This window comes from Oncorhynchus mykiss, chromosome 14 (assembly GCF_057628025.1).
Source record: "Oncorhynchus mykiss isolate SJ-2025 chromosome 14, ASM5762802v1, whole genome shotgun sequence".
NCBI classification, from domain to species: Eukaryota; Metazoa; Chordata; class Actinopteri; order Salmoniformes; family Salmonidae; genus Oncorhynchus; species Oncorhynchus mykiss.
The window spans coordinates 805,459-877,547 of record NC_143035.1 but is presented as its reverse complement, the minus strand read 5'-3'; the positions used below and the strand labels follow the sequence as shown (position 1 = coordinate 877,547).

The 72,089-nt window shown below is 41.7% G+C and overlaps 2 protein-coding genes across 3 annotated transcripts; one reads left to right on the top strand and one right to left on the bottom strand.

The window, feature by feature from the left end:
- Nucleotides 1-15,860: 15,860 nt before the first annotated feature.
- On the bottom strand, nucleotides 15,861-33,906 carry LOC110488532 (histone RNA hairpin-binding protein). Its single transcript, XM_036942659.2, is given in 9 exon segments — nucleotides 15,861-16,321; nucleotides 16,460-16,571; nucleotides 18,205-18,239; nucleotides 18,241-18,355; nucleotides 18,463-18,597; nucleotides 19,771-19,833; nucleotides 19,916-20,020; nucleotides 27,580-27,720; nucleotides 29,165-33,906. Coding segments are annotated over 9 exon segments (789 nt in total). The 5' UTR covers nucleotides 29,224-33,906; the 3' UTR covers nucleotides 15,861-16,297.
- Nucleotides 33,907-45,541: 11,635 nt separating this feature from the next.
- Nucleotides 45,542-53,494, top strand: LOC110488533 (transcription factor atoh8). 2 transcript variants are annotated; one of them, XR_002468431.3, is made up of 4 exons: nucleotides 45,542-47,972; nucleotides 49,240-49,431; nucleotides 49,837-49,935; nucleotides 52,580-53,494. XR_002468431.3 is itself a non-coding variant. In XM_021560765.3 (3 exons), exons 1-3 carry the CDS (start codon nucleotides 47,295-47,297, stop codon nucleotides 52,583-52,585), a joined length of 876 nt encoding a protein of 291 aa, XP_021416440.1. In that variant the 5' UTR covers nucleotides 45,542-47,294; the 3' UTR covers nucleotides 52,586-53,494. The 2 variants fall into 2 exon arrangements, 1 of the variants encoding a protein (XP_021416440.1); XM_021560765.3 differs by lacking the exon at nucleotides 49,837-49,935.
- Nucleotides 53,495-72,089: the final 18,595 nt, after the last annotated feature.

Here is a 72,089-nt window from a genome sequence, read left to right as displayed (position 1 = left end):
TAATCACAGTGAGACCATACAGTTTATACTAATTGAATGTCCTCATACACCTGTGGTTTTTGTGACTTTCATGACTCCAGAGGCACAACCCCCTGATCGACTGGGCTACTGGTTCTATCCTGGGTTGGAGCCAGGATAGAACCTGGCCGCCCCCAGGGCGTCCTTCTGCGGACTTGGGAAAAGCTTTGGATCTCTCAGCCGTTCCCGCAGAGTACCAGGACCTTCGGGAGGTTTTCAAAAAGGCTCGCACCACATCGACCCTATAATTGCACGATTGACCTCCTCCCGGGCATCACACCACCTCGGGGATGGCTTTATTCCCTGTCTGGCCCAGAGACCAAGACCATGGATGTATACATTGAGGACTCTCTAGCTGCTAGGATCATGCATCCTTCTGCCTCCCATGCTGCCGCGGGATTTTTCTTTGTGGAAAAGGACAAAACCCTGAGTCTGTGTATCGACTACCGTTGCCTCAATGACATCACTGTAAAACAATCGGTACCCTCTGCCACTCCTCTCCTCGGCTTTCGAGGCTCTCCAGGGGGCGACCATCTTTTCGAAGTTTGACCATCGGGACGCCTATCATCTGGTTCGGATACGGGCAGGAGACGAATGGAAGACCTTCAACGCGGCTAGCGAACACTATGAGTACCTGGTTATGCTGTTTGGTCTGACCAACCCCCCCCCCCCCCCCGCAGTGTTCCAGGCCATGGTCAACAATGTGAACCGGTTTGTGTATCTCGACGACGTCCTTGTCTTTTCCCGGTCGGCTCAAGAGCATGTTCTCCATGTCCGACAAGTCCTCCAGCGCCTCCTGGAGAACCAGCTGTTTGTTAAGGCAGAGAAATGTGAGTTCCATTGTTTCACTATCTCCTTTCTGGGATACTTAATTGCTGCAGGGAACATTCAGATGGATCCTGACAAGGTTTTTATTGATTTATTGTTTACTTCAGTTTTTGTAAATACATTCTACACATTCCCCATCTCTCAAGTCCTTAGCCCCTGTGCTGTTTGTCTTCTGTTGCCCCGTACCCTCAGTGTACATCCCACTAGGATTAATCCTTTGTCTCACAGCCCTTTGTCTCCTTCCCATTTCTGACGTTTCTGCCTGCCCTCATCCTGAGCCTCACCCTCACCCTATCATTCTGTCCCTTGGACTACAGTGGTTAATCCACTAAACGTTTTGTGATTATGCTGCGGGATTTAGAGGTCATTTGTGGTTTAGTACGGTACCCTGCGTCACCACTTCATTGCTCCAGACCAGCGCAAGGGGGAGTTAGAGCACTGATTATGTTTTTGGGTCCTACTTAGTCTCTAACTGACAATGAATGGGAGACATAACCTAAATAGAAACTGATAATTGTGCACGATTTCAGTATTATTACTAAAACTGTTGTTACACTAAGGTTTTTATTATTTTATTTTGTACTGTAGGCCACTCCTGACCGGTCATGTTACACAGCGCCTGAGTGGTGCAAAGGTCTAAGACACTGCATAGCAGTGCAAGCTATGTCGCTACAGATGCTGGGCCCGCACAACACAGTGATTCTTTAGCTAAATAGCCCTGTACTGTACAACGCCATATTTTACATTCCATCCTAACGGAAACCCAGAAGGTTTTTCATTTTTCTTGGACACCATAATATTAATCAAATGATAAAGCAAGTACCATTCAAAAGATTGGACACACCTACTCATTCCAGGGTTTTTCTTTACTATTTTCTACATTGCTGAATAATAGTGAAGACATCACAACTATGAAATAACACACATGGAATCAGTTAAGAACAAATTCTTATTTACAAGGACATTCTTATTTACTCCTTCCTCCCTGTCAGGGAATTGAACATCAGTCTCCCGCGTTCCTGCATTCTCTAGTACAGCCACTATTGAAAGCTATCAAATACTTCTCAAAGATGCCCTCTGGTAGTCAAACTAGCACTAACTAGCATTAATGGTACCAGTGGTTCACACTTAAATAATGTGCCATAGAATTCTGTGGCACAATGCATTTGCACCGCAGTACTCTGCAACTTTTAAAGGACTAACCACTGTATGAACCTCTAACTGCCCTCGACCTGCCCTTTTGCCATAATAAATATTCTGAGAACCGAACCATTTTCCTCCTGTGTCTGCATCTGGGTCATATTCTGAGTAATGATAATTAGGTTGCTCTCGAAATATAGCCAGTATATTGCACAATTATTTTCATGTACAGTGTGGTTAAATGTATAGCCCTGCATCTACGTGTATGTGTGTGTATGTGTGTGTGTGTGTGTGTGTGTGTGCGTGCGTGCGTGCGTGCGTAAGCATGCAGATGCAGGACAGAATGTTATAATCACTTACCTCCTCTCAATTCAGGACTTAAATGGATGCTTGAGGGATGTAAACAAGTTAGTGATAGAGACCATGAAATGCCAAAAGTTTGTTTGGCAAATATTTAATTACATTGGAATTGTCTGACAAATACACACTGTTTTCTTTGGGTTAAGCAGTATGGTTAGATTGGTTTCACTACATGAAAAGGTACATTTATGGGTCAAACACTCCAATGCACAAGTCTGAAAAGGTACAGTTTTGGGAAATTTTCAGGCACGTGACCAGCAGTGTTCGGCCCTGCACACATCCCCTAAATCTTCGACAACGGACCACTTTCGTGCGCAGATATGCAAGAATGTGTATATGTCCGGAAACGGTTCAGTCAGAAATGACCACACACATCCACTCACTTACCAGGACACCACTGGACTCCTTTGACCTCAGTTGCAATACTTCTCCATCCACGTCCACCCATGTCTCTCCCATAAATGTCAGTAAATGGCTGTGCACTTGCTCAAGGTTGTGCATGCTTATTCACCCCACTTGCCTTAGTCACTGGTATATTAACAACACAATTAGTTATAACATGTATTCATTCATTAATTACAGTGAATTAGGAATGAATTAATAAATGACTTATTTACTTTCATTATTAATGCCATACATCAGGATTCCAACACCCTTTCAGAAATAAAATTAAAGCACCACTATCAAGTTTTTTCCAGCACCTCATGACATCGCTATACTAAAACAACTCTTAGTTCCTTGACTAAAACACACAAATAAACTACTTGAAGGATGATAATTCATTTCAGTAAAGCAGGAGAAAGCGGGTAATGGCATCTACATTAGGCTAAGCAGGGCCTGAAACTAAAGTAAGCTCCATGAGTCTGTACTCTGCTCAATTCTTTTGAAAATACTTCCATGCAAGCACTCTCAATCATGCATCTATCATGAATCAATAGAACACAGTAAACAAATACATCATTCTCCATTCATGTACAGTGGGGAGAACAATTATTTGATACACTGCCGATTTTGCAGGTTTTCCTACTTACAAAGCATTTAGAGGTCTCTAATTTTTATCATAGGTACACTTCAACTGTGAGAGATGGAATCTAAAACAAAAATCCAGAAAATCACATTGTATGATTTTTAAGTAATTAATTTGCATTTTATTGCATGACATAAGTATTTGATACATCAGAAAAGCAGAACTTAATATTTGGTACAGAAACCTTTGTTTGCAATTACAGAGATCATATGTTTCCTGTAGTTCTTGACCAGGTTTGCAAACACTGAAGCAGGGATTTTGGCCCACTCCTCCATACAGACCTTCTCCAGATCCTTCAGGTTTCGGTGCTGTCGCTTGGCAAGAATAAATGCAATTAATTCATTACTAAATATTATCGATAGACAGCTTTGTAGAACCGTACACAGCCTTGCATCTGGTCAACACTCGGACGCGGGAACTATTCATTTGGGGGGCTGCTGCAGTTCGCGAACGATATTGTGCTAATCTCCTGCGTGGCAGTAAAGCAAAAACTTTCCTCCAAGAGGCGTTCACAATCTAGTCGGTTGATACCTTGTTTCAAATGTTATCATCTTATTTGTACTGTATGCCTAGCAATCACACATGTCAATTGTTTGAAGCACAGTTTTATAATTCTCAGTCACAAACGACAGCTCCAACAAGCCCCCTATGGTGCACGAGAGACTTGTAGAATTATGATTCTTTCGAGTTTTTAGTTCATTGTTCGCCAGTAGGGGGTCCTGCATGCTCTGGGCATTACTGAACCAAATCCTTGACTGAACGAGTTGCAAAGATCTGAGTCAGTAAAAAGTGGCAAACTTCCCATCACCAGTTTCTTGTCTTGCCGTCTGTCATGGGCGTGTATACTTTTCCTCAATCTATGTTTTTTGGGTCATTACTAGGTCATTACTAGCTATAACCGCAGTCAAACTCCGCCCACTTCTACAATTTATATTCTTAAAAAGTTATTTGAAACATAACCACACTGCTAACCTTATGCATAACTCTAATCTTAAATTATGCCCTAAAAGCACATTTGTTTTACTAATATTGACTTTGTGGGTGTGAAATCTGACTTTGTGGCTATAGACGCTAAGTGGAAACCATGTTTTTCCCCCAGATCAAAGACGCAGCTGCAAAGGCCGATGGAGGTCTGCCACTAGGTACACAATCAATGCAAATCATGTTAACCAATCATTTTAAAGTCTAAAGAAAATGAGTAGCCCATTTTCTGAATGTTTCAGTATGAAGACATTGCAGCCTGTCTTTAAAAAAATGTAATTCTTAATTAGAATTTATTCAATGAGGTTTACATGATTATCCAGTGACATCAAAGCCAACTATGTCAAGCATTGATTTAAAAAAAACTTTTCTCCTGAAGTTTGTTTAGGTCTGACAAAATGTCTGTCCTTTGTCGCCATCCTATGGACAATGAATTTACTGCAGTCATTCACCCCTCATTTCATTACATTGCATTGCAGTAAGCCCAAAGCCACTCAAACTATACTCATAATGAAGGCAAAATTCCAAATATATATATATATAAATAAACTGGGATATTCGAGCCCTGAATGCTGATTGGCTGACAGCTGTGGTATATCAGACCATATACTGCTCTATGATGGTAATTTTCTGTTCCGGAAGACTGTGGAAACACTCTCTCTGCAGCCGATGTGAGTAAGATCTTTACACAGGTCAACATTCACAAGGCCGCAGGGCCAGACGGATTACCAGACGTGTACACAGAGCATGCGCTGACCAACCAGCAAGTGTCTTCACCGACATTTTCAACCTCTCCCTGTCCGAGTCTGTAATACCAACATGTTTTAAGCAGACCACCATAGCCCCTGTGTCCAAGGACACTAAGATAACCTGCCTAGATGACTACCGACCCGCAGCATTCACGTCTGTAGCCATGAAGTGCTTTGAAAGGCTGGCCATTGCTCACAACACCATTATCCCAGAAACCCTAGACCCACTCCAATTTGCATACCGCCCTACAGATCCACAGATGATGCACTCTATTGCAGTCCACACTGCCCTTTCCCACCTGTACAAATGGTACACCTATTGTAAGGATGCTATTCATTGACTACAGCTCAGTGTTCAACACCATAGTGCCCTCAAAGCTCATCAATAAGCTAAGGACCCTGGGACTAAACACCTCCCTCTGCAACTGAATCCTAGACTTCCTGATGGGCCGCCCCCAGGTGGTAAGGGTAGGTAACGACATATTCGCCACTCTGATCCTCAACATGGGGGCCCCTCGGGTGCGTGCTCGGTCCCCTCCTGTACTCCCTGTTCACTCATGACTGTACGGCCAGGCACGACTCCAATGCCATCATTAGGTTTGCCAATGACACAACAGTGGTAGGCCTGATCACCGACAACGACGAGACAGCCTATACTGAGGTGGTCAGAGACCTGGCCATGTGGTGCCAGGACAACAACCTCTCCCTCAACATTATCAAGACAAAGGAGATGATTGTGGACTACAGGAAAAAGAGGACCGAGCACGCCACCATTCTCATCGACGGGGCTGTAGTGGAGCAGGTTGAGAGCTTCATGTTCCTTGGTGTCCACATCACCAACAAACTAACATGGTCCAAACACACCAAGACAGAGAGCACGACAAATCTATTTCCCCCAAGGAGACTGAAAAGAGTTGGCATTGGTCCTCAGATCCACAAAAAGTTCTACAGCTGCACCATCTGGTTGCATCACTGCCTGGTTTGGCAACTGCTCAGCCTCCAACCACAAGGCACTACAGAGGGTTGTGCGAATGGCCCAGTACATCACTGGGGCCAAGCTTCCTGCCATGCAGGACCTCTACACCAGGCGGTGTCAGAGGAAGGACCTAAAATTGTCAAAGACCCCAGCCTCCCTAGTCATAGACTGTTCTCTCTGTTACCGCGCGGCAAGCAGTACCGGAGTGCCAAGTCTAGGTCCAAAGAGGCTTCTAAACAGCTCTACCCGCAAGCCATAAGACTACTGAACATGTAATTTAATGGCTACCCAGACTATTTGAATTGCCTCCCACCCCCCCTTTTACACCACTGCTACTTCTCATTAATGCATAGTCTCTTTAATAACTGTACCTACATGTACATATTACCTCAACTAACCGGTGCCCCCGCACATTGACTCTGTACCGGTACGTCCCTGTGTATAGTCTGCTATTGTTATGTTACTGCTGCTCTTGTTACTTTTATTTCTTATTCTTAATCATATTTTTTTAACTGCATTGTTGGTAAGGGGCATTTCGCTGTATTCGGCACATGTATCTAATAAAATTGGATTTGATTCAACCAGTTTATAATAGCAATAAGGCACGTCGAGGGTTTGTGATACATGGCCAATATACTAAGGGTTGTGTCCAGGCACTTCGAGTTGCGTTGTATATGGCCGTGGTATTTTGGCTATATACCACACATCCTTAGTGCTTTTATATATATATATAAAGATGACTTCCTTCCCCTTAATTCCCCTGTTTAATAAGAATCTGCAAAAGTGATAAAAGTTCACAGAAGCAGGGATCGACCATATAGAATTTTATGTTAGTGAATCAAAATGAAATCATGAGAATTAAAGGAACTGCATGTCAGTTAACTGGGTATCTACAGTCAGCAAATATGCTACAGGATTAGTTGGACACCCCAAAGATTACTTTAGGCAGACAGTCTAATCTCTTCTCACAGCCACTTTGAAGATACTGAAGACAGTCTAACTCAGTGTTTCTCAACCTCTGTGTGTACTAGCACCGTTTCCTGGGATGACGCTGGGATTGTCCATCATGGACATATTCTTATAGTGGCACTGGTGACCCCACTGGCACATGACAGTCGCCACTGTCACCACTGTTACCGGCTGTGAACTGGGCCAGGGAAGCTTTTTTCACAGGGAGCCAACCCCTGAAGTTCAGAGTTCAACACTAAAAGTCCCTTCAGAGGCTGATCACAGAACAACAATGAGAGGTCGCCACAGTACTCAAGCAGTAACTCAACAGGGTAAGAGTTTGGAAGTCATTGAATGTATTGAGTGAATGATTTGATAAATAGACATACAAATTGATCAACAAAGGGCATATATACTGAGTGTACAAAACATTAGGAATATTGAGTTGCACCCTTTTGACCTCAGAACAGCCTCAGTTGGTTAGTTGCATGGACTCTGAAAGATGTTGAAAGCGTTCCACAGGGATGCTTTCCACAGTTGTTTCAAGTTGTCTGGATTTACTTTGGGTGGTGGATCATTTTTGTCACACACAGGAAACTGTTGATCTTTAAAAACCCAGCAGCGTTGAAGTACTTGACACTCAAACAGATGCACCTGGCACCTACTACCATACCTTGTTCAAATGCATTTAAGTATTTTTCTTGCCCATTCACTAAATGGCACACATTGTCTCCAGGCTTAAAAAGCCTTCTTTAACCTGTCTCCTCCCCTTCATCTACACTGATTGAAGTGGATTTAACAAGTGACATCAATAAGGGATCATAGCTTTCACCTGGATTCACCTGGTCAGTCTGTGTCATGGAAAGAGCATGTTTTGTACATAGTGTATATCAGTGGCGGTCGGAGGGAGGACAATTTGTTTTTAATGAGCATGGCCTTATTTCTATCACAGCGTATTGGATGACTGTCATTCATATTCCATTCACCCAGTTCAATTCTAACATTGATAGGTTTAGGCTACTACATCATACTAGAATTTTCCCTATACCCATCATGAGGTTGCTACAACCTAGCCTATGCATGAAAGTTTACAATATAGGTGCACATTTTTGTAATCAAGGTGACATACAGTGACACATGGACAGATATTCACATTCAATACCGCCTTGCACACTATTTCCTGCATCTAACTGATCTAGGGTGTGATCATTAGTCCAACAATACTGACGTTGTATTTGGACACCTGCTCGTCTAACATCTCATTCCAAAATCATGAAATGAATATGGACTTGGTCCCACCTTTGCTGCTATAACAGCTCCCACTCTTCTGGGAATTCTTTCCACCAGATGTTAGAACATTGCTGAGGAGACTTGCCTCCATTCAGCCACAGGTGCATTAGTGAGGTAGGGCACTGATGTTGGGTGATTAGGCCTGGCTCGCAGTCGGCGTTCCATTTCACCCCAAAAGTGTTAGGTGGGGTTGAAGTCAGGGCTCTGTGCAGGCCACTCAAGTTCTTCCACACGGATCTCGACAAACCCTTTCTGTATGGACCTCGCTTTGTGCACGGGGGCATTTTCATGCTGAAACAGGAAAGGGCATTCCCCAAACTGTTGCAACAAGTTGGAAGCACAGAATCATTAGAATATGTTAAGATTTCCCTTCACTGTAACTAAGGGACCTAGCCCGAACAATTAAAAACAGCCCCAGACGATTATTCCACCTCCACCAAACTTTAAAGTTGGCACTATGCATTTGGACAGGTAGTGTTCTCTTGGCATCCGCCAAACCCAGATTCGTCCAGATGGTGAAGCGTGATTCATCACTCCAGAGAACGCGTTTCCGCTGCTCCAGAGTCCAAAGGCGGCAAGCTTTACACCACTCCAGCCAACACTTGGCATTATGCTTGTGTGCAGCTGCTCGGCCATGGAAACACATTTCATGAAGCTCCCGACGAACATTTATTGTACTGACGTTGCTTCCAGAGGCAGTTTGGAACTCGGTAGTGAGTGTTGCAACTGAGGACAGACAATGTTTACCCACTATGCGTTTCAGCACTAGGCAGTCCCTTTCTGTGAACTTGTGTCACCTACCACTTCGTGGCTGAGCCGTTGTTGCTCCTCGATATTTCCACTTCACAATAACAGCAAGATGGTGCCGTACTGGATAGCTGCCCTTTTGGAAGTGCCGACCCAACTTTGTTATTATTTTGCCATTTATTTTTACTCTATTTTATTTATTGCAACCGACAACAACTCTTGAACATCGGATTGGCAGTTACTTACCCTAATTACGGCTTCTACTTCAACTCATCTACCCTGGGCTCTCTATAATTCCAACCCAATTTTCGGGCTACCCAAAAGGTAACGCCAGCGTTACAGAGGCAAGAGAGGGGGGATCCTGGTGAGATTAAAGCGAAGGCAAAACCGGCCACCTCTTCCCACGATTTTACAGTCACTTGATAATAAGATGGATGACCTCCAATCATGCATTTGCTTCCAACGGGACTCTGCAATATTCTTTGCTTTTCGGATAAGATACCCCCCACGACTATCCAACTCGATGGATTCACCGGGCGGACAGGTCAGTGGAGTCAGGGAAATCGAGACGCAGAGGGGTTTGCCTCTTCAGCAACTCCAACAAATGTGCTAATTCCAGCATGGTGGAAGTGTCGACCCACTGTTCACCAGTCTTGGAAAACCTGATGTTATTCCTGACGTGAGAAGGGTCTTTAACTTCTTGGTTGACAGAGGGCATTATTTTCACGTCCGTATGAAATGCAAGCCCAAATCCAACTGCCTGCTACTCATCCCCAGAAGATAAGATATGCATATTATTAGTAGATTTGGATGGAAAACACCCTGAAGTTTCTAAAACTGTTTGAATCATGTCTGTGAATATAACAGAACTTATTTAGCAGGCAAACCCAGAGGTCACTCTCTTTTCAATGGGTTTTCATTGGGAATCCATTTCTAAGGGACCTTCTTGCAGTTCCTATCGCTTGCACTGGATGTTAACAGTCTTTAGAAATTGGTTGAGGTTATTCCTTTGTGTAACGAAGAAGTGCAGCCATCTTGAACAATGGTCACTTGAAGTGTACTGTTAGATATAGGCGGTTGACCAGAAAGCATGCTTCAGCTTGTTTTCTTCCTGTATTGTCTTCAATTTTATCGATTATTTACGTTAAGAAATACCTAAAGTTGTATTACAAAAGTAGTTTGAAAAGTTTTGGCAAAGTTTACAGGTACATTTTGAGATATTTTGTAGGTGTTTTTCTGGATCAAACGCGCCAAATAAATTGATATTTTGGAGATATATCGACGGAATTAATCGAACAAAAGGACCATTTGTGATGTTTATGGGACATATTGGAGTGCCAACAAAAGAAGCTCGTCCAAGGTAAGGCATGAAATATATTTTATTTCTGGGTTTCGTGTCGCGCCTGCAGGTTGTTGAAATATGGTTTCTCTCTTTGTTTACGGAGGTGCTATCCTTAGATAATAGCATCGTTTGCTTTCACCGAAAATACTTTTTGAAATCTGACATGTTGGCTGGATTCACAACAAGTGTAGCTTTAATTTGCTATCTTGCATGTGTGATTTCATGAAAGTTAGATTTTTATAGTAATTTATTTGAATTTGGCGCTCAGCATTTTCCCTGGCCTTTGGCCAGAGAGGTTAAAACTATCCCAGAGAGGTTAATAAGGTCAACACCCGCAAGGCCGCAGGCCCCAACGGTATTCCAGGGCACGTTCTCAGAGCATGTGCAGAACAGCTGGCAGGCATATTCATGGGAAATGTTCAACGTCTCCTTGTCCCAGTCTGTAATCAAATCAAATTGTATTTGTCACATGCACCAAATACTTACCGTGAAATGCTTACTTATAAGCCCTTAACTCTGTTTTCTTAAAACTGTGTTGTTGGTTAAGAAAATATTTACTAAATAAAGTCAATGTGCACAGGTTAGTCGAGGTAATTTGTACATATAGGTAGGTGTAAAGTTACTATGCATAGATAAACAGCGAGTAGCAGCAGTGTAAAATACAAATAGTTCGGGTGGTCATTTCATTAATTGTTCTGCAGTCTTATAGCTTGGGGCTAGAAGCTGTTCAGGAGCCTTTTGGACCTAGACTTGGTGCTCTGGTACCGCTTGTCATGCGTTAGCAGAGAGAACAGTCTATGACTTGGGTGACTGGAGTTTTATTTTTTGGGCCTTCCTCTGACACCGCCATATATATCCCCAGATGTTTTAAGATGACCACAAACATTCCTGTCCTAAGAACTCTAAAGGCTTTGTGCCACAATAACTACCACCCTGTAGCACTCACTTCTGTAACCATGAAGTACTTTGAGAGGCTGGTTATGGCACACATTAACTCCATCCCATCCCCCCTAGACCCACTCCAATTTCCATACCTTCCCAACAGATCCATAGGCAACGCAATCTCAATCGCTCTCCACACTGCACTCCCCCACCTAGATAAGAGGAATGCCTATGTGAGAATGCGGTTCATTGACTACAGCTCAGCGTTCAACACTAATGTCCCCTCCAAGCTCGTCACCACGCTGAGGAATCTGGGTCTCAACACCGCCCTCTGCAACTGGATCCTGGACTGGCATGGCAACATCACCTCCTCCACGCTGGCCCTTAACACAGGGCACCGACAGGAGTGTGCTTAGTCCCCTCCTATACTCCCTGTTCGCCCACACACGACTCCAACACCATTTTTACGTTCGCTGACGACAACGGATTGTGGTAGGCCTGATCTCCTGTTCTCCTGCGACGAAGAGTCAGCCTACAGGGAGGTGTTCAGTGACCTGGCAGTGTGGTGCCAGAGCAACAACCTCTCCTTCAATGTTAGCAAGACCAAGGAGCTGATCGTGGACTACAGGAGCAGGTAGACAGTTTGAAAATGGTCCAGACACACAAAGACAGTTGTGAAGATAGTGCGACAGTGCCTCTTCTGCCTCAGGAGGTTGAAACAGTTTGGCAGCTGCAGGTTCTACAGCTGCAACATTGAGAGCTTATTGACTGGCTGCATCACTGCCTGGTATGGCAATAGCACCGCCTTCGATCGCATGGCACTACAGAGGGTTGTGCGGACAACCCAGTACATCACTGGGGCCGAGCTCCCTGCCATCCAGGACCTCTATATCAGGCGTGGTGAACAGAAGGCCCGGAAAAACAGGGGAATAGGAAAGAGGCCTGGGCCTCAGGTGAACGGTGTTTGAGACTGCGTAGTGGGAAGGTGACTGGCTGATAACTTATCTGAATGGAGAGGAACTGGGTCTAGAAGACGACATTCAAAAGAAGGTGGAAGAGAGTGAATTCTCAGAACAGGGGAAAAGGAAATTGGAAGCAATACGTCGCAAAGCAAGGGTGGCTAAACTCAAAAATGACTGGAAGGTTGGGGAGAGAATATGAACATGAAATTCATGGAGGCATCCATCCCCCAGAGACAGTATCCTATAAAAAGCAAGACCGTGGAAGAGATGAATCTCATTGTGGACGAGAACAACAAAAAATCCAGAAAATCACATTGTAGGATTTATAATTTATTTATTTGCAAATTATGGTGGATAATAAGTATTTGGTCAATAACAAAAGTTTATCTCAATACTTTGTTATATACCCTTTGTTGGCAATGACAGAGGTCAAACGTTTTCTGTAAGTCTTCACAAGGTTTTCACACACTGTTGCTGGTATTTTGGCCCATTCCTCCATGCAAAACGCTTCTCGAGCAGTGATGTTTTGGGGCTGTTGCTGGGCAACACGGACTTTCAACTCCCTCCAAAGATTTTCTATGAGGTTGAGATCTGGAGACAGGCTAGGCCACTCCAGGACCTTGAAATGCTTCTTACGAAGCCACTCCTTCGTTGCCCGGGCGGTGTGTTTGGGATCATTGTCATGCTGAAAGACCCAGCCACGTTTCATCTTCAATGCCCTTGCTGATGGAAGGAGGTTTTTCTTTGTCCTCCAAACACGATGAGTTGAGTTTTTACCAAAAAGTTATATTTGGTTTCATCTGACCACATGACATTCTCCCAATCTTCTTCTGGATCATCCAAATGCTCTCTAGCAAACATCAGACGGGCCTGGACATGTACTGGCTTAAGCAGGGGGACACGTCTGGCACTGCAGGATTTGAGTCCCTGGCGGCGTAGTGTGTTACTGATGGTAGGCTTTATTACTTTGGTCCCAGCTCTCTGCAGGTCATTCACTAGGTGTGGTTCTGGGATTTTTGCTCACCGTTCTTGTGATCATTTTGACCCCACAGGGGTGAGATCTTGCGTGGAGCCCCAGATCGAGGGAGATTATCAGTGGTCTTGTATGTCTTCCATTTCCTAATAATTGCTCCCACGGTTGATTTCTTCAAACCAATCTGCTTACCTATTGCAGATTCAGTCTTCCCTGCCTGGTGCAGGTCTACAATTTTGTTTCTGGTGTCCTTTGACAGCTCTTTGGTCTTGGCCATAGTGGAGTTTGGAGTGTGACTGTTTGAGGTTGTGGACAGGTGTCTTTTATACTGATAACAAGTTCAAACAGGTGGCATTAATACAGGTAACGAGTGGAAGACAGAGGAGCCTCTTAAAGAAGAAGTTACAGGTCTGTGAGAGCCAGAAATCTTGCTTGTTTGTAGGTGACCAAATACTTATTCTCCACCATCATTTGCAAATAAATTCATTAAAAATCCTTGCACAATTGGTGGCTGACTAAATACTTTTTTAACCCACTGTATTTTATACAATTATAAATACAGCATCAAAATGTGGAAAATCTGACTTCCCCCTTGCTGATTATTGTCCGCAGCTGGCTCTGATCATAGTGTACTGAGACAGACGGGGAGAGTGAGCTCAAACCCTCAACCTTCTGGGCCGTTAGCCCTGTGTGGCATCGAATGTGCCATAAAACCATGCTGAAGTGGTAGTTAATAGCCAAGTTCATAAAACACAGGGTTGCTAAAGTTATTTATAGTGGGAATAATGATGACCTTTTATGAGGGGGTGTACAAATGTTTGACGTCCCTACCCAGATAGCACTGACCGTTCATTAATAGCATACAGTGAGGGGGAAAAAGTATTTGATACCCTGCTGATTTTGTACATTTGCCCACTGACAAAGAAATGATCAGTCTATAATTTTAATGGTAGGTTAATTTGAACAGTGAGACAGAATAACAAAAAAAAAGAGAAAAACGCATGTCAAAAATGTTATAAATTTATTTGCATTTTAATTAGAGCTCTCCAAGGATGTCAGGGACAAGATTGTAGACCTACACACAGCTGGAATGGGCTACAAGACCATCGCCAAGCAGTTTAGTGAGGTGACAACAGTTTGTGTGATTATTCGCAAATGGAAGAAACACAAAACGGTCAATCTCCCTCGGCCTGGGGCTCCATGCAAGATCTCACCTCGTGGAGTTGCAATGATCATGAGAACGGTGAGGAATCAGCCCAGAACTACACGGGATGATCTTGTCAATGATCTCAAGGCAGCTGGGACCATAGTCACCAAGAAAACAATTGGTAACACACTACGCTGTGAAGGACTGAAATCCTGCAGCACCCGCAAGGTCCCCCTGCTCAAGAAAGCACATATACATGCCCATCAGAAGTGTGCCAATGAACAGCTGAATGATTCAGAGGACAACTGGGTGAAAGTGTTGTGGTCAGATGACACCAAAATGGAGCTCTTTGGCATCAACTCAACTCGCCGTGTTTGGAGGAGGAATGCTGCCTATGACCCACAAGAACACCATCCCCACCGTCAAACAATGGAGGTAGAAACATTATGCTTTGGGGGTGTTTTTCTGCTAAGGGGACAGCACAGCTTCACCGCATCAAAGGGACGATGGACGGGGCCATGTACCGTCAAATTGTGGGTGAGAACCTCCTTCCCTCAGCCAGGGCATTGAAAATGGGTCGTGGATGAATATTCCAGCATGACAATAACCCAAAACACACAGCCAAGGCAGCAAAGGAGTAGCTCAAGAAGAAGTACATTAAGGTCCTGGAGTGCCCTAGCCAGTCTCCAGACCTTAATCCCATAGAAAAGCTGAAAGTTTGAGTTGCCAAACGTCAGCCTCGAAACCTTAATGACTTGGAGAAGATCTGCAAAGAAGAGTGGGACAAAATCCCCCCTGAGATGTGTGCAAACCTGGTGGCCAACTACAAGAAACACCTGACCTGATTGCCAACAAGGGTTTTGCCACCAAGTACTAAGTCATGTTTTGCAGAGGGGTCAAATACTTATTTCCCTCATTAAAATGCAAAACAATTTATAACATTGTTGACATGCTTTTTTCTGGAATTTTGTCTCTCACTGTTCAAATAAACCAACCATCAAAATTATAGACTGATCATTTCTTTGTCAGTGGGCAAACGTACAAAATCAGCAGGGGATCAAATACTTTTTTCCCCTCACTGTAGTAGCTAGCTATCCAGCATGTGATTCAAACAGAACTAAATAGTGCGTCCCTTGTTATGCTTAATAAAGCGTAGAATTATGGCACTCATCCACAGTGATCCTATGTTCATCCATGCTCCTGGCCTACACTTCACTCCCAAACCTTTAATCAAATCAATCCGAGCTACCAATTATATAAACCAAATCTCATTTAAAAATAAAAATACAGCAACACAAATGTAGTATAAAAACAAATAACACCCTCTGCATGTCTCAGCTACAACCCAGTTAGGAAGCAGAAAAAGCATATCCAGAAAAATAAAAAGCTTGAGGCATTATGTCCCATTATTATTATTATTATGTTATACCTGCTGATAAAAATCCCAATGTCAACATGTTTTTGAAAGCCTAAGAAAATACAGTACAACATTGTATTCAAAGTTTATATATAAAAAATATATAATTGAACAAAAACACTTCATCTACTCACAATAAAGATACAGCATACAAGGCAATCAACTATAAAATACAATGCAAGCATTCACAACACAATTTCAAAAAAATGTGATACACAATTCAGGTCACTGACTGAATTCAACCTATCATCAATTTGTCCTGGTATTTTAAGCATTCAATAATTTTTGCCCTGCTGGGTGATAGCTGTCAAAAGACAGCTGAGAATGGGTCTGAGGCATGTCTCTACCAGAAACTGCATTCCACCAAAAAGAGGTGATCACTGGTGGATGCATCCATTTCAAACATGGTGCTGGGGGAAATCAATACCCCAGGCCTTTCCACATTATCCTCTCAACCACCAAGGACATTTAGGCCATTTCAAGGTCAACTGATGTATCCATTTTCATCATCTAGGGAGTTACTTGGAAGGAGTCCTAAAACATAAAGAAAAAAAAGACACAGAATGAACTCAAAATGTGTTTGCTAAGTGTCCAATGGTGCTTTACTACAATGCCTTTGAACACAGACTAATAGTTTCCTTCAAATATGCCTAGACTGGATAATGAACTTACTGCTTGAGACGAAGAGGCCTTGCTGACTTTAGGAGGCTGTGCGCTTGAGTCGGAATCCAGCTCAGGGAAGTCTAGCTCAATATCCATGACATCATCCAAGTCAACCTCATATCTAAATGACACATGAAACAAATACTAACTGCATTACAAACATGACTTGGTTTGAGTAAGATGTCTGACACAAAGGGGTTGTCTTTCATGAAGAATATACAGTGCATTTGGAAAGCATTTCAGACCCCTTGACTTTTCCACTTTAAGGTACAGCCTTAATCTAAAATGTATTAAAATAGCATTTTTTCCTCCCTCAATCTACACACACACACCCCATAATGACAAAGCAAAAACAGTTTAGATGTAAAATGTAAAAACTGTAAACTCACATAAGTAGTCAGACCGCTTACTCAGTACTTTATTGAACCTTTGGCAGCGATTACAGCCTCAAGTCTTCCTGGGTATGACGCTAAAAGCGTGGCACACCTTTAATTTGGGGAATTCCTCCCATTCCTCTCCGCAGATGCTCTCAAGCTCTATCATGTTGGATGAGGAGAGTTGCTGAACAGCAATTTACAGGTCCCTCCAGAGATGTTCGATCAAGGTTCAAGTCCGGGCCACTCAATGACATTCAGAGACTTGTCATGAAGCCACTGTGCTTAGTGTGCTTCCCTGCCACTGAAAAACATCCTCACAGCATGCTGCTGCCAACACCATTCCATTCCTTCAATAGGGATGGTGCAAGGTTTACGCCAGAAGTGAAGCTTGGCATTAAGGCCAAATAGTTAAATCTTGGTTTCATCAGACCAGAGAATCTTGTTTCCCATGTCTGAGTCTTTAGGTGCCTTTTGGCAAACTCCAACCGGCCGTCATGTGCCTTTTACTGAGGAGTGGCTTCCGTCTGGTCACTCTAACATAAAGGCCTGATTGGTGGAGTGCTGCAGAGATGGTTGTCCTTCTGGAAGGTTCTCCCATCTCCACATAGGAACTCTAGAGCTCGGTCAGAATGACCATCGGGTTCTTGGTCATCTCCATGATTGCTTAGTTTGGCCGGACAGCCAGCTCTTGGAGGTTCCAAACTTATTCCATTTAAGAATGATGGAGACCACTGTGTTCCCTGACACAATCCTGTCTCAGAGCTCCACTAACAATACCTTCAACCTCATGGCTTGGTTTTTGCTCTGACATGCATTGTCAACTGTGGGACCTTATATAGCCAGGTGTGTGCCTTTCCAATTAATGTCCAATCACAATAAATTCACCACAGCTGGACTCCAATCAAGTTGTAGAAATCAATGGAAAAAGGATGCACCTGAGCTCAATTTCGAGTCCCATGAACTTGAAGCAAATGCTCTGTATACTTATATAAGGTAGTTTTATAAAGTAAATAAGGTAGTTTTATTATTTTTAATAAATGAGCAAAAATGTATAAAAAAAACCTGTTTTTGCTTTGTCATTATGGGGTATTGTGTGTAGATTGAGAGGGGGGGTGAAAAAATAAGGCTGTAATGAAACAAAATGGGGGTCTGAATACTTCCCTTAGGCACTCTACCGTGAGACTAGAGAGATACATTTTTGACACACTTCCAAATCCAATTTCAGGAGAACTTGTGCTTGTAATTTATGCACAATAGTTGGGGCACAATTCTATTAGAATAGAACATTGTTTCTGTTAAACCATCATCTCAGGTTGCAAGTACAGTATGTCAACATTTAGAGATGGTTTTAAATTCCAGGATATTTGAGGGGGTTACATGGCCTGCAGCTCACTGCCCTCCTGGGCTGGGGGGGTCCCACGCGTGAATCTTCACCTTCCACAATTTAATCTGCTGGTCCCATGAGCGCCGGCTGTATTTCTTAAACTTGTTAGGAGTTTTAGGATGAACTCCTGGCTGCCTCAAGTGCCTAACAAAACAATGGACAACAAATTGTTTAATACTAACTTCTGACCTAATAGGGTGGTATGTATCCTAACAAGAATTTAATCTAAGCATTCACTGTATTTGACTCACTTGGGTACTTCCTTTATATATCTGTCGTAGGCGAGTGTGTTCTTCCCATATGTGATCTGTTTCTGCCTCCTCATCAGGACTTCCTCATCCTCCTCCATGACCTCACCAGGGACTGGAGAGTCTCTGGAATCTGAGCTGAAGAGACAGGATACAGATGAATGAAATGCAATGATGGATGTAGCCTGAGTGTAGAGGTCTGCGTGGGCCTGATTTCTTCATCCCGCATCTTTCCATACCACATTCTGCCCCCTTTCTGTCTGACTCCCACCCGCTATGGCAAGAATTGTTCCCAAACCCAACTGCAGTCCCACAATGTTATTTTAGGCATATGTAACGGAGCTCATTTTGCCAGCAACGGTCCCAGCAATTGTGCATCTCATAGGCAATATCAAGTGCTCAAAAACAACTTGATATGTTTAATTATCAGAGATTCACACATCTGTACTACTGGGCTATATTCAGCAAATAAACTAGATTAAGTACATTTCCTTGGAAAGATAACTGCCCCTGTACTTCTCTGTGACTGCATAGGCTATTAAATTGAGGCCACGTGCACACCTGATCTCACAGATATGGCTACTGAACTTGAAGCAACAAGAAAGATGACCACGACACTTGCTACGTTGTGCAGAAAGCCTACCTTTTAGGAAGATGATTAGCAGACAAGAGACAAATAGTAATCAATACTTATTGAAAATGAAAAGGTGCAAATCTCACTCACCATAGTAGCCCAACCTATTCAGGCATTGTGCCTTTTAAACTATGTTTAAATGTTTTGATTGCACCTTGTCTTACGTTGGTTGAGTGCCGTCCACTTCTTTGCATTATCAATATTTATTTAGACACAAGTAAACTACAGTAGTCATATTTAACTTAACTGCCACATGATTATCTGCCCATGTAGGCAGCCTACTCTATTTCAATGAGACCACACATAGGCACACTTGAACTCTCATGCCCAACGATGAGGTAGGTTACTGCAGTTGAAGCAGCAAATAATGAATAATCCCAAAAAATAAGTGTTTTTAATACAATAGGTAGGCTAACACATACAGGCAGAAAAAGGACCGTTTCCAAATTATCTGAGACAAAAATATTTCCATCCCAAAGTCATGTGTCTGACAGCCTGTTGCTGTGGCATAAAAACGCAGCTCGTGCCGCACTGATCTGTCGGGACCCGCGGGAATGCAGCCCTCTAGCGGAGTGACAGCCTGTGCCATCAAGCCAGAGTTGGCAAGAGGACAAACAGATCTGGGACCAGGCTAGCATGCTAAATTCAGAGTAGAAGACATCATTATTCAAACAAACCTCCCTGAAGAATTCTTCCGTTCCCTTGGACCAAACTCTGTTGCCAGTGTCCTCCTCCTGTAACTAAAAGAAACAATAGCATAACACAATTGAAAGATTTTAGTCATATGCATGTACAACGGGGAAATCTGCAGGGACTGCTGACCGTTGCATGTCACAACAGACGCTTGAGCACATTTCGTCAGTCTCCACTTCACGCTCCCAGTCCATGCATCTGGGAACTGGACCTTCACTTTCAGGAGTGGTACAACTGAAAGAAGAATGACATGCATCATTAATTATGAGTATTATTATAATTATGTACACATTTGAGTATACAGTTCATTCGTAAAGTATTCAGACCCAGTCACTTTTCCCACATTTTGTTATGTTAAAGCCCTATTATAAAATGCCCCCCCCCTCAATATTCCAAAATGACAAAGCGAAAAAGTACATTTTTTGCAAATGTATTAACAATAAAAAAACAGAAAAACCTTATTTACATAAGTATTTAGACCCTTTGCTATGAGACTTGAAATTAAGCTCAGGTGCATCCTGTTTCTATTAACAATCCTTGAGATGTGCCTACCAAAAAAATTCTGCAGAATTGAAGGTCCCCAAGAACACAGTGGCCTCCATCATTCTTAAATGGGAGAAGCTTGAAACCACCAAGACTCTTTCTAGAGCTGCCCACCCGGCCAAACTGAGATATCAAGGGAGAAGGGCCTTGGTCAGAGAGGTACCAAGAACCCGATGGTCACTAACAGAGTGCCAGAGATAAGAGAACGTTCCAGAAGGGCAACATCTCTGCAGCACTCCACCAAATCAGGCCTTTATGGTTGGAGTGGCCAGACGGAAGCCACTCCACAGTAAAAGGCACAACAGCCTGCTTGGAGTTTGTCAAAAGGCACCTAAAGACTCTCAGGCCATGAGAAACAAGATTATCAGGTCTGATGAAACAAAGATTGAACTCTTTGGCTGAATGCTAAGCATCACATCTGAATGAAAACAGGCACCACTCATCACCTGGCCAATACCACCTGGCCAATACCATCCCTACTGTGAAGCATGGTGGTGAAAGCATCATGTTGTTGGAAAGTTTTTCAGTGGCAGAGCCTGGGAGACTAGTCAGGATCGAGGGAAGATGAACAGAGCAAAGTACAGAGAGATGAAAACCTGTACCAAGACCTCAGACTGGTTCACCTTCCAACAGGACAACGACCCTAAGTACACAGCCAAGACAATACAGCAGTGGCTTCGGGACAAGACTCTTGAATGTCTTTGAGTGGCCCAGCCAGAGCCCAACCTGATCAAATATCTCTGGAGACCTGAAAATCGCTGTGCAGCGACGCTCCCCATCCAACCTGACAGAGCTTGAGGGGAACTGCAGACAAGACTGGGAGAAACTCCCCAAATACAGGTGTAACAAGCTTGAAGCATCATACCCCAGAAGACTCGAGGCTGTAAACGCTGCCAAAAGGAGCGTCAACAACAGTACTGAGAAAAGGGTGTGTATACTTACGTAAATGTTATGTTTATTTTTAAAACATTTGCTAAAATTTGTAAAAACCTGTTTTTGCATTGTCAGTATGGGGCATTGTGTGTAGATTGATGAGGTGAAAAAAATATTGAATCAATTTTAGAATAAGGCTTTGAACATAAAAGTGAAGGGGTCTGAATACTTTTACAAATGCACTGTGGTGTGTAATATCTATACACACACACACACACACACACACACACACACACAGTGGATTGCGAAAGTATTCACCCCCCTTGGCATTTTTCCTATTTTGTTGCCTTTTACAACCTGGAATTAAAATTAAAATGATTTCTGGGGGGTTTGAATAATTTGATTTACACAACATGCCTACCACTTTCAAGACGCAAAATATTTTATTGTGAAACAAGAAATAAGACAAAAAAACAGAACTTGACCGTGCATAACTATTGACCCTCCCCAAAGTGAATTATTTGAAGAGCCACCTTTTGCAGCAATTACAGCTGCAAATATTATGGGGTATGTCTCTATAGGCTTGAAACATCTAGCCACTGGGATTTTTGCCCATTCTTCAAGGCAAAACTGCTCCAGCTCTTTCAGGTTGGATGGGTTCCACTTGTGTACAGCAATCTGTAAGTCATACCACAGATTCTCAATTGGATTGAGGTCTGGGCTTTGACTAGGCCATTCCAAGACATGTAAATGTTTGCCCTTAAACCACTCGTGTGTTGCTTTAGCAGTATGCTTAGGGTCATTGTCCTGCTGGAAGGTGAACCTCCATCCCAGTCTCAAATCTCTGGAAGACCGAAACAGGTTTCCCTCAAGAATTTCCCCGTATTTAGCACCATCCACCATCTAAATTCAGTTTCCCAGTCCCTGCCAATGAAACACATCCCCACAGCATGATGCTACCACCACCATGCTTCACTGTGGGGATGGTGTTCTTGGGGTGATGTGAGGTGTTGGGTTTGCGCCAGACATATAATTTTCCTTGATGGCTAAAAAGCTACATTTTAGTCTCATCTGACCAGAGTACCTTCTTCCATGTTTGTGAAGTCTCCCAGACGCCTTTTGGCGAACACCAAACGAGTTTGCTGATTTGTTTCTTAAACAATTACTTTTTTTCTGGCCACTCTTCCGTAAAGCCCAACTCTGTGGAGTGTATGGCTTAAAGTGGTCTTATGGACAGATGCTCCAATCTCCACTGTGGAGCTTTGCAGCTCCCTCAGGGTTGTCTTTGGTCTCTTTGTTGCCTCCCTGATTAATGCCCTCATTGCGTGGTCCGTGAGTGGCCCTCTCTTGGCAGGTTTGTTGTGGTGCCATATTATTTCCATTTTTTATTAATAGATTTAAAAATGGTGCTTTGTGGGATGTTAAAATGTTTAAAACCCAACCCTGATCTGTACTTCTCCACAACTTTGTCCCTGACCTGTTTGGAGAGCTACTTGGTCTTCATAGTGCCGCTTGCTTGGTGGTGTTGCAGACTCTGGGGCCTTTCAGAACAGGTATACACACACACGACAGATCATGAGACACATAAATAAAGTCCACCTGTGTGCAATCTAACAAATTATGTGACTTCTGAAGGTAATTGATTGCACCAGTTCTTATTTAGGGGCTTTCATAGCAAAGGCGGTGAATACATATGAACACACCCCTTTTAGGTTTTACTTGTTATTTTTTTAACAAGTAATTTTTTTTCATTTCACTTCACCAATTTGGACTATTTTGTGTATGTCCATTACATGAAATCCAAATAAAAATACATTTAAATTACAGGTTCTAATGCAACAAAATAGGAAAACGCCAAGGGGGTGAATACTTTTGCAAGGCACTGTATGCTGCATCACAACCGGCCATGATTGGGAGTCCCATAGGGCGGCACACAATTAGCCCAGCGTCGTCCGTGTTTGGCCGGTGTAGGCCGTAATTGTAAATAAGAATTTGTTCTTAACTGACTTGCCTAGTTATATAAAAGGTTAAATAAAAAAATATATATATATGACACACTTTTTTATATAACATTGAGTGTTGATTGAATATATCTGGTAGTTTTTAACCATGGAGTTGAAGGAATGATGGCAAGTCTGCTTGTTTGCTTAGCAAGATGGCTAGTGGGCAGGCACATTTAAAAAGGATACTTCCGATTTTGGCAATGAGGCCCTTAAACCTACTTCCCCAGAGACAGATTAACTTGTAGATACCATTTTTGTCTGTCCAGTATGAAGGAAGTTAGAGGTAGTTTTACGAGGCAATGCTAACTTCCTTCCTACTGGACAGTCATAAAAATGGTATCCACATTGTCGGACTAAGGGAAGTAGATAAAAGACCTCTGCCAAAATCCCGAAGTATCCCTTTAAAAAGATAAATCATTCAGCACCGGCTTCTTGATCAATGACGCCTGACAGCAATGTGGACATGGCAGAGAGCTCGTAGTGAGGATATAATTTTGTTTTAAAGTACATTTCCTACAATTCTACACATTTTGCCAAGGGGCATAGAGAAAAATGTTGCAGTTTTAAAGGCCCAGTGCAGTAAAAAAAAAAACACATGTCTTTCCTGCGTTTTTATATACAGTGCATTCAGAAAACATTCAGAACCCCAATTTTTTTCCACATTGTTGTTACATATTTACTTTTCATTGATTAAATCGATTTTCCCCTCAATCTGCACACAATATCCCACAATGACAAAGAAAAAAGGGACATTTTTGCAAATGTATGAAAAATAAAACCGAAAATATCACATTTACATAAGGATTCACATCCTTTACTCAGTACTTTGTTGAAGCACCTTTGGCCAAGATTACAGCCTCGAGTCTTCTTGGGTATGACGTTACAAGCTTGGCACACCTGTATTTGGGGAGTTTCTCCCATTATTCTCTGCTGTTCCTCTCAAACTCTGTCAGGTCGGATGGGGAGCGTCGCGGCACAGCTAATTTCAGGTCTTTCCAGAGATGTCGATTTGGTTCTAGTCACGGGCCACTCAAGGACATTCAGAGACTTGTCCCGAAGCCACTCCTGCATTGTCTAGACTGTGTGCTTAGGGTTGTTGTCCTGTTGGAAGGTGAACCTTCACCCCAGTCTAAGATCCTGAGTGCTCTGAAGCAGGTTTTCATCGAGGATCTCTGCACTTGGCTCCGTTCATCTTTGCCTCAATCCTGACTAGTCTCTGTCAGAGTGACCATCGGGTTCTTGGTCACCTCCCTGACCAAGGTCTTTCTTCCCAATTTCTCAGATTGGCTGGGCAGCCAGCCCTAGGGATAGTCTTGGTGGTTCCATACTTCTTCCATTTAAGAATGATGGGAGGCCACTGTGTTCTTGGGGGACCTTCAATGCTGCAGAATCTTTTTGGTACCTTTACTGTGCCTCGACAAAATCCCGTCTCGGAGCTCTACGGGCAATTCCTTCGACCTCATGGCTTGGTTTTTGCTCTGACATGCACGGTCAACTGTGGGACCTCATAGACAGGTGTGTGCATTTCCAAATCATGTACAATCAATTGAATTTACCACAGGTGGACTCCAATCAAGTTGTAGAAACATCAAGGATGATCAATGGAAACAGGGTGCACCTGAGCTCAGTTGAGTCTCATGGGAAAGGGTCTGAATACTTATGAAAAAATAAAAAGTTATTTTATATTTTACTTTAAACATTTGCAAAAATGTCTAAAAACCTTTCACTTTGTCATTATGGGGTATTGTGTGTAGATTGCTGAGGATTTCATTTAATCCATTTTAGAATGAGGCTGTAACGTTAAAAAAAAAAAAGTGGAAAGGGTCAAGGAGTCTGAATACTTTCTGAAGGAACTATATCTATGCGCGTGCAGACACTGAGGTGTGAATAAATACTGTGTAATTGTGAACATAATGCCATTTTAGTGTAAGAGCTGTTTGAAAAGACCACCTGCAATTTGGCCTTCCATGGTGATATACAGTGCCTTGCGAAAGTATTCGGCCCCCTTGAACTTTGCGACCTTTTGCCACATTTCAGGCTTCAAACAAAGATATAAAACTGTATTTTTTTGTGAAGAATCAACAACAAGTGGGACACAATCATGAAGTGGAACGACATTTATTGGATATTTCAAACTTTTTTAACAAACCAAAAACTGAAAAATTGGGCGTGCAAAATTATTCAGCCCCTTTACTTTCAGTGCAGCAAACTCTCTCCAGAAGTTCAGTGAGGATCTCTGAATGATCCAATGTTGACCTAAATGACTAATGATGATAAATACAATCCACCTGTGTGTAATCAAGTCTTCGTATAAATGCACCTGCAATGTGATAGTCTCAGAGGTCCGTTAAAAGCGCAGAGAGCATCATGAAGAACTAGGAACACACCAGGCAGGTCCGAGATACTGTTGTGAAGAAGTTTAAAGCCGGATTTGGATACAAAAAGATTTTCCAAGCTTTAAACATCCCAAGGAGCACTGTGCAAGCGATAATATTGAAATGGTAGGAGTATCAGACCACTGAAAATCTACCAAGACCTCACCGTCCCTCTAAACTTTCAGCTCATACAAGGAGAAGACTGATCAGAGATGCAGCCAAGAGGCCCATGATCACTCTGGATGAACTGCAGAGATCTACAGCTGAGGTGGGAGACTCTGTCCATAGGACAACAATCAGTCGTATATTGCACAAATCTGGCCTTTATGGAAGAGTGGCAAGAAGAAAGCCATTTCTTAAAGATATCCATAAAAAGTGTCGTTTAAAGTTTGCCACAAGCCACCTGGGAGACACACCAAACATGTGGAAGAAGGTGCTCTGGTCAGATGAAACCAAAATTGAACTTTTTGGCAACAATGCAATGGCGTAAAAGCAACACAGCTCATCACCTTGAACACACCATCCCCACTGTCAAACATGGTGGTGGCAGCATCATGGTTTGGGCCTGCTTTTCTTCAGCAGGGACAGGGAAGATGGTTAAAATTGATGGGAAGATGGATGGAGCCAAATACAGGACCATTCTGGAAGAAAACCTGATGGAGTCTGCAAAAGACCTGAGACTGGGACGGAGATTTGTCTTCCAACAAGACAATGATCCCAAAACATAAAGCAAAATCTACAATGGAATGGTTCAAAAATAAACATATCCAGGTGTTAGAATGGCCAAGTCAAAGTCCAGACCTGAATCCAATCGAGAATCTGTGGAAAGAACTGAAAACTGCTGTTCACAAATGCTCTCCATCCAACCTCACTGAGCTCGAGCTGTTTTGCAAGGAGGAATGGGAAAAAATGTCAGTCTCTCGATGTGCAAAACTGATAGAGACATACCCCAAGCGACTTACAGCTGTAATCGTAGCAAAAGGTGGCGCTACAAAGTATTAACTTAAGGGGGCTGAATAATTTTGCACGCCCAATTTTTCAGTTTTTGATTTGTTAAAAAAGTTTGAAACATCCAATAAATGTCGTTCCACTTCATGATTGTGTCCCACTTGTTGTTGATTCTTAACAAAAAAAATACAGTTTTATATCTTTATGTTTGAAGCCTGAAATGTGGCAAAAGGTCGCAAAGTTCAAGGGGGCCGAATACTTTCGCAAGGCACTGTAGATGTTTGGGGGTCCACACAACAGAAAATGAGAGGAAAAGAGAGGAACTCTGCCTAGAAGGCCAGCATCCCGGAGTCGCCTCTTTACTGTTGACGTTGAGACTGGTGTTTTGCGGGTATTATTTAATGAAGCTGCCAGTTGAGCACTTGTGAGGCGTCCGTTTCTCAAACTAGACACTAATGTACTTGTCCTCTTCCTCAGTTGTGCACTGTGGCCTCCCACTCCTCATTCTATTCTGGTTAGAGCCAGTTTGCGTATTGCTTCTTTAATCAGATCAATAGTTTTCAGCTGTGGTAACATAATTGCAAAATAGTTTTCTAATGATCAATTAGCCTTTTAAAAATGATAAACTTGGATTAGCTAACACAACGTGCCATTGGAACAAAGGAGTGATGGTTGCTGATAATGGGCCTCTGTACGCCTATGTAGATATTCAATTTTTTTAATGTTTTTTTATCTGCCGTTTCCAGATACAATAGTCATTCACAACATTAACAATGTGTACACTGTATTTCTGATAACTTTGATGTTATTTTAACGGACAATTTTCATTTCCTTTTCTTTCAAGAACAAGGACATTTATAAGTGACCCCAAACTTTTCAACAGTAGTGTAGTTAGAGTCTACCAAAGGGCTAGGATGGGGTATGCAAAATTGGTCAACTTTGAGCACCTCTATCTCCTGAACATTTTGGCATTTACGTCCAAAAAGTCACTTTCTGAGAACTGCCAAGGGCAAACATGTTCAGAAGGTTTATTTATGGAATGACCCCTTACCTAACAGGTCTGATATCAGTGCGTCTGTGGTTGACATTACTCTTCTTCAGATCACTGGTGGAGTCCATGTCCTCATTTGATCTCATACTGCCATCAGCTACACGTTTCCAGTAGTTATACCGCTTCAAAGGGCCCCTATTCCTAGAAACAATGAAACACAGATCAACAAGACTGAAAGATCATGCCATTGTCAAGTACATCATTTCTAAAGCAATTCACATTAAACAGCTGCACATTCATTATGTTCCCCATTTTTGACCTTTATTTAACTACGCAAGTCAGTTAATGACAAATTCTTATTTTCAATGACATCCTAACTTGCCAGCAGCATACCACTGCTGGCTTGCTTTTGAAGCTAAGCAAGGTTGGTCCTGGTCAGTCCCTGGATGGGAGACCAGATGCTGCTGGAAGTGGTGTTGAAGGGCCAGTAGGAGGCACTCTCTGCACTTTCCTCTGGTCTAAAAATATCCCAATGCCCCAGGGCAGTGATTGGCACTGCCCTGTGTAGGGTGCTGTCTTTTGGATGGGAAGTTAAACGGGTGTCCTGACTCTCTGAGGTCATTAAATATCCCATGGCACTTATCGTAAGAGTAGGGGTGTCCTGGCTAAATTCCCAATCTGGCCCTCAAACCATCACGGTCACCTAATAATCCCCAGTTTACAATTGGCTCATTCATCCCTCTCCTCTCCCCTGTAACTATTCCCCAGGTCGTTGCTGCAAATGAGAACGTGTTCTCAGTCAATTTACCTGGTAAAATAACGGATAAATACATTTTTAAAAACGGCCTTGTTCAGGGGCAGAACGACAGATTTTTACCTTTTCAACTCGGGGATTCGATCTTACAACCCTTCGGTTAATAGTCCAATGCCCTAAACACTAAGCTACCAGACGCCCTTTGCTGTAATTGATTCTTATAAATCACTAGACTCAACAGTGGAGACACTAGTAGCTATGTCAAGTTACACTACAAAAATTCGCAGCCTCTTTAACATGTTAACTTGTTGTGATGCTTCACACAATGTTTACTACAATATGTGCTTCGGAGCCGCATAGTATGAGCGCGGATTGGTACGCAACCTAGCTTAATATAGCAAGCTAACTTTAGTAGCTAGTTATCTAGCAATTGTTGCATTCAAACGACACGTACATTTGAAGGGAAAACAGTTATCAAGTTGGCAAGCTAGCTAGCTGCATAAACAATGCAATGGTTTGCAAATGCCTTTCTATTCAGCTACCGAGCCATGCTAAGTTAGCTAGCTGATTAGCTAGCCAGCAGTAATGTTAGTTAACTAACCTTAACACCTGTTCAAAATATTGGTAAGATGTCTAACATGCACGACGTAGCCAATACCATTGTCGTATAAACATGCACAACAGTAACGTTAATGCAATAAATGCTAATCAATTTCTTACGCAACATTAGATGGAAAACTTAACTAGCAAAGAACATTTAGCTAGCCAGCACCAGTGTTCTTGATTTCGCGTGAGTAAGGAGAAGACTGGTGCGAGAGAAATCTAACTGCCCCAATGTATTTTAAATAACTTTTTATATATAAAGTACCCTTACAAATCATGACAACTCACCTATTTTCATCTCCGTTATAGTCAGCGTCAGTTCGTCTAGACTTGTGACGAAAAGACATTTGCTACTGCCTCTTCTTCTTCTTCTTCTTCTTCTTCGATGGGGTTTAACGGCGATTGGCATCCAATGTTAACGGTGCATTTCCGACACCAGCTGGGCGGGGTATTAAATAAGAACTTTTTAAAAAAACATTCTGGGAAAGGGGTAAAATTATATCATACAAAATCAAACACGTAAGCTTAAAACCATTAAAAAATAAAATAAAACAGTCACACTTCTTCAATCACAGTCCACTCCAAAATGCATCCCTACACAGGCTCATGGGCCTGTGAGGGGCTACATTAACAGACAGAATATCTTGCACCACCTTGGCTGTAAAATCACTAAGACCCCCAAAACGTTCAGTGGCATTCACAATGATTCCAATTTTCTTAGACTTCTTCCCCACTTGTGCTGTACAGTTTATGACCATTGCAATAAATAATACAAAGTCCACTTTTTCAACATGTAGCATTTCACTATCCCTCATTTGATGAAAAACCTTCACTGGTCTTGGTGGCTCTACAACTATTGCTTTTTCACCGGCACTCGTTCCTTCCAATTTTCTCACTGCCTCCAGATAGGAAACACGCTGGACACTGCTTTAACCTCATTATCCTTCACCCTAGTATGGCACTTCAAGAATTCTGGCGCATGTTCACCTCCACAGTTGCAGCATTTCCCTTCATCTGGCATACGATATCCTTCCCTTCTGTACATACTTGACACATGACCAAATCTTTTACATTCATGACACTGAAGGGGCTTGAGCACAAAAGCTCTTACAGGGTATCTCATGAATCCTAACGTCATATGAGAAGGGAGAGACTCTTTATCAAAGAACAGTAGCATGGATGAAGAAAACATATTGTCTCCGTCCAGCATATAAGTCAGTCGACGTGCACCAACCACTTCAGTTATATTCTCTGCCTTTATTTATTGCGCCACCCCAGAAATAACCCCCTTGATAGGCGCCCTGCCACGAAAACCCATTTAGGAAACATTCCACTCCGATATCTTTTTGAGCACATGCTTCTTCTGCTCCGCAGACACACAAAATAATCAAAATAAGACCACTTTTTGTGACTCTCACTGTCTCCACACTTTCTTCAATCTGGAGACGTTAAACGGATTTCCCAAGTGGCATTCATCCAAACCCTGACTCTGACCAAAAACGAGTCTAGTGGTTTCCTATTTTCCAACATAGCTTAACTTCTTTTGTTTCCCTTTTTCTTCGCCACTGTAACCCACTCATTCTCATGTTAGCTTCACTTGACTCACTAGCAGTTTCAAACAAAACCTCAATGAAAGTCTCCCCTCTCTCATCTAACGGGTAGAGAGCTCAAAAACAAATATACTGTAACGACCCTGGGTTTACAAGTGCGGAAATTGACCCTGCCGTACGAGCATGCTTTTGCGGCACAGTCGATAGCGCGCCGGACCTCAGGCTCGAAGGTCGAGGGTTCGAGACCTGCTCCCTGCTGTTTCATTACAATACATTTTATTCTATAGTCATAGCTAAATGCAGGACTAGCTAGTAACATTAGCTGATACTACTTCTTCTTCTTTGAGATTGGGTTGGTGGATCGCATCCAACTTTTAATTTGAAAACACCGCCACCTACTGTACTGGAGTGTGAGGCCAGTCATGGCCTACCTACATTACATTTAAATAAAATCAAATGTTATTGGTCACATACACATATTATTCCAGGTGTTGCGAAATGCTTGTGTTCCTAGCGCCAACAGTGCCGTAGTATCTAACAAGTCACAACAATACACATAAATCTAAAAGTAAAAGAATTGACTTCAGAAATATATAAATATTAGATTGAGCAATGTCGTAGTGGTATTGGGCCGTCAGCCTTGCGAGGGTTAACACTCTTAAATGTCTTACTCACGTCGGCCACAGAGAAGGGGAGCCCACAGTCCTTGGTAGTGGGCAGTGTCGGTGGCACAGTGTTGTCCTCATAGCCGGCAAAGAAGGTGTTTAGTTTGTCCAAAAGCAAGACGTCATTGTCCGTGACGTGGCTGATTTTTCCTTTGTAGTCCGTGATTTTTTGTAGACCCTGCAACATACGTCTCGAGCCTTTGAATTGCGACTCCACTTTGTTTCGGTACTGATGTTTTGCTTGTTTGATTGCCTAAAGGAGGGAATAACTACACTGTTTCTATTCGGCCATATTCCCAGTCACCTTTTCATGGTTAAACGCGGTGGTTTGCGCTTTCAGTTTTGCACGAATGCTGCAATCTATCTACAGTTTCTGGTTTAGGTAGGTTTTAATAGTCACAGTGGGTACAACATCTCCTATACACTTCCTGATGCACTCAGTCCCGTATCCGTGTATTTGTCGTTTTTATTCTCAGAGGCTTCCCAGAACATATAAATCATGCCTCAAAACAATCTTGAAGCATGGATTCCCGATTGGTTAGACCAGCGTTGAATAGGCCTTAGCACAGGTACTTCCTGTTTGAGTTTCTGCATATAGGAAGGGAGGAGCAACATGGAGTTGTGATCAGGGAGGGTGGGGGAGGGCCTTGTAGGCATTTCGAAAAGTTGAGTAGCAGTGGTCCAATGTTTTTTTCAGCGTGAGTACTACAGTCAATGTATTGATAGAACTTTGGTTTTCCTCTAATTTTATTTGTTAAAATTCCCATCTAAAATAAATGTGGCCTCAGGATGTGGTTTCCAGTTTGCATAAAGTCCAGTGTAGTTCTTTGAGGGCCGTCATGGTATCGGCTTGAGGGGGAATATACACGGATGTGACTATAACCAAAGAGAATTCTCTTGGGAGGTAATACGGTCGGCATTTGATTGTGAGGTATTCCAGGTCAGGTGAGCAAAGGACTTGAGTTTCTGTATGTTATCACAATCACACCATGAGTAGTTAATAATGAAACATACTATACACCCACATTTTTTTCTTCCCGGAGAGTTATTACTTTATTCCTGTTTGCGCAATGTACTGATAACCCAGCTGGCTGTATGGACGGGACAGTAAAATCCCGATAGAGCCATGTTTCCATTAAACAGAGTATGTTATAATCCCTGATGTCTCTCTGGAAGGAGATCCTCGCCCTGAGCTAATCTACTTTATTATCCAGAGACGGAACATTAGCGAGTAATATACTCGGAAGCGGTGGATGGTGTGCATACCTCCTGAGTCGGACTCAAAGTCCACTCCAAATACCTCTTCTCCTCCGGTGGTGTTTTGGAGCAGCCTCTGGAAAACAATAAATTGCCCTGGGGTGTATGAACAAAGGATCCAATTCGGGAAAGTCGTATTCCTGGTCGTAATCCTGGTAAGTTACCATCGGTCTGATATCCAAAAGTTCTTTCCGGCTGTATGTAATAACACAAAAACATATCTGGGCTAATAATGTTAGAAATTTCACACCAAAAAACAAAATACTACAAAGTTGCTTAGGAGCTAGAAGCAGCGCTACCATATCTGTCGGCGTCATCTTCTTTTGTTCTTCTGTGGGTTTTATGGCAGACTACAACCCAAAAAGGAGTATTACCGCCACCAACTGGACGGGGTTTTAAAAAACTATGTAAAAATAAAATCCATACATGAAAAACTAACTTAATCCACTCAAAATAAAAAATAAAAAACACATTGACAAAACCCCAAAACTCCCACTTCTTCCTTCAAATCTCCATATATACGGCTTGTGACAATACTCCATGCAACTCCTCCGCCGAGAAGTCTTTCAGTCCCAGGAACTGTTCCATAGCTTCCACAATAATATATATTTTCTGCTGTTCTGCTGTTGAACGGCAACCCCTGCAGCCCATTCAGTGTAGGCCTATGGACTTTTCAGGTGCATCGTTCAAACCCTCAACACCTTTAACAGACGCTGAATATGAAATGCTCTGGACAGCCCTGACTTTGGCCACCTCATTCTCTTTTACCCTTGTTGAGCATTCCAGACATTCATACCACAATTGCAACATTCCAAAGATATTCCCACTACTATTGCAACATGTCACACTTTCAAAACACATGATATGATCTTTTACACAACTTGAACATCTCGGCTTCTCCCTTCTGCAAACACTTGAAACATGTCAAAAATCTTTATAATGATCACACTGCACTGGTCTTGGAATAACTCCTCAGACTCTGTAGTTTATATATCCCAACTGCAGTTGAGTAGAGTGACGCTATATCAGAAAAACTAAATAACAGATAGACTCTTCACTTTTTCTTCATTCACCACACGATTCATCTGACTTCAAACTTCTCTAATCGGGTGAGAAGCAATAACACATTCATTCTGATTCCCAGAAGAACAATGTAAACAAGCCTGCCTCTTGTCATCCTCACAGCTTTCACTTTACCCAGCACTCTCTCTACCAGTTTGGATATATCAAATGGATTCTTCAAAATTGATAATCCAATCAGCTGCTCCTCATTAACAAAACATACTCCTACAAAATTATGTGGGACATTCATATTTGCTCCGTTTCTATTATTTTGGAAAATATTCAAATTCTCCTTGATTCCCCTGCCTGTAACAGAGACGCTGAGAGTCAAGAAGCAGGTGAAACGTTTAATAAAACAACAAACATGGTCCGAGACAACTTAACAGTAGCATCTACGCATAAACACAGGAACAATACTGACTGGGGAAGAACCTAAGGGAGTGCCAGATATAGGGGAGGTAATAACTGAGGTAATAGAGTCCAGGTGTGATGACATGCAGGTGCACGTAATGATTGATGCCAGGTGTGCGTAATGATGGACCCCAGGACCGGTGGTTAGTATACAGGTGACGTCCAACGCCGGTGGGGAGGAGCAGGAGTAGACGCGACACCGCCATTATATTCACGCTCCACCTCAGCGTCCGCTTCTACCATATTTTCCGACATTTGACGTCAAAATCTGATCTTCCACCTTGTTTCATGCTCTATTTAAATGATCTTCATTAGTCCTGTTCCTCTTATTAGTTAATTCACTTCAGCAGAGATCTTTTGATTTTGAAAAGCCCAGGAATGATGTTTCTCTGATGTCAGTCAACAACATAGAGATCCTATTAAATTACTCAAAGTTACATAATGGGGCCAAAATGGAAACCATCTTAGTCAGGGAGAAATCCAAAACCTCGTAGAGGCATATGTGATGCATTTCCTGCTTTTACTTATGCAGAAAATAAATGAAAGGCATGTGATGTATCCGAAATTGTATAGTGTACCTAAAATATTGTCATTTAGTTATAAATATGTTTTATATGGGTTTTATACACATTGTCTGTATAAATAGCCTCTAAAATGTATGTAAACAGACCATTAATGTCTCAGATTTTGTTTTCTTGGAATGCTGTGAGTGCTATTATATGACACAATATCAGTACTTTTTTAATTTTCAACTTGTCTAAGTCCTATGTTTACCTGATTTGATTGACTGCATTGTTTTAATGGAATGTTGGCATATTGACAGTTAACAAAAACATTTACGAAATCATTCCCCTAAAACTGGCTGGCTAGCTAGGTAACAGATACATTCTTCACATTCATTGATTCACGCAAAATCTTATCACAGCACTGGCAAACCATGGTTGACATTTGTATTTTGTATTTGTATTTATTTTGGATCCCCATTAGCTGCTTCCAAGGCAGTAGCTACTCTTCCTGGGCTCAAGCAGAGTTAAGACAGTTTATAATATTTTTTATACATTCACAGATTTCACAACAGACTGTGTGCACTCAGGCCCCTACTCTACCACTACCACATATCTACAGTACAAAGTCCTATGTGTATATGTGTGTATAGTGCGTATGTTATTGTGTGTGTGTATGCATATATCTGTGACTATGTTTGTGTTGCTTCACAGTCCCCGCTGTTTCATAAGGTGTATTTTTATCTGGGTTTTTTTATCTAATTTTACTGCTTGCATTATTTGCTTGATGTGGAATAGAGTTCCATGTAGTCATGGCTCTATGTAGTACTGTGCTCCTCCCATAGTCTGTTCTGAACTTGGGGACTGTGAAGAGACCTCTTGTGGCATGTCTTGCGGGGTAAGCATGGGTGTCTAAGCTGTGAGCCAGTTTTTCCAACAGACAGCTCGGTGCATTCAACATGTCAGCACCTCTCATAAATACAAGTATTGATGAAGTCAATCTCTCCTCCACTTTGAACCAGGAGAGATTGACATGCATATAATTAATATAATATCATATGAATATCATAATATATAATTAATATTCATATATCTGTGTACATCCAAGGGCCAGCCGTGCTGCCCTGTTCTGAACCAACTGCAATTTTCCCTTTTTGCGGCACCTGACCACACGTCTGAACAGTAGTCCAAGTGCGACAAAAATAGGGCCTGTAGGACCTGCCTTGTTGATAGTGCTGGCAGAGCAGCGCATTATTATGGACAGACTTCTCCCCATCTTAACTACTATTATATCAATATGTTTTGACATGACAGTTTAGAATGCAGGGTTACTGCAAGCAGTTTACTCACCTGAACTTGCTCAATTTACACATGATTTATTACAAGATTTAGTTGAGGTTTAGGGTTTAGTAAATGATTTGTCCCAAATCCAATGCTTTTAGTTGTAGAAATATTTCGGACTAACTTATTCCTTGACACCCACTCTGAAACTAACTGCAGCTCTTTGTTAACTTCTTGGTGACAGGGGGCAGTATTTTCACGTCCAGATGAAATGCATGCCCAAATTTAACTGCCTGCTGCTCATCCCCAGAAGATAAAATATGCATATTATTAGTATTTTGGATAGAAAACACTCGGAAGTTTCTAAAACTGTTTGAATCATGTCTGTGAGTATAACATAACTTATGTAGCAGGCAAAACCCCGATGAAAAACCATTCAGATTTTATTTTTGAGGTCACTCTCTTTTCAATAAGTTTTCAAGTTTTCATCTAAGGGACCTTCTTGCAGTTCCTACCGCTTTCACTGGATATCACCAGTCTTTAGAAATTGGTTGAGGTGTTTCCTTTGTGTAATGAAGAAGTAGCCCTGTTCAAAACGAGGGTCACTTCAAGTGTACTGTTTGTTAGAGGGGCGTGACCAGAAAGGTTGTGTCAGCTTGTTTTCTTCCTGTATTGAATCTTTTTATTGTATCTTCAATTTTATCGATCATTTACTTTAAAAAATACCTAAAGTTGTATTACAAAAGTAGTTTGAAATGTTTTGTCAAAGTTTACAGGTAACTTTTGAGATATTTTGTAGTCACGTTGCGCAAGTTGGAACTGGTGTTTTTCTGGATCAAACGCGCCAAATAAATTAACATTTTGGATATATATCGACGGAATTAATCGAACAAAAGGACCATTTGTGATGTTTATGGGACATATTGGAGTGCCAACAGAAGAAGCTCGTCAAAGGTAAGGCATGATTTATATTTTTATTTCTGCGTTTTGTGTCGCTCCTGCAGATTTGAAATATGTTTTCTCTATTTTGTTTACGGAGGTGCTATCCTCAGATAAAAGCATAATTTGCTTTCGCTGAAAAGATTTTTGAAATCTGACATGTTGGCTGGATTCACGCTACCGTCCCACATATCCCAGAGAGGTTAAGTGTTGCAGTCATTTCAGTCGCTGTAGTAGCTGACATGAATAGTGTTGAGTCATCCGCATACATAGACAAACTGGCTTACACACTGGCTTTACTCAAAACTAGTGGCATGTCATTTGTAAAGATTGAAAAAAGTAAGAGGCCTAGACAACTGCCCTGGGGAATACCTGATTCTACCTGGATTATGTTGGAGAGGCTTCTATTAACGAACACCCTCTGTGTTCTGTTAGACAAGTAACTCTTTATCCACAATATAGCAGGGGGTGTAAAGCCATAACACATACTTTTTTTCCAGCAGCAGACAATTATCGATAGTGTCAACAGGCGCACTGAAGTCAAACAAAACAAGCCCCACAATATTTTTTGCATCAATTTCTCTCAGCCAATCGTCAGTCATTTGTGCAAGTGCTGTAATTGTTGAATGTCCTCCCCTATAAGCATGCTGAAAGTTTGTTGTCAATTTGATCTCTATAAAATAGCATTGTATTTGGTCAAACACATTTTTGCCCCCAAAGTTTACTAAGGGTTGGTAAATAGCCGTGGAAGCCGCTGTCTTTGGCTTCCACTGCTCGTGACGTGCGACCATCATTGACTGCCTTGCTCCTCTTGCTGTTCTCCTTGACTGCCTTGCTCCTCTTGCTGTTCTCCTTCGACTCCGCTATCAGATGGGGAGCTCCGGGCAATATGTTGGATAATGACAAATTACAAGGTGGAGATGCACTCAACAAGCCGAACATCATCGAGCCACTGGTGTAGAAAATGTAAAAATTCCACTCTGCGTTTTCCCCAGTTTCTTACGTAGGCTGGCGACCTGCGTGATCAAGGAAGCCACCTCAGGCTTATAATCCTCAGCAAGCAAACAATTGCTGCGTTGGAACTCTGAGTGATCCAGTTTGTCGTGAAGCAAAGCGTAGTAGATTCAGCTACAGCGCTGGAACCATTAATTTATTTCTCCAGACAAAGAGGGTGTAATATTTGTGTTGTGGAGAAATTACCAGGCAGGAGACGGGAGTACAGTTAGTTTTCGTTTAGCCAAAACCCCTCGTGCTCTACAGTTCCCGGCACCCTAGTGCGCATGTGCATTTCCTATTTGGTGTAGTAACATAACACTGCCGTAATACATTACTGCTTAGTAACAGCATAGTAACTAATATAAACAGATGTAGAGCCCAGATACTACAGAGGGCTCCATTGCAAAACTCATCTCGTATCAACTTGATGGCTAGCAGCTTAGCATCTCTGTCAAGCAGGCTTCAACCTGTCTGTTCAATGGGATTCCAGGGACAAGAAATAGCAGTCCTAGCTGTTAAAAGCTAAAAAAGCGTTGCAGAATCCACGCAAAAACAAGTTCGGAATTCATATTTAATAAAGAGCGGTTTTGTTTTAATCAAAAAATAACAAACCGGGTGTTTCCAGCATACAGTGTTCAGCTGTCCACTCTGATGACATGTGTGTCTCTGATGGTGATCAGGTGAAAAGAGAGGAGGATGGCATTGGACCGTCAATAGAAGGTTCATGGCCTTTCTAGTATTCTAATTCCTAATTCTAAGGTTAGGGTTTGATAAGGGTTATGGTTATGGTCAGGGTAGGGGTTAAGGTTAGGGTTTAGGGTAGGGACATCCCACGAATCCCAGACAGCACTGACCATGGCAAAGGGGGAGGGATTTGGCGTGCTTGTTTATGATGCGTTCAAGACAACTAGGAACTCTGAAAAAAACAAGTTCAAACCGTGACGTCAGTTAGCTTTAGGTCAGAAGGTCGGAAATTCGGAGCTCTAGGAAGATGCCATAGTTTCCGAGTTGGATGACCGTTCAAAACAATTATTAGAATTCAGAGCTCGTTTTTCCAAGTTTCCAGTATTCTTGAATGCACTGAAGCCAGATAAGGGAGATTTCCGAGTCCCAAGTTCCCAGTTGGTCTGCCCTAGCATTAGAAAGCCTATGTAAATTACGATCGCCAGAAAAGCCCAAAAATAATAATTGATAAACATTTTGGCTCTAAAATGTGTTTATTATTTTGATCCCCAAGGTGAATTATTTTAAAGTTTGATTCCCCGGAAATGGTTCCAATCGTTTTTTCAACCATACATTTTTCCGTAGGGGATTTTAGAACTACTTCTACGTCTGTGTTTCGTCTTACCCTGGCGTAATGGTTTGATGACCGTGCACATTTCTCTCAGGCAACTTTTATCAATATATTTGCCCCCAAAAATAAAACACTAATTAGCCGCTAATGTGGCTATATACAGAACTACACATCCTGTCGCAAGCTTTGATGTAATCGCTCAAGGAGCAGGATGGGAAAAACCTCCACATTTCTTCATGAAAACTCTCATTGACAAGTAGCGAGTAACCTAGCAAGTAGATATAGCCTTTTTAGTTTCTCAAGTAAATAATTGATACTATGTATTTCTCGTATGTATTCTTGTTTAGCATTTTTCAAATTCCTTAGGGACCTTAGCATTTTTTTATTTCTATCATTTTTTTTAAATTACCCTGGCCTCTGTAGCTAACTAGCTAACCTCCATCGATCAGAAGCAAGGATGGTTTTGTGCTATGTACCGGATTGTAACCACTACTTCGATACGCACATGTGCATTTGATCATTTTCCGACCTCTGTAAGCGAGAGGCATCGCTGGATCTCTGTGATAAGGTAAGGTAAGGTTTGCTAGCTGCTAACAAGCTATTTTGGTTAGGTCAAAGATCTGTGTTTAGCTAGATGCTTTTGCAAATTAGCTAGATAACCACCGACTGTAGTTACGTGTACAACACACGTTCCCCTCCTGACAAGTAAAAAGGAAAACAGCATAGGCTAGCATAATGACTTTTGTGACCTAATTATTGACAAGTCCTTTGTGAGCTATCCAGCTAGTTAACATTAGCTCACTGTTTGTATGGTCATACTTTTTCACTTGGTGACATACGAGCTAGTTAACATTAGCCCACCAGGGTAGGGGTATAGCTAGCTAAATATCAATTGGTGGGCTAGCTATTTAGGCACCTTGGTTGGATAGTTGGCTACATCAGCTACTGTTAGCTAGCTAACGTTGCACCATAACTTTCCCTACAGGCGGTGACATGCTAGCCAATGTGCCTAACATTAGCGATTAGCGCTAACATTAACTATCCCTGTCCTGGTGGACTAGTTAGCATGGGGTCTGGTGAAAAGTATGACTACACGAACGATGAGCTAACATAACTAGCTAGCTAAGAGTTAGCTAAATATCCGTGCCCTGGTTGGCTAACATTAGCTAGCATGTCACCAGATGGAAAACTGTGACAACACGAATGGTGAGCTAACGTTAACTATCTGGCTTTTCCCTTACAAAACACAAATGGTTTTGTTCCACGAGTGCTGTTGTACATGAGTAATCAAATGACCTGTGAAGTCAGTTATACGTGTCAGCAGGGATGGAAGTTAATTTACTCAATAAATGTTCCTTTTGTTCGATGAAGTCTCTTTATATCTAAAAAACTCTGTTTTGTTAACGTGTTTTCTTCAGTAATCCACAAGCTCAAACTCAGTCAAAACAATCAGACAAAAAAAATCCAAATTGAGTACGTCAAGTTCATAGAAACATGTCAAACAATGTTTATATTCAATCCTCAGGTAGTTTTTTAGCCTAAATGATCTATAATATTTCAACCCGGACAATAACGTCGTCAATGTAAAATGTAAACAAGAAATGCACATGCGCCTAAAAAAACGCGGCGTCACGTTAGGGTCCACTCGTTCAGACTGGTCTTACTCCCTAATTTATAAGAATACAAGCCTGAAACGATTTCTAAAGACTGTTGACATCTAGTGGAAGGCATAGGAACTGCAAATGGAGTCGTAAGTCAATAAACTACAAAACCACAAAAAAAACTAGTTCCTGAATGGATTTTTCTCAGGTTTTCGCCTGCTAAATCAGTTCTGTTATACTCACATACACTTTTTTAACAGTTTTGGAAACTTTAGAGTGTTTTCTGTCCAAATCTACCAGTTATATGCATATCATATAATTTGGGCATGCTTTTCATCCAAAATTCCGAATGCTGCCCCCTACCCTAGAGAGGTTAACATACATCTTCAATAATGTTCCAACCAGAGAATTCCTTTGTCTGTAGAATTGCAATGGAACAGAGCTAACTATCACTTGAACGCGCGAGAATGAGCTCGTGGCTCTCTGGCAGACCTCTGACTCATTCCCCTCTCATTCGCCCCCACTTCACAGTAGAAGCATCAAACAAGGTTCTAAAGACGGTTGACATCTAATGGAAGCATTAGGTTGTGCAATATGACCCCATAGTCACTGTGTATTCGATAGGCCAAGAGTTAAAAAACTACAAACCTCAGATTTCCCACTTCCTGGTTGGATTTTTTCTCAGGTTTCTGCCTGCCATATGAGTTCTGTTCTACTCACAGACATCATTCAAACAGTTTTAGAAACTTCAGAGTGTTTTCTATCCAAATCACTAATTATATGCATATTCTAGCTTTTATGGCTGGGTAGCAGGCAGTTCAATTTGGGCATGCTTTTCATCCAAAATTCCCAATGCTGCCCCCTACCCTAGAGAAGTTAAACTAGCCTGAGGAAATGAAAATGTGCCAAACTAGCCTGACACAGTAGTGACATTTTGCCTTTACAAACATCGTATGCCACAGATTTAGGACCTGAATGTTACCCGGGCTAGTAGAAATCGTGGTCTGCTGGCCAGCGCCCAAAATCCTTATGTTCGATCCCTGCATGTTAGTCCCTTTGAGACAATCACCCTATCACTGTTGGTCCTCCTCGGTGACCTTTTAACTTTCCTGTTGAGAATTAGAATCAGAAGTACAGTTGTATAGCTCATCGCAATACTTCACCTCTTCGGGCAAATTGTACCCTAGACTGACCTGATAATCTAGTTGAACTTTCCTGATAATTCCTCCATCCCAGCAGAAAAGTCCCATTCACATTTTATCATTACTATAGTGAAGTTTGTGGGTTATGGTGTTTTAATATAGATGCTAACATTTTAGTAATCAAATATCAATTAAATCTAATTTTATTTGTCACATGCGCAGAATACAACAGGTGTAGGTAGACCTTGCAGTGAAATGATTACTTACAAGCCCTTAACCAACAATGCAGTTTTAATAAATAATAAATAAAAAAATATATAATAAATAAAAGTCACAAATAAGAGCAGCAGTAAAATAAAAATAGCGAGGCTATATACAGGGGGTACCGGTACAGAGTCAATGTGTGGGGGCACCGGTTAGTCGAGGTATTTGAGGTAATATGTACCTGTAGGTAAAGTTATTAAAGTGAGAATGCATAGATAATAACAGAGAGTAGCAGCAGCGTAAAGGAGGAAGGGTCGAGACCGAGCAGTTGCCATACCAGGCAGTGATGCAACCCATCAGGATGCTCTCAATGGTGCAGCTGTAGAACCTTTTTTTATTCATTTTTTATTTTTATTTTATTTGACCCCTTTTTTCTCCCCAATTTCGTCGTATCCAATTTGAAAAAAGGTATACTTTTACTTTTGATACTTCAGTATATTTTAGCAATTACATTTACTTTTGATACTGAAGTATATTTAAAACCAAATACTTATAGACATTTATTCAAGTATTACTTTGCTGGGTGACTTTCACTTTTACTTTTACTCAAGTATGACAATTAGGCACTTTTGTAGGGTCGCTGGTTCAATACCCACTCCTGTTCATCAAGGGCCCGATTCAGACTTACTTAGATTTACGCCTTTCCCATGCACGCCTTTCCTACAAACTTCTCAGTAGTTGGTATTCAGACTTACCTTATGCAAGTGTGTAACGGGCTTTCCAGACGTGGTTCCTTTGCGTGCACTGAATGCATTTCATTCAGCCACTGAAAACCCTCCCACTTGCTGGGTCTTCATTCAATAGGATTTTCAGTACATTTATCTAAAGCCATCCATTTAAATTTGGTGTACCATTCATGTGAATTTTCTTGACAGACTCACAAGAATATACAGTGGGGATGACAAGTATTTGATACACTGCCAATTTTGCAGGTTTTCCTACTTACAATTCATGTACACCTCAACTGTGAGAGACAAAAATCCAGAAAATCACATTGTATGATTTTTAAGTAATTCATTAGCATTTTATTGCAAGACATAAGTATTTGATCACCTACCAACCAGTAAGAATTCCAGCTCTCACAGACCTGTTAGTTTTTCTTTAAGAAGCCCCCCTGTTCTCCACTTATTACCTGTATTAACTGCACCTGTTTGAACTCGTTACCTGTATAAAAGACACCTGTCCACACACTCAATCAAACAGACTCCAACCTCTCCACAATGGCCAAGACCAGAGAGCTGTGTAAGGACATCAGGGAAAAAATTGTAGACCTGCACAAGGTTGGGATGGGCTACAGGACAATAGGCAAGCAGCTTGGTGAGAAGGCAACAACTGTTGGCGCAATTATTAGAAAATGGAAGAAGTTCAAGATGACGGTCAATCACCCTCGTTCTGGGGCTCCATGCAAGATCTCACCTCGTGGGGCATCAATGATCATGAGGAAGGTGGGGGATCAGCCCAGAACTACACGGCAGGACCTGGTCAATGACCTGAAGAGAGCTGGGAACGCAGTCTCAAAGAAAACCATTAGTAACACACAACGCCATCATGGATTAAAATCCTGCAGCGCACGCAAGATCCCCCTACTCAAGCCAGCGCATGTCCAGGCCCGTCTGAAGTTTGCCAATGACCATCTGGATGATCCAGAGACAAAAATAGAGCTTTTTGGTCTAAACTCCACTCGCTGTGTTTGGAGGAAGAAGAAGGATGAGTACAACCCCAAGAACACCATCCCAACCGTGAAGCACGGAGGTGGAAACATCATTCTTTGGGGAACATTTTCTGCAAAGGTAACAGGATGACTGCACCGTATTGAGGGGAGGATGGATGGGGCCATGTATCGAGAGATCTTGGCCAACAACCTCGTTCCCTCAGTAAGAGCATTGAAGATGGGTCGTGGCTGGGTTTTCCAGCATGACAACGACCTGAAACACAATGCCAGGGCAACTCTGGAGTGGCTCCGTAAGAAGCATCTCAAGGTCCTGGGGTGGCCTAGCCAGTCTTCAGACCTGAACCCAATAGAACAACTTTGGAGGGAGCTGAAAGTCCGTATTGCCCAGCGACAGCCCCGAAACTTGAAGGATCTGTAGAAGGTCTGTATGGAGGAGTGGGCCAAAATCCCTGCTGCAGTGTATGCAAACCTGGTCAAGAACTACAGGAAACGTATGATCTCTGTAATTTCAAACAAAGGTTTCTGTACCAAATATTAAGTTCTGCTTTTCTGATGTATCAAATACTTATGTCATGCAATAAAATGCAAATTAATTACTTAAAAATCATACAATGTGATTTTCTGGATTTTTGTTTTAGATTCCATCTCTCACAGTTGAAGTGTACCTATGATAAAAATTAGAGACCTCTACATGCTTTGTAAGTAGGAAAACCTGCAAAATCGGCAGTGTATCAAATACTTGTTCTCCTCACTGTATGAAGAAAATGGTTCAGAATATTAGGGCTCAATGAAAAAAGCAATGTAGATACACGCATATATGCATCTTCTTTTCAGGACCAATTTGAAGACTCAAAGAATATTCTGATGTTGTATATTATTTAGGGTTAGAAAAATATTTACCCTTTGCCTTTACCCCTCTACATATATTGGTGAATCAAAAATACAGTAGTCTGATTCATCCTGAAGGTTGCCATATTTAATTGTTCAATCCAATAAATATAAATTGAGCAAAAATATAAATGCAACATTTATCGTGTTTCATGAGCTGAAATCAAAGTTCTCAGACATTTTCCATACGAACAAAAAGCTTATTTCTCTCAAATTTTGTGCACACCTTGACAGGTGTGGCATATCAAGGATCTGATAAACTGCATAATCGCTACACAGGTGTCTCATGTTTTGAGCGAGCGTGCAATTGTCATGGTGCAGGAATGTCCGCTAGAGCTAATGCCAGATAATTTAATGTACAGAATTGAATGTTAATTTCTCTAAAATAAGCCATCTCCAACGTCGTTTTAGAGAATTTGGCAGTATGTCCAACCGGACTCACAACCACAGACCATGTGTATGGCGTCGTGTGGGCAAGCGGTTTGCTGATGTCAACACGGTGGAGTTATGGTATGGGCAGGCATAAGCTACAGACAACGAACACAATTTCATTTTATTGATGGTAATTTGATTGCACAAAATACATTGACGAGTTCCTGAGGCCCATTGTGAGGTCAATTTTTTAAGGTATATGTGACCAACAAATGCATATCTGTATTCCCAGTAATGTGAAATCAATAGATTAGGGCCTAATTCATTTATTTCAATTGACTGATTTTCTCATATGAACTGTAACTCAGTAAAATCTATGAAATTGTTGCATGTTGCCTTTATATTTTTGTTCAGCATATATGGGGCGGATGTGTACAATAGCGGTTTGAACAGTAGTCCTACAAATTTGCCCTAAGAATCCTCACTAATCCTGGACTTGTGATGACAATGGTCCAGTCCTCGTGAACCATGTGTGCCAGGCTCCAGGTTTAAACTGCTATGGTCTGCATTCCATAATGCTCCAAATTATTCCAAATTATTGCACAACTTGTAATACTGTAAGCCGAATACGATTCACTATTGCAAGTGATCTTAAGGACCAACCACACGAACGTGACAGAAGGAAGGTAAACTAACGATGTAATGGAATGATGCTAAATATAAGGAAACTAATAATAAAGTCAGTGCAGTTGTAAATGTATGTGGGCATAACTGAAAGTGGCTACTGGCTGCCAGTAGTGGCATATAATTAAAACATTCTCGAAATGATAAATCAACCCGGTAAATCAACCACTATACTGTCACTATACCCCAATGAATAGCGGATGAATAGCAACTTATTCTCATGCCTGAATTCAAGGTCTGAATACCTGTAAACAGAAAAGTGCATAAAAAGGGAATTGTGTTCCATTTACGAGCGCGTAACGTAGGTCGGAATCGGACTACAATAGTCCAATTATTGGCTAATGCAGTGTAATGCAACAAAGTAACAGTTGAAATTGGTTGGAAAGAGGAAATAGAAATGAACAAAACAGATATGCCTCCAAATGAGTATGGTGAAAACTACATTTTAACTAAGACCCTTACCGAAAAGCTATAAATTACCTCACCAGAGCAGCACAGCAACAGTGCCAGCTGGAAAGATTTACTCTTGAGGCCTGGTGGTGGGCTAGCATCAGCCAGGGCAGAGTACATGCCAGAGCAATTTAATATCAGGAGGAAGAAGCAGGTCGCTGAGTGGCTGGCACTCTGCCCAGGAACAACTGGAGGCCTTTGTGTTTAAAAAAGAAAGAGCTAAAGCCAAAGCTTGTTTGGATCTCTCCACTCAAGAAAATTGTTCTGACATTAGGGCTGGTCACTGATGCTAAAAAGTTGTATGTATGACATACAGTAGTTTGGTCCTTTATCTCTATCACATGAAAGGCTTCCTATTTGTTTTGTGTGTACAAAATATTTGTTTGACTTCTGCATGTGTACCAACCAACTGATCTATTTCATAATACCTTCAACTATTTAAATATTCACATTTTAGTCAGAAAGGGCCTTCATGCTCACACACACAGAAAGTGAGAGAGAGAGAGAGAGCGAGAGAGAGAGTGAGTGAGTGAGTGAGTGAGTGAGTGAGAAGAGAGAGAGGGAGAGAGAAATTCTGCAGCAGGTGGCAGCATTGTACTAACTTCTTCCAGTGCTTCAATAGATCTGAGGACTGTTCCCTCTATTAGGGAATGCCATGTTCCAGTGGGTGTCACAGTATGTATGAAAAACTTTATTTTCTACAAACAGACGCATCAAAAAGTATACGCTATCACTGTTACCATGTGCACTATAGTGGGCTTATTTAAGTTTTGCATGCTCAATAAAGACCCCCCAAAAACTCTTTACCGCAGCTCTCATGTATATCCTATGTAAAATGTATTTGCAAGGCATACAGATTGTGATATAAAAACATGTACAGCATTTATGACGATAACTATTGCCATTATAATTGTCCTGTAGGCCGGTTCACAAAAGTCACGGTAGGGGTTAATCTGTTATTACGCACAGCAAGAAGGATTTTGGGCGGTCTCTCGCTGTAGGCGGCGTGGCGATTTATCTCACCGACAGGGGCTTATATGGTAACTGAGGCTAAATAAATACAGATGAACCTCAGAGCACATTCACAAAAAATACTGGCAATTTTGGATGGTTCAGAAGATGCTCGGAATCCACGGGAGCAACACGCGCCTGCACATGCAGTCTATTCTTGTTGTTATATATAGGCCTCGTAAGCTTGTTGATGCATATCTATCATTAGAATCAGGGTGCTGCATTGCAAAGGGACCAATCCGACTTTGTTATATTGATTCAATTACAATAGAATATTATTATTGTACTGTTGCGCAATATTACTACCTACATATTTCGTTTATAAGGCAGTGGCACTGTTGGTTTTCAATTGTGCACAGTGCATATTTGTGTTGAAATGAGGAATCCACATCTACTCAGTGATGGCTGGAAAACAATCAATGCAAAGGATGCAACTGGGAATAAAAAGTTTAAACGAAAAGGTCGGGACCCAAAACGTGTCACCAGTGAAGAAGTCCAAAGTTTTGCGGATGATTTAAGAGTGGAAGACGACTCTATGGGGGAACTGATGGAAGAGACATGTAGAAACCGTGTCCAAAAAAGACTGCAGGACCCTGGTACAGTTTTATCTGTGGAGAAATCTATCATTTCATCTGATAACCCGAATATTGCTATTGACATGAGGATAAATGCTTTACCATCTACAGTTACTGGGACGCTCCCATCACAGCCGCAGCCTTTTTCCGAGTCAACATCAACAAGCAGAGACTCCTTTCACAGCACATTCCCACAGGTTACAAGTTATGACCATCAACAGTCATTTGTGTCTGATCACACATTACAGTCCCGGGTCGTCCTGTGCCAGCGCTCCGAGAGGTCCCTCTCCTCAGCTTCTCAGGCGTCCTACATCAATAGCAGCGACCTGATGGAATCGCCAAGGAAACGGCTGGGAGAAACGTCTGGCGTCATCACTGAGATCAGAGCAGTTCAGCAGACACGGAGGCTACTGGCTAATGCCAGAGAGAGGACCCGGGTGCATACCATCAGTGCAGCCTTTGAGGCGCTGAGAAAGCAGGTATTTCCACTGAATTCACTAAACACACAATGAGGCCTCTTGTACAGAATGTTATGTTTATGCTGAACTCAGAGTAAGTTGTTGCACTTAAGTTCCCATATGTCAACTGTATGGAGTTATGTACATTATGAAAATTATGGGGAATTTCACTATACAATAGACCTACTTGAGTACTAACTATATGGCCCCTTTTATAGATAGCTTATTAAATGAATTTCAGTGTAGATAATGCACAGTTTGCTAGGCGACATTAAAGATATGAGAATGAACAGTACAAAAACTTTAAGACATGTCAGTCCAAACAATTGAAATGTCACTCTGATGACATCTCTCACAATGGCAGAAACAAGATGTCAAATGCATAGGAAACAGGGAACAAGTTTCTTAATGACAAAGGAAACCTCTTCACACTCCAATAGGCCTGATACAGCATGTATGTATGTGTATGTGTATGAACTATCAATGTCAACTAAAACAAATAACTTTTACGTTTACCAAATCCAACATGAAATATCTATCCCTTTGAAAACAAAAAACAGGGACATTTTCGCTGTGTACCCATTTACTGTGTCATGTCATCACCAGCTGCTTTGGCACTTAAAAAGACATGGTGGAAAACTGTCACGTGACACCAACTGACACCAACAACAGTAACTAAGGAGCATATACAGTAGCCTAACTAAAAATCTCCTAAACTTGGCCGTACCATCCGCTCATACCATATGCCATGAGTGTACGAAACTTTAGGAACACCGGTCCTTTCCATGACATAGACTGACCAGGTGAAGCTATGATCCCTTATTGATGTCACTTGTTAAATCCACTTCAATCAGTGTAGATGAAGGGAAGGAGACAGGTTAAAGAATCATGTTTAAGCCTTGAGACAATTGAGACATGGATTGTGTATGTGTGCCACTTAGAGGGTGAATGGGCAAGACAAAATATTAAAAGTACCTTTGAATGGGCTATGGTAGTAGGTGCCAGGTGCACTGGCTTGAGTGTGTCAACAACTGCTACGCTGCTGGGTTTTTCACCCAAAGGATATCCAGCCAACTTGACACAACTGTGGGAAATATTGGAGTCAACATGGGCAAGCAACTCTGTAGAACACGTTTGACACTTTGTAGAGTCCATGGCCTGACAAATTTACGCTGTTCTGAGGGCAAAAGAGGGGGTTGGGGGATGCAACTTAATATTAGGAAGGTGTTCCAAATGTTTTGTACACTCTGTGTATGACCAAACCTAACCAAAGTGTAACCCTATACAGGTGCCCTGCTACTCCTATGGACAGAAGTTGTCAAAGCTGGCTATTTTAAGAATCGCCTGCAACTACATCCTGTCGTTGGCTCAGCTTGCAGACCTGGACTACACCCCAGATAACGGCAACATGAGCTTCAGAGAGTGTGTGGAGCAGTGCACCCGCACCCTGCAGGCCGAGGGACGCTCCAAGAAGAGAAAGGTAAATTGGATCTAGGGAAGAGAAGAGAAGGGAAGGCAAGATTCAGTATTTAGGATTTTGTCTAATGACAGTCTGGCCTGGGATGTTACCCTGTGCATATAAGTCTGGCCTGGGATTTTACCCTGTGCAAAAAAATGTCTGGCCTGGGATGTTACCTTGTGCATAAAAGTCTGGCCTGGGATGTTACCCTGTGCATAAAAGTCTGGTCTGGGATTTTACCCTGTGCATAAAAGTCTGGCCTGGGATGTTACCCTGTGCATAAAAGTCTGGCCTGGGATTTTACCCTGTGCATAAAAGTCTGGCCTGGGATTTTACCCTGTGCATAAAAGTCTGGCCTAGGATTTTACCCTGTGCATAAACGTCTGGCCTGGGATTTTACCCTGTGCTTGTGTTCTTTGGCTGAAGGCCACATGCAGCAATGACAAGATGGGTTGAGACATTGACATGGAAATGGACTCCTGCAAGTGGAAAGTACTCAAGCACACAGATGGAGACATTGCTGAGGTATTGTAATAAGTTTGCTATAAAGTTCAAGGCCATCAAAAACAGAGCAGGGACTCTGAAGCATTAGTAGTTACAGAAAGGGAATGGAAAGCCAAGTCAAAGCTAGCTTCTAATTCAAACATGTTTTTGACAATATAGCATATCAATAACCTTGAAACATAAACTGTGCTTATAAACAAAGCTATTGATAAATAGCAACAGGTGACCATACAAGACCAATAAAATAATTGGTCATGGATATTTAACTTTCAAATAAAGCTAATTGAATAGAGCTTTTCTTTCCTTTCTTTCTACTAGTTAAACACCTCTCCTCCTTCACTGTCATGTCATTTCCTAACAAAACTATATGACGTGTTTGAATGACTGGTGAATTGATGATATCACAGCAGTGAAAACTTCCCTTTTACTGATCAGGAAGCGGAAAAGATAATTTGATGGTTAGGGGGGTAAACATGGGGCAATACGACAGACAGAGGGATGGTAATTCTAACGATAATGATAACAAAAGAGGAAAGAATACACTCTCACCAATTAAGAGAGGCATTCCTTTGCCTAATAGGGATCCCATTAAATTAAATCATCATCAACTCGTGTTTGAAAGAGAACTGGGTGTTCCGCCAGTTTTTTGTCCAGAACAGGAGAAAAAGTGCCCCGGGTGAATAAAAGAGGTGATTGATGCCTTTGTGTGCAGTTTTATGACACTGGGAGTCATGTAAACTGAGGCTGAACTTCCTCCAGCCCTCTCCTGGATCCACACATCTGCATGGCCTCTCTATAAATCAACAGGGTTTTTAATGCACAGATGAGATCCAAGCATGGAGAACGTTAATTTACACATTAATTAAGGTTTTAACACTGTTCTATCGATTACTTTCCCCCCCAGTTCCTCATCTGTCCCGTCAGTCTTCTCCTCTGTCACTTTATCTCTCGTTTATTCTCTAGATCACCCTCTCATTCGCTTTCCCCCATTTTCTTTCTTGGTGAAACAACATTATAATTTAATCTAAGTTTTAAAACTCACTGTTAGTCATTTAATCATATCTGGAAAGTAAATGCTCAAACGTATATTTAATTTTTTTTAAATTATGTCATTTGGGTAAATTTCACAGAGAGGATTCCAGCTGCTCTTCATCTATTTCCAAAACTCATAACATAACATAACACAATTGTTTTCAAATAGGTTGATTACCCCTGACTATTCATTAAAGTACTGAATAAATAAATACAGTAACTTAAAAAAACTATAAACAAGTTGTATTTCATATACATTACATACACATTTTGTAAACCACAAATTACAACTTCAAACTTATTTTTTTACATCCCCTGTAAACCGGTTGATGAAAATATTTGAAAACTTTTCTTAATAAAGAAATTAATAATACAATGATGAATTAGGTGTTTGTTCATTGATTACATTTCCTACATAGTTACATGCACATAACTTTTCCCTGCACTCCTAGTACTCGGCTCTCTCTAGCTCTCTCTCCCTCACTGTGAGCTAATGTGTTTCCTTAGCATAAGAGCATTCACAAGGAAACAAGCTGAGCTGCTTTTTTTCCCCTGTCAGTCCCAGACACCAGATGTTCGTAACTCTAGTTGGGAAGTCCTGCTGGCGCCACTCAGGGCAGAGGGCAGGGTGAAGGCACGCGAGCTGAAGCCCAGAGAACTCACTCGCTGCAGGAATTGGCACATTCCCCAGCGCAGTGCTGGCACATTCCCCAGCTCTCCCCTGGCCATCTGTTCCAAAAAAAACACTTTGAAAAAACCCCCCAAAAACACTGATCATCACTCTCTCAGTATACAGCACTGAGCAGCAGCTGTTACAAGAGAGAGAGAGAGAGGGGGGGGGGGGGGTAGCTGTGTAAGAAAGAAATCCCTTTGTCAGAGAGAGCCAGTGAGTCTGAGGGGAAACTTCAGGGGGGAAAAGTTTTTTTTCAATGCATACTGATTTAAGTAATTTAGAGCTGATTCCTGCACTCATTTAAAGCCCTGAACTCTGCTCTGAATTCACTTATTGTCTACTCAATGGAACTTTTTCCCAATAAAATGTCAAATCTAGCATGTAAATAATACTTATATGTGTAATGTTTTAAACATCATGTTAATCAAATCAAAGATTTGTGGATATTCACATGTAAAATGAAATACTTATTGTTAGAAGTATTTGGAAAACAAATGCATGGAAATAGAATCATAAACACTAAACAGTATACTGTAAATAATTTAGTACAACAAACAAACTAACACCATCAAGTCTTAAACAAATGTACAAATTCTCTGGCATGTGTCCTTGCCCTCAATAAGGAGGTAAAGTGGGTAAAGAAGAATCTGTCTCTTTATAGAAACACAATAAGGAAAATGTTTTGGTTGGTTTGCATCCAACGCTAAAGAGAGGGCCAAATAATTTGGTTGTGTCCCACTCAATTCTACTCTGCATCTGATCTGACAAAGCAGTTATTTTCCTGGAATGGTTTATATTTTTCTACCCCATGTACTTACAACTCGGGCACCTATGAGGTCACTGGATATGCATGCAAGCTTTATTTTTACAGTTCTATTTGTACACATCCCAGCACCTCTTGATATGCACCCACAGGAGATTGTTTTCACATCTTGATACATGCTTTTATGTCTTTTGCAGGACTAAAATCAGTGGCGTGAACCAGACTTCTTAAACCAGGCCCTTGAAATAAAGCAGCTCTTCACACCTCTTCTTGAGGTTCTTCAAGGCCCCTCCTGGGAGGGGACTACAAAAGCAGGCACTTAGACATATGATGGACCTAATTTCATAGGCCTACTTGATACCCTTTGAGCTAGCAGGCATATCAACAATCACCAGTTATGGATATCTTTCTCCCTGTCATGTGTTGGAAGGAACAGTTGAAAGTGTGGAGACAGCATTGGATGTTCTTTATGCAAACATGCAAGCATATGCCTGGTGGATGATGTCAGATTGTTTAATCACATGACAATGACATTTTAGTCCTTTAGCAGATGCTCTTATCTTGAGCATCTTACAATAGTGATCGCGTACAATTTTCATCCTTTTTTGTTTTCTGTACTGGTCCTCCATGGGAATTGAACCCACAACCCAAGTGCCATGCTTTACCAACTGAGAAACACAGGACAAACTGAAGGCAGAGACAGCAGTGAATATAAGAGTTCATAACTGAAATTTTAACATTTGTATTCAACTATAAATCCCAATGCCTTTTCAATGATGTACAAGTTGTTATCTTGACAGTATGATTTGTAATTCCTGGACAATGGAAACTAACTATTGAAAGAGCTCATACATATATATGACTAGAACGTAACGTGAAATAATATGACATACAGTAATGGTATTTTATTCAGCAACTGTTTTCATGTGTTGAAGAATGAATGAAGTAAAATGGGTTATTCTCTGCTACCTGTGCTCAGTATTTAACAACATCCCAGATTGATACATTTAAAAGTGACCTCCCTTTCCTTTTCAGCATGAACATTCTCTGACTGTTGTTCTGTGCCCATCAAGCACTTTCTAACCAGAAATAAAGAAACTGTTGTTCATGTATTTGAATGGATATTCATGATCATTAAACACCTTTAAATTACTATCTCAAGTACTGCTAACCTCATACACTACCCCTTCAAACAGGTTATTGCAGCTGTAGAGAGAGTGTCTATGAAATTTCCCTTACAAAGTTGTAATTATGAATATGAATAACACATGCAAAGTAATTTAATTTTCCATCTAAAGCTACCTCGTGTGTGTGTTTAAATCTTGTGTGTTATTATGTGCTCACGCTTCATCATAGACTACAATACGTCTCTTTCAGGCAAGAGTCATAGAAAGGACATCCCAAAAGGACTTGTCAACGTCACCACTGTTGGTGGCCCCCAAGATCAGTATTTTCCAGAACTGAAGTCCATTTAACAGAACTGAAGTCCATTTAATAGAATTTGGAGACTGGTTCTTCAAAGGTCAACAGAGATTGAATAATGTTGTTCTGCCTTAAATCAACTTTTGCCTTTTCAAATAAGTACTACAAGTTCAAACTATTCAAATACTCACTTTTCTAAAAGGCTACAAAAGTCACATGGATTTAAATACAAATGAATTCCAATAAATGACATTGTCATGTAATAAAGGGCATTTGTATTAAAGAAAATAAGTACTTTACTTTCACTTCTCATGCCGAGAGGAGAATTTCAACTAATAGTAGACCTTGTATATTTAGTCTCCAACACCATTTGCAACAGGACAATCTGGTTCTTAAAGTATTTAGCTGAGCGCACTGTCAGTAAGAGCAATCTGTTTTTTTCTAGCGCCGCTAAGCTTTCGAAGCTGGAACCCATTCAGGCTTTTACAGTCCTTCAAATTGGGGCTGGAGCCGGAGAGGAAACACTAGTATCCTGTATATATAACTTCTGTCTGTATGGAAAAAAAGAGACAGAGCAAATGGAAAGCAAGCTGTGGCTGCCAGGAATCAATCTCATCTTAAGCCGTTAGATTGAAAGAAGGTAGTGAAAATATAAAAATCGAGTTATTTGAATTGTTGAAAGTTTTTTTAATGTAGTGTAGATTTGATTTCTTACATGATGTTCAGTTTTAAAGAACTTTTAACATATTATGCTCTCTTTTGAATGTCTACAAGGTGAACTACAATAATAAAAATGACTGAATATTCGCATCATGATAAAGAGAACATTATGTATGAATTAAAGAGGGGGGGGGGGGGTTATGTTTACTTGTTTTGGGTCCTAAGGAAAACTTGACCTAGGCTAAGATCCAACACCCACAATTCAATTCTAATCTTAACCATTCGACTTTAAAACTAATCCTGCACTGGAAAATGGGGTGATAAAAACATGTTTTTGAAGCCCATGCATCTAGATGGATCTAGATTTTAGTATTTCCCACTCCATCTATTGGAAGAATAGCATTACTGCAGCAGGAGATTGAACTACTCTGGTCTTCTACAGAGGCATGTTAAAAGGGTTCTGACATGTTCCATGACACAACCCCCCAAAAAACAGCTCAAACAATGTCAGTCTCTTTTCTTTACTGACAACCAGGCCAATTATGGTGTTATTAAAAAAGAAAAAACATAAGCTTGAAACAATTGTAAATAAAAATGATCCAAGTCATGTTGTAATCACAGTACAAATGTACATTACAATAAAATAAAAATAAATGATGACAAAACAACCAAGACATCAGATATCTATTGTGGAAGAACAGAACATTAAACTTCATATCAAATCCATAAAAATATAAACATCTGTTAGTGAATCTGTTCATACTACAAGAGACCTAAAAATATTTCTGGGAACTATTTTTTGCTTTATGCTACCATTTACTCTGATGAATTGTCAATAAGCTCTATATATATATATATATATATATATATAAAATATATATATTTTTTATTACATTTTAGCAGCAATTATACTTCAGGTATAGAGGGAATTGTAAATGGAAGTACTGGTACAGTATTTAAGCCTGTTGTTTCAGCTGAGCAGCAAAGTGTGCAGCTTCCTTTTTTTCCATTATGTTGCCCACATCTAGCCCATGCAAATGCCACATTTGCATGCATCAAGTCATAGAAGAGTTTGCAGTCCAGTCAGAAAAGGTATTGACACATTTTTGATGCCCACAAAGGGAACAATAACATCTGTCAATATTGCGTTTAAGTCTGCCATCCCCTGGAAATAGGCGAGATAAAGGAAAGATAAACAATTTACCAACTGTAGGGGGCGGCAGGCGGTAGGGTAGCCGAGTGGTTAGTGCGGTTAGTGCGGTTAGTGCGTTGGACTAGTAACCGGAACCCGAGCTGACAAGGTACAAAAATCTGTCGTTCTGCCCCTGCCCACAGTTCCTAGGCCGTCATTGAAAATAAGAATTTGTTCTTAACTGACTTGCCTAGTTAAATAAAGGTAATATATATAAGGGCACAGGGCAAGACACAGGAGGACTAGCAAAAGAGAGATACGAAACGGCAGGCGCACGGAAAACCACACTGGTTGACTTGACAAGACAAACTGGCAACAGACAACCAGGGAACACCGGAATAAATACCCAGGGACTAATGGCGAAAACGGGTGACACCTGGAGGTGGGTTGAGACAATCGCAAAGACAGGTGAAACAGATCAGGGTGTGACAAACTGGTATGATATTGGCATAGAATTTCCAACTCATTCTCCCTTTTATATCAGCGAAGTTAGGGCATAAAAATGTTTTGTAAGTCTGCTGTGTAATGATGTTATGTGTGCTGTGTAATTGGTGAAAGGTTGTCTGACCTGGTTCCAGCCCACCTTTATCATTCTCCCTTTAATATCAGCGAAGTTAGGGCATAAAAATGTTTTGTAAGTCTGCTGTGTAATGATGTTATGTGTGCTGTGTAATTGGTGAAAGGTTGTCTGACCTGGTTCCAGCCCTAGAGACGTCCAACAGTTCCATCGCCATCTGTCTGATGATCTCCAGATTCAAGATCCGAAACTTTGATCAGTCTACTGGTATCCTTTTCCTCTGGCACCTTCTGCCAGGAAAACAGCCAGTCCCAAAGTGACTGAAACAAAAAACTAATCTGATGTTAGGCAAAGAAGCTGACAGGGTCATTTTTTATTTCAAATCACTAAGTCATGTCTGAGCTCTTTACAAATTTACAAATTCAACAACCAGGCCTACCCATTACCAGATTCAATTCTGTGTCTTGACATTAATATTTTGTTCATGTTTCTGGTGGTGGTCTTTGTAACTCACTACTCTCTGTCTGTTGATCATTGCTCTGATCCACTTGAAGTCTCAGCCTTGTAGACCACTGCCGCAAACTGCAACTCAGGGTCAACAAACTCCCAGAACTGGGGGCATCCCTCCGGGTAACTCATCCGGATGGAGGTCCGGTTCCCCATGTCTTTACTTATGTTCCGTAAAGGACCACTATTTAGCCACTATTTAGCCTGTGGAGCAATGTACACTGTCAACATGAGGGTGACACAGATCCACTCATGTAAAATATTCACTCTTTGGATGAATCAGCAATCACTTACAATTAGAGTATATAACAATTATAACAATTATACACTTCGTACTTAGGAATTTAAGCAAATCGAATTGTATTCGTCACATGCTTTGTAGACAACAGGTGTTGGTCTAACAGTGAAACACTTATTTACTTACTTCCTAACAATGCAGAGAGAAATAAAATAGAGAAATAATAGAAAGTAAAACACGTTGAAAAGACTAAAGTAATAATAGATACACAATGAGAAACGATAACTTGGTTATTTGCAAAGTGTACCAGTACCGAGTCGAGGTAATTGAGGTAGATACAGTGCCTTGCGAAAGTATACGGCCCCCTTGAACTTTGCGACCTTTTGCCACATTTCAGGCTTCAAACATAAAGATATAAAACTGTATTTTTTTGTGAAGAATCAACAACAAGTGGGACACAATCATGAAGTGGAACGACATTTATTGGATATTTCAAACTTTTTTAACAAATCAAAAACTGAAAAATTGGGCGTGCAAAATTATTCAGCCCCTTTACTTTCAGTGCAGCAAACTCTCTCCAGAAGTTCAGTGAGGATCTCTGAATGATCCAATGTTGACCTAAATGACTAATGATGATAAATACAATCCACCTGTGTGTAATCAAGTCTCCGTATAAATGCACCTGCACTGTGATAGTCTCAGAGGTCCGTTAAAAGCACAGAGAGCATCATGAAGAACAAGGAACACACCAGGCAGGTCCGAGATACTGTTGTGAAGAAGTTTAAAGCCGGATTTGGATACAAAAAGATTTCCCAAGCTTTAAACATCCCAAGGAGCACTGTGCAAGCGATAATATTGAAATGGAAGGAGTATCAGACCACTGCAAATCTACCAAGACCTGGCCATCCCTCTAAACTTTCAGCTCATACAAGGAGAAGACTGATCAGAGATGCAGCCAAGAGGCCCATGATCACTCTGGATGAACTGCAGAGATCTACAGCTGAGGTGGGAGACTCTGTCCATAGGACAACAATCAGTCGTATATTGCACAAATCTGGCCTTTATGGAAGAGTGGCAAGAAGAAAGCCATTTCTTAAAGATATCCATAAAAAGTGTTGTTTAAATTTTGCCACAAGCCACCTGGGAGACACACCAAACATGTGGAAGAAGGTGCTCTGGTCAGATGAAACCAAAATTGAACTTTTTGGCAACAATGCAAAACGTTATGTTTGGCGTAAAAGCAACACAGCTCATCACACTGAACACACCATCCCCACTGTCAAACATGGTGGTGGCAGCATCATGGTTTGGGCCTGCTTTTTTTCAGCAGGGACAGGGAAGATGGTTAAAATTGATGGGAAGATGGATGGAGCCAAATACAGGACCATTCTGGAAGAAAACCTGATGGAGTCTGCAAAAGACCTGAGACTGGGACGGAGATTTGTCTTCCAACAAGACAATGATCCAAAACATAAAGCAAAATCTACAATGGAATGGTTCAAAAATAAACATATCCAGGTGTTAGAATGGCCAAGTCAAAGTCCAGACCTGAATCCAATCGAGAATCTGTGGAAAGAACTGAAAACTGCTGTTCACAAATGCTCTCCATCCAACCTCACTGAGCTCGAGCTGTTTTGCAAGGAGGAATGGCAAAAACATTCAGTCTCTCGATGTGCAAAACTGATAGAGACATACCCCAAGTGACTTACAGCTGTAATCGCAGCAAAAGGTGGCGCTACAAAGTATTAACTTAAGGGGGCTGAATAATTTTGCACGCCCAATTTTTCCGTTTTGATTTGTTAAAAAAGTTTGAAATATCCAATAAATGTCGTTCCACTTCATGATTGTGTCCCACTTGTTGTTGATTCTTCACAAAAAAATACAGTTTTATATCTTTATGTTTGAAGCCTGAAATGTGGCAAAAGGTCGCAAAGTTCAAGGTGGCCGAATACTTTCGCAAGGCACTGTATGTACATACCAGCCTTCCTGATTTAACTTTCGTAAACTACTGTATATAACCCTTTCCTGTCGTCTACAATGCAATGCTCCGGAAGGAAGTATTCATACCCCTTGACTTTTTCCACATTTTGTTGTGTTACAGCCTGAATTTAAATGTCAATTTTTTTTTCATCACTGGCCTACACACAACACCCCATAATGTCAAAGTGGAATTATGTTTTTCAAATGTTGTACTAATTCATTAAAAATGAAAAGCTGAAACGTCTATAGTCAATAAGTATTCAACCCTTTTTATAGCAAACCTAAATAGGTTCAGAAGTAAAAATGTGATTAACAAGTCCCATGATAAGTTGTATGGACTCTGTGTGCAATAATAGTGTTTAACATGATTTGTTAATGACTACCTCATCTCTGTACCTCACAATTATCTGTAAGGTCCCTCAGTCGAGCAATGAATTTTAAACACAGATTCAACCAAAGACCAGGGAGGTTTTCCAATGCCTCGCAAAGAAGGGCTCCTATGTGTAGATGGGTAAAAAGAAAAGCAGCCATTGAATACCCCTTTGAGCATGGTGAAGTTATTATTAACAATTTGGATGGTGTATCATTATACCCAGTCACTAGAAAGATACAGGTGTCCTTCCTAACTCAGTTGCCAGAGATGAAGGAAACCGCTCAGGGATTTCACCATGAGGCCATTGGTGACTTTAAAACAGCCACAAAGTTTAATGCCTGTGATAGGAGAAAACTGAGGATGAATCAACAACATTGTAGTTACTCCATAAAATGTCCCTAATTGACAGAGGGAAAGGAAAGAGGTCCGTACAGAATAAAAATAGTCCAAAACATGCATCCTGTTTGCAACAAGGCAGTGAAGTAATACTGTAGTAAATGTGGCAAAGCAATTAACATTTTGTCCAGAATACAAAGTGTTATGTTTGGGGCAAATCCAATACAACACATTACTGAGTACCACTCTCTATATTTTCAAGCATAGCGGTGGCTACATCATGTTATGGGTATGCTTGTAATCGTTAAGGACTGGGAAGTTATTCATGATAAAAAATAAACAGAATGGAGCTAAGCACAGGCAAAATCCTGCTTCAGTTTGCTTTCCACCAGATGAATTCACCTTTCAGCAGGACAATAACCTAAAACACAAGGCCAAATCTACACTGGAGTTGTTTACCAAGAAGACCGTGAATCCTTTTGTGTGGCCAAGGTTAATGTTTTGACTTAAATCTACATGGGAATCTATGGCAAGACCTGAACCAATTTGAAAGAGCTTGAAGTATTTTGAAAATAATAAAAATGGGCAAATGTTGTACAATCCAGGTGTGGAAAGCTGTTAGAGACTTACCCAGAATCAATCAATCAATCAAATGTATTTATAAAGCCCTTCTTACATCAGCTGATCACAAAGTGCTGTACAGAAACCCAGCCTAAAACCCCAAACAGCAAGCAATGCAGGTGAAGAAGCATGGTGGCTAGGAAAAACTCTGTAGAAAGGCCGGAACCTAGGAAGAAACCTAGAGAGGAACCAGGCTATGAGGGGTGGCCAGTCCTCTTCTGGCTGTGCCGGGTGGAGATTATAACAGAACATGGCCAACATGGCCAGAAAGACTCACAGCTGTGATTGCTGCCAAAGGTACTTCTACAAAGTATTGTCTCAGGTGTGTGAATACTTATGTAAAGTAGATACTACTGCATTTAATTTTCAATAAATTAGAAAAAATGTGTAAACACATGTTTTGACTTTGTCATTGTAGATGAGTGAGAATTTTTTTTTTTTTTAATTCAAGTCAATCGGTATGAATACTTTCAGAAGGCATTGTAACTAAAATGCTTTGTCTGAGATGATGTCTGGCCGATAAGATCACTTATTAATATAATAGGAAGAGAACCATACACCTAAAAAAGTCTAAAGTTCAAGGCGATATATTGTTATTTTTAAACAAAACAGGTGGCTAGTTGGCTCACATTAGCTAGCTAACAAGCTTTTTATCACATTATCACTAATTAGCTAAAGTTGGATTCTTAGTAATGCTGGCTTCAAGTGCACATGGGAAATGGGAAACTGGGAAGCGCTAAGTCGAACATGACAGTGTTCAAATGCTTTTGAAGTTGGAACAATTCTTCAACCAATAACATTTTATCTAGCTTGATAAGCTAGGTAACGTTGCTAATAATAAAGTAAACTAACATTGAAAATATGGTCAAACTAGTGTTACAGGTTTTGGTTTTCCATTTACAGTATGTTTTGAGGTTGGCACCGTATAACACACGAGCACGTATGGCACACCAATTGGTTACCATCTCGTTAGTGGGAAGGTGTTTCACCTGTGCTGGCCCAGGTGCTATTTAAGAGTGTCTGAGATGTGGAGGGTCAAAACCTTTATTTGGCTCGCCCTATTTATTTGTCTCTCTCATTCCTTTGTCTGATCTTCCCTGTTTTAGTGTTGCTCAACTTTCTGGTTTGCTTCCTGTCTTTAAGTTTGGTGTGGGTTTTTCTTTTGTTTTTCTCTTCTTGGGGAGATTTAGTGGGAGCACATGGTGGGTGTCATGTTCTAGACCTCACGGTATAATTAACTTGACAATGGAGACTGAAGTACTATTAGTTTTAGCATTATATCCTAAGCATGGTAAGAACTGACATTGTGTACACATCAAACTGCAACACCGCTCATTTACATATCCCCTTGACCTTCAACCTTGAGTGACACTGATTGACTGTTAAACACAACAGAGTTATGGACTATCATTAAAGGTATATAGCTCCATATACTACATCGCTCTCTCAGCTTACAATTAAACAAATTTTTAACAATATTCATGTCAACAACAAAAAAGTATAGTCTTGTTAAAACTGCTGTAGTGCTCTAGTTTCACTTACAATACCAGGCTTTACTTTTGACTCACTCAAACACTGCCTGCTCTGGTATACTGACTGGTGTGAGTCTCTACGAAAGAGGGTACTGGTGCTTTGTCATTTGTCATGTTCCATCAGTGTTCATTTGTGTCGTCTCTTCAGAATCAGTGATTGTGACCTCTTTTTTTTTTGTCCCTGTACCTGGCTGTTCTGTCAGGTCTGAGATGCTTTCTGTTTCTGCGGTAGCGAGCTCCTGCAGGTGTGATATCATAGGATCTCGGTTCATCTCTGATTCTCAACACTGTTGCTGGCTGCCATCCTTTTGCCATCTCCATGCACACTTTTCCCCTCCCGGAACAAAGTGGTGACGTTGTTTTGTCATAGCTTGTCTTCTGCTGCAAAAAAAAGCCATGCTGGACATTTTGGGAGTCACTGGCTGAAGGGCTGCTTTAGGTAGGTTGGAGTGTAGGACAATGAGTAGCTGAGGTGGGGAGTACTGCAGAATATAACAGTGTGCTCGGGAATATAACAGGGGTGTGCTCTGTACCCTTTTCCTGTAGTCCACAATCATCTCCTTTGTCTTGATCATGTTGAGGGAGAGGTTGTTATCCTTGCATCACACGGCCAGGTCTCTGACCTCCTCCCTATAGGCTGTCTCATCGTTGTCAGTGATCAGGCCTACCACTGTTGTGTCATCGGCAAACTTAATGATGGTGTTTGAGTCGTGCCTGGCCGTAGTGAGTGAACAGAGAGTACTGGAGGGGACTGAGCACGCACCGCTGAGGGGCCCCGTGTTGAGGATCAGCGTGGCAGATGTGTTGTTACCTACCATTACCACCTGCAGGTGAGAGCTCTGGAATGCGCTAAGGAGCGTTGAATGCCCTGATGTGCAATGTGGAGCCTTGCACATCTTGTATCTCATCTCTAAAGTCTTTGGTAATGATAATACGTTTGTTTACCATGAGTAGTCAATCTTCCATATAAAGAGTCTCTGATGTCCCAGTAGGGTTGCGCTTTCAGTGGCGCACTTTTCTTCTTGTCTGGCCATCCATCTCTGTGCATCTCAGTCTGCATCTGTGACTGCTCCCAGATGTTGCGTAACAACGCCCTCCAGTGGATGATGTGCGGAGACTGCGTAAATTACTTTCTCAACACTGAGGTTACACTTTGTGTGGCATTCTGGGGTAGAGCCTTGATTGGCGTGTCTGCTATCAACATGTCTTTAACTGGGGTGTAGATGATGTGAATGTTATATTTCTGTATTTGAAGCAGCATCCTTTGAAGATGAGCATGCACCTTTCCAATAGGCTTGGTGATTATAGTCTCGTAGTTTGTGGTCAGATTGAACTCTGACCGGGACACCATAAACATACTGGTGGAACCTCTTCAGTGCAAACACGATTGCCAGAAGTTATTTTTCTATGTGGCCATAGTTTTGTTCTGCCCCAGACAAAGCTCTGGATGCAAGGGCTATAGGCTGTTGACCTTGCATCAGAGCAGAGTAGGTTAGAGCCTGTAAGTAAGCATTTCACTGTAACCTGTTGTATTCGGTGCACGTGACAAATAAACTTTGATTTGATCCATCTTTGGATGTATCAGCTTGTATTTCAATCTCTTCCTGTGGATTGAAGAATTTCTGCTCTTGAATTTCTAATGTTTCTTTCAGCCATGAACAATAGGAGGGACTTTTGGATCAATGTGGATGTGTTGCTGGCCTGGAAACGCAAACCTTTAAACACAGATTCATAGCGCTTGAGTAGCTCTTCCTTGGAGCATGGCATGTACTGTCACAAATTTTCTGATGAGGTCAAGCTGCACACAGGCCTCTGCCTAGTAGTGGTGTGTCAAATGCATCTGTAACATAGAATTGTGGATGGGCTTGTTTGTGCTGCACTTGCAATGCCTTTGGTTTAATGTTTGTACTCATAGTCTGTGGAGGCACTGTCTGTCTCTTTCACTTTGAATTGCTTGGGCAATTTGTCTGATATTGCTTGTGGAAGCACATAGGCTTCAGCTCCTGTGTCTAACTTAGTTGACCATCTGTCCTCCTATACGCAGGTTGGGTGCCAGCCAGCATCTTTTTTTGCATGCTTGTGTCACTGCACTTATGAACATGTCCACTTCCTTGACATCTGTCCCTGACCTACACACTCCTGCAAAGTTATTCCTCTTGCCACTTTTTTAAAGCTCAACATTGAATGCAGGACTCCTCTTTGGTTTGTATTTTTCCACATTTGCCACACGTTTTTGTCTGCTACTTGCTGGTTAAGCACATGGCCTGCCTTTGTTCTGACTGTGCTCGTGATTACTTAACATGGCATACCTTTTTTTCCCATAGCATACACAAACTGTTCTGTGCTATTGCTAGCTGACAAAGCTTTGGCCTGAGCTGATGTAACTTATTTTGCATGGCAAACATCTATGGCCTTAGCTAGGGTTAAATCTGAAATGGAGGGTAGTTTCTCACTTAGTTCACTGTCTGTGACGCAAAACACAATTTTGTCCCTTAGCATTAGATCCTCAGTGTCTTTGAACTCACAGCTGAGTGCTCTCGGTCTCAGTTCGGTTATAAACTTGTCAATACCTGCCTTTTCATTGAACTTGTGTGCCCAAAACTGATGTCTCTGGAACACAGTATTCCTACGTGGTACACAGTAGTTTTCAAATGCTTTCATCACCTCTGGCCAGTTTCTTGTTTTCCGGGTCGGCATATGTGATCTCCAGCGCGTCTTTCCAGTCAATAACAACAGAGATGGTGGTGTAAATGACTGCATTGCTGCTAATCCCAAGGTCGATAGATAACTATCAAGTATGTTGTTTCACTCACTTTAGCCTGCTAACTAGCTACTCGTCTTATTAGCCTACTGGTGAAGTCAAATCAAAATCAAATCAAATCAAATTTTATTTGTCACATACACATGGTTAGCAGATGTTAATGCGAGTGTGGCGAAATGCTTGTGCTTCTAGTTCCGACAATGCAGTTATAACCAACAAGTAATTTAACTAACAATACCAAAACTACTGTCTTATACACAGTGTAAGGGGATAAAGAATATGTACATAAGGATATATGAATGAGTGATGGTACAGAGCAGCATAGGCAGGATACAGTAGATGGTATCGGGTACAGTATATACATGAGGTGAGTATGTAAACAAAGTGGCATAGTTAAAGTGGCTAGTGATACATGTATTACATAAGGATGCAGTCGATGATATAGAGTACAGTATATACGTATGCATATGAGATTAATAATGTAGGGTAAGTAACATTATATAAGGTAGCATTGTTTAAAGTGGCTAGTGATATATTTACATAATTTCCCATCAATTCCCATTATTAAAGTGGTTGGAGTTGAGTCAGTGTGTTGGCAGCAGCCACTCAATGTTAGTGGTGGCCTTGAGATAGAAGCTGTTTTTCAGTCTCTCGGTCCCAGCTTTGATGCACCTGTACTGACCTCGCCTTCTGGATGATAGTGGGGTGAACAGGCAGTGGCTCGGGTGGTTGATGTCCTTGATGATCTTTATGGCCTTCCTGTAACATCGGGTGGTGTAGGTGTCCTGGAGGGCAGGTAGTTTGCCCCCGGTGATGCGTTGTGCAGACCTCACTACCCTCTGGAGAGCCTTACGGTTGTGGGTGGAGCAGTTGCCGTACCAGGCGGTGATACAGCCTGCCAGGATGCTCTCGATTGTGCATCTATAGAAGTTTGTGAGTGCTTTTGGTGACAAACCTAATTTCTTCAGCCTCCTGAGGTTGAAGAGGCGCTGCTGCGCCTTCTTCACGATGCTGTCTGTGTGAGTGGACCAATTCAGTTTCTGTGATGTGTATGCCGAGGAACTTAAAACTTGCTACCCTCTCCACTACTGTTCCATCGATGTGGATAGGGGGGTGTTCCCTCTGCTGTTTCCTGAAGTCCACAATCATCTCCTTAGTTTTGTTGACGTTGAGTGTGAGGTTATTTTCTTGACGCCACACTCCGAGGGCCCTCACCTCCCCTCTGTAGGCCGTCTCGTCGTTGTTGGTAATCAAGCCTACCACTGTCGTGTCGTCCGCAAACTTGATGATTGAGTTGGAGGCGTGCGTGGCCACGCAGTCGTGGGTGAACAGGGAGTACAGGAGAGGGCTCAGAACGCACCCTTGAGGGACCCCAGTGTTGAGGATCAGCGGGGTGGAGATGTTGTTGCCTACCCTCACCACCTGGGGGCGGCCCGTCAGGAAGTCCAGTACCCAGTTGCACAGGGCGGGGTCGAGACCCAGGGTCTCGAGTTTGATGACGAGCTTGGAGGGTACTATGGTGTTGAATGCCGTGCTGTAGTCGATGAACAGCATTCTCACATAGGTATTCCTCTTGTCCAGATGGGTTAGGGCAGTGTGGTTGAGATTGCATCGTCTGTGGACCTATTTGGGCGGTAAGCAAATTGGAGTGGGTCTAGGGTGTCGGGTAGGGTGGAGGTGATATGGTCCTTGACTAGTCTCTCAAAGCACTTCATGATGACGGAAGTGAGTGCTACGGGGCGGTAGTCGTTTAGCTCAGTTACCTTAGCTTTCTTGGGAACAGGAACAATGGTGGCCCTCTTGAAGCAAGTGGGAACAGCAGGCTGGTATGGGATTGATTGAATATGTCCGTAAACACACTGGCCAGCTGGTCTGCGCATGCTCTGAGGGCGCGGCTGGGGATGCCGTCTGGGCCTGCAGCCTTGCGAGGGTTAACACGTTTAAATGTCTTACTCACCTCGGCTGCAGTGAAGGAGCATGTTTTCATTGCAGGCCGTGTCAGTGGCACTGTATTGTCCTCAAAGCGGGCAAAAAAGTTATTTAGCCTGCCTGGGAGTCTACGTTCTCACTCATACAGCTAGCACTGGGATCTTTTCCTCATTTTTTTGTTTAACCTTGTGCCACTTCTGACACCATGTATTGCTCTAGACCTCACGGTAGAATTAACTTGACACCTGAGACTGAAGTACTATTACTTTTAGCTTGTATCTCTGAAGCCTGATAAGATCTAACACCGTGCACGAAGGGATGCATCAAACTGCAAGACCGCTCATTTACATATTCACTGACCTTCACCCTCGAGTGATTCTGATTGGCTGTTAAGCACAAGGGAGTTATGGACTATCATTAAAAGTGTATGTACAGTGGGTGTCTTTTAGGTCTTTCAGAACTCCTCCTCATTAAACCCCACCTGTTTCATTTTGGCTGTTGTCAGTGACTCTTTTAGTTACCCCTTCCCTTTGAGCAAAATGACTTAGTCTTCTTGCTGGGAAACGTAACGTTAGCTACATTATCCATCTTTATAAGGTTGTAGTTGTCAAACTCATCTTTTGGTTGAAAAGATAAAAGGTCAGTGGTGAAAAGTCACAACTCGGCAGCTCAGGCGCCACTTTTTTTTATGCAGTTTACCAATTGTAATTACGACTTGGAGGGTTATTCAAGTGCAACTTCCCAGTCGGAACTAGGAATTGACTATAACTATGATAGCACGTGAACGCGGCATTAGCTAGCTAATGTAAAGTTTCACCCATCAGTGGACCTTGATAGCCAGCAATAGCCAGTCATCTTGACAGTATCATTAATATGTTTACGTTATCTGCCAATATTTTCCTTTGATGTAGCTAGCCAGCTAATGTTGATATTGTCAAAAGGAGGTCTTATTTCTGACAGAATAACCAGCGTTTCTTAACCACACCACACTGCAGGCTTTGGAATAACCATTGTGCGGCGAGAAGATTCATCATAGCTTACAGTATCCTTAAAAAAAACACCCAGAGAGGATGGACTCTATCAAATGATTAGTTATAATAGAATTTCTGTGCTCTCGTTGGCCCACCAGAGCAGATGTCATATACAATTATAGCTTCTGAGATCAACAGCGGATTCTGGTACCGATACTACACTGAACAAAAATATAAACACAACGTGCAACAATTTCAAAGATTCTACTGAGTTAGTTCATATAAGGAAATCAGTCAATTGAAATAAATTCATTAGGCCCTAAGCTACAGATTTCACATGACTGGGAATACAGATATGCATCTGTTGGTCACAGATACCAACAAAAAAAAGGTAAGGCTGTGGATCAGAAAACCATTCATTATCTGGTGTGACAAACACAATCCAGAGCATCCCAAACACGCTCAATGGGTGACTGGTCTGGTGAGTATGCAGGCCTTGGAAGAACTGGGACATTTTCAGCTTCCAGGAATTGTGTACAGATCCTTGCGACATGGGACTGTGCATTATCATGCAAAACCGAGGTGATGGCGGGAGATGAATGGTACGACAATGGGGCCTCGAACTTGTCAAGGTATCTACGTGCATTCAAATTTCCATTGATAAAATGCAATTGTGTATGTCGTCCGTAGCTTATACCTGCCCATACCATTAATCCACCTACACCATGGGGCAATCTGTTCACAACGTTAACATCAGCAAACCGCTCACCCACATGGTGCCATACGTCTGCCCTCTGCCCAGTATAGTTGGAACTGGGATTCAACTATGAAGGGCACACTTCTCCAGTGTGTCAGTGGTGAACATTATCCCACTGATGTTGGTTACGATGCAGAACTGCAAGACCCTGGTGAAGATGATGAGCACGCAGATGAGCTTTCCTGAGACGTTTCTGACAGTTTGTACAGATTTGATTTGGTTGGACAAACCCAACGTTTTATCAGCTGTCCGGATGGCTGGTCTCAGATGATCCTGCAGGTGATGAAGCCGGATGTGGATGTCCTGTGCTGGCGTGGTTACACGAGGTCTGCTGGGATTCCTGGGAGTGCATTCTGATGAAGATCATCAAAGGTAAGTGAATATTTATAATGCTATTTCTGACTAATGTTGACTACACAATGTGGCTATCTTTTTGGCTGCTTTGTTGTCTGAACACTGTACTCAGATTATTGCATAGTTTGCTTTTAATGTAATTTTTTGGGGGAAATCTGACACAGCGGTTGCATTAAGGAGAAGTATATCTCTAATTCCATGTATAACACTTGTATTTTCATCAACATTTATGATGAGTATTTCTTTGAGTCGATGTGGCCTTCTGCACAATCACCACATGTTTTAGAACTACTGAACGTAACTCGCCAATGTAAAATGAGATTTTTTGATATAAATATGCACTTTATCGAACAAAACATACATATATTGTGTAACATGAAGTCGTATGAGTGTCATCTGATGAAGATCATCAAAGGTAAGCAATTAATTTTATCTCTATTTGTGCTTTTTGTGACTCCTCTCTTTGGCTGGAAAAATTGCTGTTTTTCTGTCAGTTGGTGGTGACCTAACATAATCGTTTGTGGCGCTTTCGCTGTAAACCTTTTTTGAAATCATACACTGTGGCTGGATTAATGTGAATTTTATCTTTAAAATTGTGTAAAATACTTGTATTTTTGAGAAATATAAATTATGAGATTTTTGTTGTTTTGAATTTGGCGCCCTGCACTTTCACCGGCTGTTGGCGAGGTGTTACGGTACCCTCCCACATATCCCAGAGAGGTCTAAGGCACTGCATGTCAGTGCTAGAGGTGTCACTACAGACACCCTGGTTCGAGTCCAGGCTGTATCACAACCGGAGTCCAATAGGGTGGTGCACAATTGACCTAGCGTTGTCCGAATTTGGCCACAGTAGGCCATCATTGTAAATAAAAATTTGTTCTCAAATGACTTGCCTAGTTTAATAAATAAAAAAGATATGACCATCGTTTGATTTCATTTGGCCTATTTAGCATAGCTCTGTTCTGCCCTGCTCCCTTATGGAGCTCAACAGTTACTGTTTCATACTGTTATAACTGAAATCTGTGATTTTGTCAATGCAATATATTATTTTTATAGCAGTGTTTATTATGTTACTTCTTTGTAATATTGTTGTATTGCTTTGTCCTGATTGTATTCTAATTACTATTAATTCCTCTTTATTCTGTACTTTCAGAAACCATACACACAGCAAGAAAACACATTCCTCTGCTTCCTTCTCCTTGTGCCAGACGGGCAGACGTTGCAGTGCCTCCGTGTGCAACTACCTTGAGCAGCAGTTTGAGGGACTTTGCAGGGTAAATGCTGCGCAGTGAGGCATAGGGGATTGTCTGCAGCAGGACGACCCCCAGTGGACGGGCGCCAAGGGGTGTGGTGCTCCTCCAGCAGCTCTCTCATTAGGATTTCTCTGTACTTTTGGTAGGTAATTACTTTACCTATGAGGGAGTGGGGGGGACGAGGGAAGGGAGAGGATGATGAGGGAATGGGTAGGTGATTTGCATGTGAACTGTTCAGTGGTTCTTCCTTTTACCTGAGTTGCCATCATCACACAGTCCTTTGTAGGTGCCCGCTATGACTTCCTTCATGTTGGAAAGAAAGGCTGAACTGTACTGGTTGTAGCCGAACTGACACTCAAAAAATGGCAAAAATGGAGGGTGGTTGATAGCGAAATTACATTTTGAGTTTGTTTTCAAATATATTTTCAAATATATTTTTTGTTTTCAAATTATTTGGGGGGGATAAAATGCATAAAGTTTTGCGCTCTATATCAAAATATTTGATTGCAATTTTTTTTTAATACTTTGAAGCCTCGTTTTTGCTTTCAGAACAATTATTCTTGATTGAAAAATAATAAAGTTTTGCTCTCGACAAAGAGACAAATGTTCACCGTATCCACTGGTCGGCGGCCAAACTTGGAAGAATATTCTCTGATTTTGATCCTACTTGTGTCAGATGTAAGGTGGAACCAGCCACACTGTTGCATATGTTTTGGGGCTGTCATAAACTGTCAGGTTTCTGGGAATTAATATTTAAATGTTTCTCTGATATATATGACACTGTTATAGATCCGTCTCCCCTTACAGCCCTTTTTTGGAGTTCTGCCCATGGGTACCCCACTATCAAGAATCCAGTCGGACACTGTTGCTTATACAAGTCTTTTAGCTAGACGGCTAATACTACAGAACTGGAAGATGGCAGCTCCCCCATCTTATAAATATTGGGTGAGGGATGTGTTGTGCTCTCTGAAACTAGAAAAAATTCAATTCAATTCACGTGGGAACCCCAAACTGTTTGATGAGGCTTGGGCTCCATTACGGTCTTACTTTAAACAGTCCATTCTCTGATGGCATTCCAATTAATACTAAAATAAGTCTGTGACTTAAGGGTCGGAGGAGTTTCTCTCTGTGTTTTTGCTGGGGGGGGCATTAAGGTCCATGTGCTTATTGATTGTGGTCCGCAGATGCCTTGTTCATCTTGCCCAGGCAGAGACTGAAGTGTGAGCTTGTTTTTCCCAGATATTTTTACATTTTGTTCACGCCTACATGAATAATCATTTTATTTTTTTTATTTTAAAGCATTGTAAACTTTATTTTTGGTCCAGTGGATGGTCGTTCTGTGGCCATGACTCTCTGTGTGGTTGCATTTCTCCACCCTTATCCCTTGACTGTTTACAGGAACAATGGTGAGGTGCTTGCCCTGCAAAATGACCTCCAGCAGGCTACAAATGTGCATGTGTCTGCTCAAACGGTCAGAAACAGACTCCCGACGTGGCCCGACGTCCACAGGTGGGGGTTGTGCTTACAGCCCAACACCTTGCAGGACGTTTGGCATTTGCCAGAGAACACCAAGATTGGCGCTGTGCTCTTCACAGATGAAAGCAGGTTCACACTGAGCACGTGACAGACGTGACAGAGTCTGGAGACACTGTGGAGAACGTTCTGCTGCCTGCAAAATCCTCCAGCATGACCGGTTTGGCGGTGGTTCAGTCATGGTGTGGGGTGGCATTTCTTTGGGAGGGCGCACAGCCCGCCATGTGCTCGCCAGAGGTAGCCTGACTGCCATTAGGTACCGAGATGAGATCCTCAGACCCCTTGTGAGACCATATGCTGGTGCGGTTGGCCCTGGGTTCCTCCTAATGCAAGACAATGCTAGACCTCATGTGGCTGGAGTGTGTCAGCAGTTCCTGCAAGAGGAAGGCATTGATGCTATAGACTGGCCCGCCCGTTCCCCACACCTGAATCCAATTGAGCACATCTGGGACATCATGTCTCGCTCCATCCATGTGTTCCACCACAGACTGTCCAGGAGTTGGCGGATGCTTTAGTCCAGGTCTGGGAGGAGATCACTCCTGAGACCATCCGCCACCTCATCAGGAGCATGCCCAGGCATTGTAGGGAGGTCATACAGGCACGTGGAGGCCACACACACCACTGAGCCTCATTTGGACTTGTTTTAAGGACATTACATTAAAGTTGGATCAGCCTGTAGTGTGGTTTTCCACTTTCATTTTGAGTGTGACTCCAAATCCAGACTATCATGGGTTGATAAATTTGATTCCATTGATAATTTTTGTGTGATAT

What these genes read in the sequence shown, in the direction of transcription:
- LOC110488533 (XM_021560765.3), top strand. Translation starts at nt 47,295, where the DNA reads ATGAGGAATCCACATCTACTCAGTGATGGCTGGAAAACAATCAATGCA. An exon ending in TTGAGGCGCTGAGAAAGCAG is followed by an intron (nt 47,973 to 49,239) that starts GTATTTCCACTG and finishes AACCCTATACAG; the next exon opens with GTGCCCTGCTACTCCTATGG.